At 47.5% G+C, this 71,915-nt stretch overlaps 2 protein-coding genes across 7 annotated transcripts; one reads left to right on the top strand and one right to left on the bottom strand.

Moving 5' to 3' along the window:
* The first annotated feature begins 45,393 nt into the window (after positions 1-45,393).
* Positions 45,394-49,599, top strand: ABT1 (activator of basal transcription 1). Of its 5 annotated transcripts, none has more exons than XM_073637811.1 (4): positions 45,394-45,477; positions 46,771-47,016; positions 48,873-49,048; positions 49,130-49,599. In XM_073637811.1, the coding sequence occupies exons 2-4, from the start codon at positions 46,779-46,781 to the stop codon at positions 49,493-49,495; spliced, it is 780 nt and encodes a 259-aa protein (XP_073493912.1). In that variant the 5' UTR covers positions 45,394-45,477; positions 46,771-46,778; the 3' UTR covers positions 49,496-49,599. The 5 variants fall into 5 exon arrangements, with proteins under 5 accessions (XP_073493912.1, XP_073493910.1, XP_073493909.1 ...); XM_073637809.1 differs by having other exon boundaries at positions 45,413-45,609; XM_073637808.1 differs by having other exon boundaries at positions 45,413-45,738.
* Positions 49,600-53,906: 4,307 nt separating this feature from the next.
* LOC141154463 (catechol O-methyltransferase B-like) lies at positions 53,907-65,852 on the bottom strand. 2 transcript variants are annotated; one of them, XM_073640421.1, is made up of 7 exons: positions 65,552-65,852; positions 64,451-64,591; positions 63,516-63,642; positions 63,321-63,445; positions 59,679-59,872; positions 55,412-55,543; positions 53,907-54,559 (listed from the first exon to the last, which is right to left on the bottom strand). In XM_073640421.1, exons 3-7 carry the CDS (start codon positions 63,554-63,556, stop codon positions 54,380-54,382), a joined length of 672 nt encoding a protein of 223 aa, XP_073496522.1. In that variant the 5' UTR covers positions 63,557-63,642; positions 64,451-64,591; positions 65,552-65,852; the 3' UTR covers positions 53,907-54,379. The 2 variants fall into 2 exon arrangements, with proteins under 2 accessions (XP_073496522.1, XP_073496521.1); XM_073640420.1 differs by having other exon boundaries at positions 63,321-63,642; positions 65,552-65,805.
* Positions 65,853-71,915: the final 6,063 nt, after the last annotated feature.

The following is a 71,915-nucleotide window of genomic DNA, read 5'->3' as shown; positions in this document are numbered from 1 at the left end:
TTGGTAGCGTGAGAATGTGTGACCCTTTCCCTATTGCCATGCCCCCAAAAAGTGAAATGATGATTTGGTGCCGGGCAGCTATTGGTCTGAGAGGTAGAGATTACCAGGCAATGGTAGAACCAGTTTACTCAGACAGTAGGCCCACCATCTTGACAGCACGGGGGGTGGTTAATGTACGCCATGGGAGGGTGCCCGTTCGCATAATCAATATCGGGAAGAGGGAAGTGTACCTGCCCCGGTATGCCACGCTAGCCAAATTATATACCATTAACCAAAATGCTATACAATCTGTGGAACCCTTGCCTCCATCTCACCCGGAGGAAGGTAACGGCTCTAAGAAAACAATGGAGGACTGGTGTCAGCAACTACATTTGGGTACTGACTCCACTCCCTCACATCAGAAACAGGGAGTCTATCGGGTGGTTCAAGAGTACGAGAGAGTGTTTAGTAAACACCCGTTAGACTTCGGGCGAGTCAAGGGGGTAGAACACCACATCCCCACGGGAGACCATCCTCCCATAAAAGAGAGGTATCGACCCGTACCCCCTGCACACTACCAACACGCCAAGGGGATGCTTAGAGACATGAAGGAGGCTGGGGTGATCAGGGATAGCTGTAGCCCCTGGGCAGCTCCACTAGTCTTAGTCAAAAAGAAAGACAACACCATGAGGATGTGTGTAGATTACCAGAAAATCAACCGTATCACACACAAGGATGCGTACCCCTTACCAAGGATAGAGGAGTCTTTGGCTGCTTTAAGATCTGCTAACTTCTTCTCTACCTTGGATCTCACTAGTGGGTACTGGCAGGTTCCTGTAGCAGAGGCGGACCGGGAGAAGACCGCATTCACCACCCCGATGGGACTTAGCGAGTTTACCTGCATGCCGTTCGGACTCTGCAACGCACCAGGAACCTTCCAACGATTAATGGAGTGCTGTCTGGGCCATAGAAACTTCGAGACGGTCCTGTTGTACCTGGACGATGTCATCGTATATTCTAAGACTTATGAGGACCACCTGAAACACCTGGCGGAAGTGTTCGAAGCTCTGGCAAGCTACGGCCTAAAGGTGAAACCCTCCAAGTGTCACCTCCTGAAACCAAAGGTGCAGTACCTGTGACACGTGGTGAGCGCTGACGGAGTGGCTCCCGACCCTGATAAGATCACCGCAATTAAGGAATGGCCAAGTCCCTCCAGTGTAAAGGAAGTGCGGCAGTTCCTCGGGTTGGTAGGCTACTACCGCAGGTTCATCCCTGGTTTCACCAAAAAGGCAGCTCCTATGCAGGACCTCCTGATAGGCCAGTCCCGGAAGGCCAAGAACCAGAAGCCGCCCTTCAGATGGGAGAAGTTGGAAGAGGAGTCCTTCCGCCAGCTGAAGATGGCCCTCACGGGGGATGAAATCCTGGCGTACCCGGATTACAGCCAGCCCTTTATCCTCTACACCGACGCAAGTAACATCGGGCTAGGAGCCGTGCTGTCCCAGATCCAGCAGGGGAAAGAACGAGTAATCGCTTACGCCAGCCGAAAACTGCGACCCACCGAGAGAAACCCTGAGAATTACAGCTCATTTAAGCTAGAGTTCCTGGCAGTGGTGTGGGCAGTCACCGAACGCTTTAAGCACTACCTCGCTTCTTCCCGGTTCGTCGTGTACACGGATAACAACCCGTTGACACACCTGGACACAGCAAGACTCGGTGCCCTAGAGCAGAGATGGATGGCCCGTCTGTCCAACTACGAGTTCACAATCAAATACCGGGCAGGACGCTCCAATACCAACGCGGACGCCCTGTCCAGGATGCCAAACCTACCGGACGTAGGAGAAGATCCAGAGGGACTGGAAGAAGTCGAACTCCCTGCATTCCACCGGCATGGGACTATCCAGTATTCCCACCGGGTAAGGAGTAAGCAAGCCGCTACGTTTAACCCCTTGCCTCACTACAACTGGGAGGAAACGCAAGACAGTGACCCTGCCGTCCGACTGGTGAAGGAGATGCTGACTCGGCCAGAGGCTCGCCTTGACCCAGACGCTCCGGAGGAAGCCAAGCAACTGTGGGCTGAGAAGAGTCGACTGTTCCTTTATAAGGGGAAGTTGTGCCGCAGAATGGTTAACTCCCGGACGCATGAACTAATCTGGCAAGTAGTGGTGCCACGAAGAGACGCAGCCATGGTGATGGAGGCATACCACGACGGGGCTGGACACTTCGGATGGAAGAAGCTGGAGTTCCTGCTGCGCGAGCGGTTCCACTGGGTAGGCATGAGGGGAACCATCGAGAGGTGGTGCAGAGACTGTGGCCCGTGCAACCTAAGAAGGAAGGACCGTGCCAGCCAGAAGACTCCCCTGCAGTCCATCGTCACCCGGCAGCCGTTGGAACTGGTAGCCTTGGATCATGTAAAACTGACCCCAAGCAGAAGTGGCTACGTCTACGCACTAACCATCGTGGATCACTACTCCCGGTTCTTGGTTGTCGTCCCCGTCAAGGACTTAACAGCTCGAACAGCGGCGAGAGCCTTCCAGCAGCATTTCTGCCGTCCACACGGGTACCCGGACCAAGTGTTGACAGACCAGGGACCTGCCTTTGAAGCGGAGGTCTTCCAAGAATTCTGCACTCTGTATGGCTGCCGGAAGATAAGGACGACACCCTATCATCCGCAAACTAATGGACTTTGTGAGAAAATGAACCAGGTGGAAATGGATCTTCTGAAAACGTTGCCCCTGGAAGAACGCAGTCTGTGGCCTGAGAAGCTGCCCGATCTGGTGGACCTATACAACCACATCCCGGTAGGTTCCACCAACTGTACCCCGGCTTACCTAATGAGGGCGAGACCTGGTAAGTTACCTGTTGACCTGGAAATGGGAGTCCTGACACCCGAGGACACTTCACCAGAAGCAGACTGGGACACAGAGAGGCAGCAGCAGTACCGGAGAGTACAGGAGAGCGTGGAGCGAAGTCTCTGTCAGGCTAGGGAAAGACAAGAGAAAACTTACAACCAGTATGCTCCCGCTGTTCCCCTGGTACCCGGAGAGCAGGTCTTGAAGAGAAAAAGACGGCTCCACAAGTTGGACGACCAGTGGGAGAAGGACCCGTACACCGTACTGCCCTCAAGCCACGACAACCCAAAGGTCTGTACCATCAGTAAAGACGGAGGGGAAACCACAACCATTGTATCCCGGGATCACCTGAAGAAGTGTCCCGAACAGCTACGGAACCCTGAAGAGGAACAAGAAGACCCTCGACCCGTAGAGGAAAGGGAAGACATGGTTAACACTGTGCTCGGAGACTTCCCTCGGTCTTGGACTCAAGTCAATGGTGCAGTTGTGGTACCTGTACTCACCTTCCTCCAACCAGCATCCCAAGCACCTACGGAGCAACAGGTAGAGCTGGAAGAACAGCCGGTCCAGGAGGCAGAAGACCCCACACCAGCAGACCAGGAGGATCAACCCTCTGCTTGCAGTGAGCCTGCCATATCCCTAGTGAGCCAAAGGGCCCGTAGACCGCTGCCCAGTTTACCCTTAACAGCTCCTACACCCTGTAGTTCAGGGCCAGACAGTCAGCTCCGTAGGTCCACTAGGGCCACTAGGGGCCAGTTACCCGCACGTTGGAGGATTTGAAGTGTATAAATTGTTTTATTTGTGGTTACCTGTTTATTGTTGCTTGTGTATAATTATGTGTTTCTAGTTATTTTTAGGAGTCCTTGGTGGATTTACCGGGAATCCTTTGTACATAGTTGGAGCGTAACCCAGGACGGACTAAAGACTGTTAAGGACTCGGGGCAGGACAGACCCCTACCTGGTTACGTCTCCCTGTTTTGGTGAAATGGACACCTTGCTTTCTTCAAAGACTGCACCCGGTTACGGACATGCCGTGACCACCTTTATGTGTTTCTTTATTGTTATTGTTATATCTTGTTATGTTTTTCTAAAATATGTTTAGTCCCGGAGTACTAAATTTCACTAGGGGGGAATGTGGCACCCCAGGGGTCTGGTTTTCCACAGTAACAGCAATGTTATGTCTGAGAGCAGGTGGGAGGTCTCTTGGCCAGGGATCCTATGCATGCCACACCTCCTGCCCAGTCCTGGGAGGGGAAGAACTTCCCCTATATAAACCTAGGGCTGAGGCAGGGTGAGGAGTAGAGAAGAAGCAGAGAAAAGAAGCAAATATAGGAAGAAACAACAGGAGCTCTGTGGGAGCAGTGTTACAAAGAGTCAGGGGCTGGCAGCTGCAGAGCTCGCCCTGACTGAGAAGTTATCACCGGACCAGGAGTCCGAGGCTGTGGGGACTAACTCCTATCCAGCAGCAGAAACCGACCGGCAGGGGATGGCAGGTCCTCTGGCCCAGAAACCCGAAGGCCCCGAGTCACCGGCCATACGGGTGAGCACCACACGGTACACTCAGGGACGTGGGCTACTTATACCCGCCTCTAGCAAGGTAGCCAGAAGAGTATCGTTAGTTTGGGAGGCCTACAACTCCGCCCGGCCAGGGGAGATCCCATCTGCTCAAGGACTGACCAGGCCCCAATCGCTAGCCAGTACTCCGGGAGGGTCTATCTTTGTCACCAGTAAAGACCCTGAACTACACAGTACCGTCTCCGAGTGGTTCCTGCTACCCCCATCATCCACGTCGGCTGCCCTGAGGCCATACCCCTCCCGTTGGGGGTTATACTATCACGCTGCACAATCCTACCACCGGCCTCAGCGGTCTGCCCTGCAGCAGCAGCCCCTTGGCTGCACTCAACGGGTGGCGTAGTCGTCCAACATCTACCGCTAAAACAGCGCCACTTAGTCTGACTCCCTGGGCACGGACCGGATCACCGCCACGAGACTACAACCCTCAACAGATCCGGCTCCGGGTAAGCTCCCGCGTGCGCAACGCAGCGCGACACAGGCCCAGGGGCGCGTCAGATACAGTGCTGAGTGTGGGAATATTAGTGGGTGCAGATACAGTGCTGAGTGTGGGAATATTAGTGGGTGCAGGTACACTGCTGTGTGTGAGAATGTTAGTGAGTCCTCGTAGTGACTTGCCACAATGGCTAATAGATTGGGGTTTCTTGTTAATTACCCAACCTATTACACCTGTAGACCATTAACCCTCCAAATGGCCAAAAACCGAGAACCACTAGTCCTGCCCTAGTCACATCCTGTTACGTTGGAGGTACTGTATATCGGGCTTTGTAGATGTTTAGAGCAGATGTAACAGCTAACCAGAGAAACTCCGGATCAGAAGACCACAGATGACAGGCAGCCTGTGTATGTGATAGCAGCAAGCAGACTGTGGAGGTGGTGCCAGCACAGAGTCATGTAATAATGTATAATGGATGGAGGCTTTGTATGAGCAGTACCGATCTGTGCCTATAATCCCTGGATGGGAGGCAGCTGTCCGCACCCGATTAACATCCCCCAAATCCCCTGCCCTCCCATCAGAGGATGTGCATTCATATTAATTATACCCTACTGGCGACATGATACCACACAGGCCCCCTCCACTTTATCTTACTTATAATTAATAGGAAGCTTTTTAATTTGGCAACAAGAGAGGGAACAGCTCATACAGTGTTAATACTGAAGATCACATCCAGCACAATACATATGTAGTGCATGCACCATACACCCCCGTACTATTACATACAAACCCCCTGCACCTCCACCATATTATCACTGCACTCATTGCACGTCATCATATCATTACTACATTGCCTTGAAAAAGTAGTCATACCCAGTGAACTTTTCCACACTCTTTTACATTACACCCACAAACTTAAATGTATTTTATTGGGATGTCATGTGACACCAATACAAGTAGCAAGTATTTGTGAAGTGTAAAGTCAATGATACAAGATTTTCTGATTATTTTAAAAATATAAATCTGAAAATTGTGAGGTACATTTGTATTCAACCCCTGAGTCAATACTTTGTAGGACCACCTTCAGCTGCAATTACTGCTGCGAGTCTTTTGGGGTCTGTCTCCCCTAGCTTTGCACATCTACAAGTGACATTTTTGCCCCTTCTTCTTTGCACACTCGCTCTCGCTCAGTGATATTGGATGGAGACGTCTATGATCAGCAATTTTCAAGTCTTGTCACAGATTCTCACTGGGATTTCAGTCTGGACTGGGCCATTCACAAACATGAACATGCTTTGATCTAAATTACTTGTCAGGCACTAGCCCACAGACCAAAACTGGCCCTCAGGGTGAGTACATTTAGCCCGCGACACCGGGCAGGTCGCCCGAGTATGTGTGGCCTGGCCTGTGATGCCGAGCAGGTCTCCTGCTCCAGTATCGCACTTTCACCTGGCATCACATTTTCAACTATATCAGCATCCTAGATGCCAATACAGTTGAAAGCAATGATGGAGGAAGGAGCATCAGCTGACGCTCTCTCTCCCATCATTCCCCCTCTTCCGTCTCAGCGCAGAGACAGGCAGAAGTTTTTTTTTCTTTAATGTGGGGCCTATTATACTGTATGGAGCAATATGTGGGTCCAATTATACTGTATGGAGCACTATGTGGGGCCATTATACTATATGGAGGACTATGTGGAGACCTTTATACTATATAAAGCACTATGTGGGGCCATTATACTGTATGAAGCACTATGTGGGGCCATTATACTGTATGGAGCACTATGTGGAGCCTTTTATACTATATAGAGCACTATACAGGGCTATTATACTGTATGGAGCACTATGTGCGGCCATTATACTGGATGGAGCACTATGTGGGGCCCTTTATACTGTATGGAGCACTATGTGAGGCCATTATACTTTATGGAGCACTATGTGGGGCCCATTATACTGTATGGAGCACTATGTGAGGCCCTCAATAATCATGTATCAATACAAAGTCAATTAGAACACAGACACTAAAGCATGTGTATCACACACACATTGCTAGTAATTAGTGATGAGCGAGCACTAAAATGCTCGGGTACTCATTGCTCTATTTGAGCAAATTGGAATGCTTGAGTGCTCGGTCCGAGTAACGAGCCCAATGTAAGTCTATGGGAAACTCGAGCATTTTTACTAGTGGCTCCCCCCAGTAGTCTTCAGAGGGCCTAAAAATTGCCCAAATCGATGGGAACAGTGATCAAATGACATGGGAATAGCATGAGGAAGACCCCTAGAAGCATTTCTAACTCCCAGGTCACTGCTGTCAACAATGGTGTCAGAGGTATTACACCGTTATTACTGACTCACAATAAAACATACAAAAACAAAACCAAAATGGATTTTCCTGGGAAATATGTTAAGGAACATCCTTTTCAGGGTAATGACTTGTATATAAGGCAAAATAAATATACAAAAACAAAAATGCTCCTCCACACCTTGGGCTATGTTCACATGTAGTGTTTTTGATGCGTTTTTGCACCTTTGCATTGCTTTTAACTAAGACAAATGCATTCACCAGGAAATGTCATTTTAACATTTTACAACCTTATCTAGCCATGTGGTGTGTGACACATCATCAGACACATCCTGTTTCATTTATGATGGAGGGACTCTGAAAGTCACAAAGCCTATTTTTATAGGGCCATCAGGCGGCCATTACTATTCTTAAAGGACCAGGAGTCGGGCCTCGCTATTGTTAGAGAGCCATCAGCCGGCTATGCTTTGTTGTTCCCATTATTAACGAGTGGGTCTCCTATACTGTTATTACGTATGCAGTGACTGCAAGGGCTGCCAAAAATTTTGGGCGCAACCCAATACCCCTTTGAAGAGACATAGATGAGGGTCTCAGTAAAAAAAATATTCCCATTATAAAGGAGCGGGTCTCCTATAGTGGTAATAACCCCACTAACAATTTAAAGACACATAGAGCCGGGCCAAAGTAACGACATGTTCCCATTAGAAAGGAGCGGTTCTGCTATCCAGTTATAGGGTATGCAGTGAGTCCAACGGCTGCCAAAATTTTGGAAAAACCTCACTAACAATTTAAAGAAACATAGAGCTGGGCCACAGTAACGAGTACGACATGTTCCCATTAGAAAGGAGAGGGTCTGCTATTCAGTTATAGGGTATTCAGTGAGTCCAACGGCTGCCAAAATTTAGGAAACACCCCACTAATAATTTAAAGACACATAGAGCTGGGCCACAGTAACGACATGTTCCCATTAGAAAGGAGAGGGTCTGCTATCCAGTTTTAGGGCATGCAGTGAGTCCAACGGCTGCCAAAATTTTGGAAAAACCCCACTAACAATTTAAAGACACACAGAGCTGGGCCAAAGTAAAGACATGTTCCTAATAGAAAGGAGCGGTTCTGCTATTCAGTTATAGGGTATGCAGTGAGTCCAACAGCTGCCAAAATTTTGGAAAAACCCCACTAACAATTTAAAGACACATAGAGCTGGGCCACAGTAAAGAATACGACATGTTCCCATTAGAAAGGAGAGAGTTTACTATTCAGTTATAGGGTATGCAGTGAGTCCAATGACTGTGTGCCAAAATTTAGGAAAAACCCCACTAACAATTTAAACACACATAGAGCTGGGCCACAGTAACGACATGTTTCCATTAGAAAGGAGCGAGTTTGCTATCCAGTTATAGGGTATGCAGTGAGTCCAACAGCTGCCAAAATTTAGGAAAAACCCCCAAAACAATTTAAAGACACATAGAGTTGGGTCTCAGTAACAACATATTCCCATTAGAAAGGAGCGGGTCTCCCATACTGTTTGCCTATGCAGTGACTGCAATGGCTGTCAAAAATTTGGAGTCACTCCAATGCCCCTTGCAAGAGACATAGAGGTCTGAGGGCTCCTGAAAACAATGTTCTCATTATTAGGAAGTGGGTCTCCCATACTGTTTGCCTACGCAGTGAAGCAATGGCTGCCAAAAATTTGGAGGAACTCCAATGCCCCTTGCAAGAGAGGTAGAGTTCGGTGGGCCTACTGAAAAAAAGGCTTCCATCATTAGGAAGTGGGTCTCCCATACTGTTTGCCTATGCAGTGAAGCAACGGCTGCCAAAAATTTGGAGGAACTCCAATGCCCCTTGCAAGAGATATAGAGGTCGGAGGGCCTCCTGAAAAAAATGCTCCCATTATTAGGAAGTGGGTCTTCCATACTGTTTGCCTATGCAGTGAATGCATTGGCTGCCAAAAATTTGGAGGAACTTCAATGCCCCTTGCAAGAGACGTAGAGGTCGGAGGGCCTCTTGAAAAAAATGCTCACGTTATTAGGAAGTGGGTCTCCCATACTGTTTGCCTATGCAGTGAATGCAACGGCTGCCAGAAATTTGGGGGAACTCCAATGTCCCTTGCAAGAGACGTAGATATGTTGATATGGTACATATGGTGGTGATATGGTGGTGGAGGATGAGGATGCGAAGAAGGAGGAGGACAAGAGCAAATAGACAAGATCAGGAAGCATATACCCATGTCTGGGTGTGAAGACAGAGGTGCAAGGAAATAGAGTTAGACCTCCCAAAAAAAAGACACTGTATTTGAGTTTATGTTATGCTGCTATCATTCGGTGGTGTTGAGAAGTCAGGCCCAATCCAGCCCTTATTCATTTTTATAAGAGTCAGCCTGTCAGCATTTTCAGTTGACAGGCGGATGCGCCTAACGGTCATAATTCCACCCGCTCTGACAAAACGCTAGCGGCAGGGCAGGCCAGGACCTCCAAGGCGTAGAGAGCCAGTTCATGCCACGTGTCGAGCTTGGATACTCAATAATTATAAGGCACAGAGGAATCACGGAGGACGTTGGTACGGTCGGCAAGGTACTCCCTAAGCATCTTCCGAAACTTTTCCCTTCTTGTGAGAGCACCCCGCGCATCAGGGCTTGTGCGATGGAAGGGTCTGAAAAAACTGTCCCAGAACTTTGACAGTGTTCCCCTGCCTTTGCTGGATTGCATTTATGTCTCTTTCGCCTGTACTACTTGGTTGTCCAACGAACTGTGACCTCTGCCGCCAGCTTTTTCAGATAGGAATTTTTTTAAAATAATTCTGCAACAAGGGCCTTCTCGTACTGCCCCATTTTATTAGGCCTGTCCTGCACAGGAATAAGAGGCAGAAAGTTCTCCTTGTAGCGTGGGTCTAGAAGTTTCACCAACCAATAATGACTGTCACCCAAAATTTGGACAACGCGAGGGTCACGGGAAAGGCAGCGTAACATAAACTCAGCCATGTGTGCCAGACTGCAAAGAGGAAAGACTTCCATGTCCTCACCAAGAGGACGACTGACCATGCTCTCCTCCTCATCCTCTTCCTCCTCCTCCCTGTCCTCACACTTTCCCGTCTTGTGTCTGTGGTCACCACACTGCTTCTTGCTGCCTGTTGTGGTGCTATGTCTCCCTCCCCCCTGTGTGCTGCTGTCCTCGCTCTGTATGTCCTCCTGCCAGGTTGGGTCAGTTACTATATCATCCACCACCTCGTCTTCTACTTCCGCACCCTGGTCCTCCTCCTGACTTTCTGGCAATTGTGTCTCATCATCATCATCATCCACCTCTTGCGACAGTAATTGCACTTTCCCACTGTTGCCTTTGTGTGACCGTGGCTGCTCCAATATTTGGGCATCGCTACACGTGTTCTCCTCTTGACTCGCTTGAAGCCGGCTGGGCGAGAGGCCCGAATCTACAAATGGAAAAGTAAACAGCTCTTCTGAGTGTCCAAGTGTGGGATCAGTTGTCTCCGGGCACTAGGCATCATGGGAGGAAGGAGGATCAAGGTGATGAATATTCTGTCCAGACTCACGGCTACTGAGACTTGACCGTGTGGAAGACAGGATGGTGGTGGTGGCAAAGTGACTGGAAGCATTATCTGCTATCCAACCAACAACCTTTTGACACTGCTCTGGGTTCAATAGTGGTGTACAGTGGTCCCCTTGTAATTGGGACAGGAAGGTCACGCAACAAGATGTGGGTGTTTGTTGTGGCACAATTTCAGCTTGTCCACGTCCTCGGCCTCTGCATGCACCATCACCATCACATCCACTTTCCCGTCCCTTGCCATGCACTTTGCCCATTTTAAATGGAGGACAATAATTTCGACGTTCACAAGAAATGGCAGATTTTGGAACGCAGTTATATGTGATACGTCTGACAGAGAACCACGATTTTAAATAGCAGGCCTGTAATGGCTCATTTTTGAACACTGTTATAGGTGATATGTCTGACAGAGAACCACGGTTTTAAATAGCAGGCCTGTAATTTACTAATATTATTCTACACAGAGACCTAGTGTGAATAGCTTGACCAACACACTGCAACAGAATGGAAATGAAAGAAATGGCTGATTTTGGAACACTCTTATAGGTGATATGTCTGACAGAGAACCACGGTTTTAAATAGCAGGCCTGTAATTTACTAATACTATTCTTCACAGACACCTAAGGTGAATAGCTTGACCGACACACTGCAACGAAATGAAAATGGAAGAAATGGCTGATTTTGGATCACTCTTATAGGAGTGGAATGGAAAATGGAGGCCAATATTTTCCACATTCAGTTAAAATTTCTGGATTTTTATTGCTGAAACATGGAACATATCTGGCTTTATTCTGCAGTGCTAACAAGCAAATGGAGCAGACAAATGATGTACTCTGGATTGCTTTTTAAGCAAATAACCAGGATTAAGATTAAAAAAAAAATTGCCCTGGCCCCTGATATCTGGGGCTATGTCTACAAATATCTCTAATTATTACAGCAGCAGCAGACAGGACATTCAATGGACCCTCTTGTGCTGTATCATACACTGCAGTCTGCCACATACACTGCCTGCCCGCCTAGCACTGATTATATGCAGCTGGATTAGTCCTCAGAAGAACTGTTAGTTCAGATGGATATTGTCAGGTTTTCCACAAAGACGACACCGGGGAGATCACACAATATCTCCCCGCCCCATCAGTCTGTCAAGATTTCATTAGGGATCCGGGAGCACACGGTCCCCACTACTCACTACGGAGATATCAGCAAGCGACCAGTGAGCATATGACATCACACCTCTGGATTCCAACGCATGGAATATGTGCCTACGCCCTCCGTATGGTCACTGTCAGCTTCATGATAGCCCGATTATTAATATTATTCGCTGCCACCACCAGCCGAGTTTGAAATATAATATAGGCCTGGCCGGATGCCTGCGTTCTGGTAGCGTATGGCTTCGGGGAAGGGAACGATTACAGGACAAAATAAACAAAACTATTACATTTTATATTTAATCCAAAAGGGAGGCAGTGTTATGAAAAATATACAAGATTTTACAAAGGAGACTATACAATACATGAGCAGTTACACAAAATAATAAGGATTAAAGAAGAGACTTACTATAAGATCGCTGAAGCGATTCAATATAGGTGGAGGAGGGGCTCCCCGATTTGATTTGAACTTTATCGAACGTGACCCGTTGCTTATAGTATCTATACCCCCCTGGCAATGAGTACTGCTCCAACCTCAGCAAACTATTTTATGCTGAAGGGAGAGACCTGCCCACACCCACTGTGCTGACATCACGGGGCTGGTCTCCAGCCTGCACATTTTTATTAAAAACGCTAACTTCAGCGATAACTTATCCCTGGTTGCTCGCAGAAGCTTGCAAGTGATGCCATTTTTTCCATTATGAATTTGTCTTTCCGTAGAGACCACGCATGACATAGCTGTGCTCTGCTATTTTGTTGCTTTTGCGCCACAGCCCCCTGGAGGGGATTCCGGCTATGGAAAACACGTATATTACTTACCGGTAATGTGTTTTTTTCGGAACCCATGACGGCACAACGAGAGAAGGGATCCGCCCTTCAAGGACAGGAAACCTTCAAGATAAAAAGGGCGGCGCCACTCTCCGCCTCAGTGGATTACAGAGCATGAGAGGACTCTCCGGTTAGAGCACATAATTTTATTAACCATAAACGAATTTCACCCATGTGAATACTCAACACCCACCAACCGGAAGGTGAACACCATAGTGATAGGGAGGGAATGTAAAGGTGCCGTCATGGGTTCCGAAAAAACACATTACCAGTAAGTAATATACGTGTTTTTCTGTCACCCATGACGGCACAACAAGAGAATTACAGAGAACTAGGTATGTAAGGGAGGGACCACAGCCTGCAGAACCCTTCTCCCAAATGTGAGATCAGAGGAGACAGAAAGGTCAAGTCTATAGTGATTATAGAAAGTGGACGGAGAGGACCATGTGGCCGCCTTATATATTTGCTCAATGGGCACGTCCGTTCTTTATGCCCAGGAAGCAGCCATGCCCCGTGTAGAGTGGGCCTTCCGATTGTTAGGAGGATCTCTACCTGATCCCGTATAGAACATCGTGATTGCTTCCCGGATCCACCTTGATAGAGTGCCTTTTGAGACCTTTGATCCCTTTTGGGAGCCCTGAAAGGAGACAAATACAGCCCTATCCTTCCTCCATGAGCTTGTGGATGCTAAATAAAGTATAAGGCATCTCCTGACATCCAAGGTATGAAATCTTTCCTCCTTGCTATTTTTTGGTTCAGGACAGGGCTATCTCCTGAGACATATGAAACTTAGAAACAATCTTAAGTAGGAAAGCAGGGTCTGGTCTCAAAACTACCCTATCGTCTAGCACTAAGGTAAAAGGTGGATCTGCAGATAAAGCCTGTAACTCACTAACCCTCCGTGCTGATGTTAAGTCCACAAAAAGTATCATTTTTAGGGTGAGTAATTTTATGGACCCTGAGCTAAGGGGCTCTAAGGGAGAACCTGTTAACGCGTTTAGCACTAAGTTTAAATCCCAAGAAGGGACCCTTATTATAGGGGCTGGATTGGCTGTACTGCATGCCCTCACGAACCTGGAAATCCATTTGTTACCGGCCAGATTATAATTATACAAGGCCCTTAAGGCAGAGATTTGGACCTTAAGGTGCTAACCGCTAGGCCTTTTTCCAGCCCTTTTTGAAGAAATTCCAAAATGGCCGTTATAGGAACCCCTCCCCCCCAGGGAGAATCCCTGAGATGACAAGAACTTCTTCCAGACTCTACTGTAAATTTTAGTAGTGATTGGTTTCCTACTACCTAGAAGAGTAGTAACTAGATTCGATGAGAAACCCCAACCCTCTAGCAACGACCTCTCAAGTTCCAGGCCGCTAAGTGCAATCCTTTCACCTGAGGATGGAATATAGGACCTTGAGCAAGAAGGTTGGGAATCTCTGGAAGAATCCAGGGGTTCGTGATTGACATGCTCCTTAGCCAAAAGAACCATGGTCTCTTGGGCCAGAAGGGGGCTATGAGGACCACTCGAGCCTGATCCTCCCGGATCTTCCTCAACACTGCTGGAATCAGGCACGTTGGGGGAAAGGCATAGGCCAGACTGAAATCCCATCTGGACTGGAAGGCATCTATTACTAAAGGGTTTTCCGTGGGATTCAGTGAGCAGAACTTTTTTAATTTGCTGTTCTGACGAGTCGCAAACAGGTCGACCTCTGGAGACCCCCACATGGCCACTAGCTGGCGGAAGACTGAGTGATTAAGAGTCCATTCTCCCTGCAATAATGGCCTGCGACTTAGAAAGTCTGCCTTCGTGTTGTTCTCTCCTTTGATATGAAGGGCCTCTAAAGAGAGAACTTTTCCTTCCACTAGAGAAAATATCCTCCCCGCAGCTTGCATTAGTGATTTTGAGCGAGTTCCCCCCTGGTGGTTCACATATGCCACCGTGACCTGGTTGTCGGACAGAATTTTTATGTAATGTCCTCGTAGAAGGGGTAAGAAGCTGATTAGTGCCTTCTGTTGGAAGACTCCAGACTCTCCTCCTCTGACCAAGTCCCCTGTATCGGGTGGTTGCCTAGGTACTGACGCGCCCCCAGGGCCGTGGGGTGCTCGGCAGCCGGGCTCCTGTGTATGCCGGTAGGGGAGTATCACGGTGGCTGGCCCGGTCCGTGACCCAGGGCGGTCAGTGCAAAAGGGGAATAGATATTTTTATATGGGTTTTTTGGGATTTTTCGTGATGCCACCTGTGGATTGCGGATAGAGGGAGCCGCCGCTGCGGAGCAGTCCTCTGGAGCTGGTGATACGGCAGCAGGGATGGTGTGGCTCTTCACAGATAGAGCTAGCTCCAGGGCAGTGTAGGTAAATGGTGGTTGCGCTGGGCGTTGTAGTGCAGGGAGGAAATGATGGCGCGGACGAAATAATGGACAGAGGCGGTGCGGTGCAGTCATCCGAGTCTTTACTCACAGTTCTTTAGTTCCTCAGGGTGCACTGTCAGCTTACAGCCTCCTGCGTCGCGCTGCGTTCACCAAGCAGGGGTTCAGTGCTTCCTCAGGTAGATCAGGGGTACCTGGCAGAACCCACTTTCACGTGTTCCTATTTAGACCGTCTTCACACTGGGTCTTTCTCCCTCCTGCCCTGCGCTGCCCACTCTCAATCCCGCTCGTGTGCTCTGAAGTCCCTCCTGTGCATCGGATCCCGGACCTGCTTGACCCTCCTGGGGATTAGAATGCGGCTTACGATCCCCCTGTCTTCTGACAGGTGCGGAGCGTACGAGTGCCTTCCTGCACTCGCCGTACCCCCTAGGATCCCTTCTTAAAACGGAGCCTCCTCCCTGCTCCCCTCCTGGGCCTCTGACACTAGGCCCTACTTGTGGAGCAGAGCTCCTACTGAGACTCTGCTCCCGGACTGTTCTTCTGAACTGTCCCGAGCTGTTCTTCTGAACTGCTCTCTTCTACTCGACCTCTCTCTACTCAGCTGAACTGCCACCCTAAGATGGCTTCCCTATATATATCTACTACTATGGTACTCCAGCCAGGGTCAGGGCTCAGCAGGAACACACATTGCGTCTTGCCCTTACAGCCGGCCTGGAGCAGTGTAGTGTTGGATGCAGGTGTTGGGGTTCCGGGCAGCACTCCCTCCTTACCTGAGAGAAGGAGACACCACACCTCTGGGTGAGGTGCAGTACCTCTGTGGCGACTGAACCCTCAGGGGCGCCACACTCCCCCTGGTAAAACACAGCACGTCCGCGGGCTGGAACAGAGTAAAACAGGGATATATTGACATGCAAAATTTTAAGAATGTATTCGCATATAAGATTATAGAACACAACATTTCTTCCCTTTATGGGAGGCACATCACTTTAACGTTGCAAGCTATATATTTATCAAAACTCAATAAACCACTTTTCATATGTTTCTTGTAACAGGTTACAGTTCATGCTGTAACCGGGTGTCCATTTTACTTTTGAACAGGTGCAACAAGTAGCAGCATGAGGGACCCGTCCGCAAACCCTCAACGTAGGCCCTGGGCGTGGCTGCAGGGCATGGTGATCCTGGAGTTGGACTACGGCTTCCGCCACGCCAAACGGGTTTTTGTTCTGTGGTCATGGTTACTAATATAAAACCAATAGGGTGCACTTTAAGAAGTGCAGAACTATTTACAAAGTCAATGTCCGGATGTTCACAGTCCCCAGCCTGTATACCCTGATGGGTAATGATAGAAACTCACACTCAAAAACATTATTTTCAACTTTAACTATTGCACCCACACGGGTGACTACTTGCAGTTAGTCCCACCTACTGGCCTAGTAGTGGGGGCTCCGCCTGGGGTAGGGCTGATTCTTACCGGACCCAGCCGGGTAATACGGTATGTCCTGCGGGGGTGTGTCTTCGATGACGTGGTACACTTGAAGGGCGTACCACCCGCGTTCCCCGTGGTGACGTGTGTAGGTGACTTTATCACCAGGGTACAGATTCCGGTCGGGATGGCCCTCTTCCAGCTCGGGCTCAACATCCCGCCGGTTAACGAAAATGTCCCGTGCAAAATTGGGATCTCTAATGAAGCCCCACCCAGCCTTTAGGTCAAACTTTACCACGACTCCCTCGTCGCGGAGGCTGGGGTGGGCTGACTCCGCCTGGCGGACTTGGGCCTTGGCGGCCTTGTCCCGGGCCTCCAGGCATTCACACGCGCCCGCCGAGCGCGCCGCTCCTTCTCCAGTTGCCGGAGCTCCCGCCTGCAGAACTCCTTCCTTTGCAGGGCTTCGGCCTGGGTCTCCCTCGGGAACCCCATCAGGTCCCCCCCCTGGTTGTCCCAGCAAAACTCCTCTCCGCCGGAATAGGCAACCAGGGGTGCTGGTATCGGGAGTAGCATGCTGGGCTGCTGGTCCTCGATGCGGGCGGAACAGTCGAAGACCGGCGCGCCGTACACCCACTCGGGTGCCGGAGGTGGAGGCGCCGGGAAGGAGCCCAATAGAAGGCTCCCTGCTTCCGTGCCCGGGAGTGAAGGTTCCGGGAGGGCACTAGGTGGAGGCTCCTCAGGGTCAGCGCCTGGGGGTGGAGGTTCCGGGCTGAGCAGCTGCTCCAGGGAGGGCATGGCGACATACGGGGAGTGCTGGGGAAAGAGGCCCAGGAGCAGGTCGGCACTTGCAGTGCCCAGGACAGGGGACTCTCTCTTACCTGCTCCTGTGCTGCATCCGGCCTCCTGGTACTCAGCGAGCTCCGCCGGGGCTGTGGTGCCGCTGCTGGCTTCCGGTGCCGCTTTCCGCCGTGCTGCCATCTTCTCTAGCAGCTCGCTCCTCCATCTGGCGACCGCTGCCTGCTGAGCCTGTTCCACTAGCCGACTCAGCTCCAGGACTTCACTTTGGAGAAACTCCGCGTCCTCCGGGGACAGCTTTCCGATTTCTCCCTCCTGGGTGAGGGGATTTGCTTGCCACTCGAGCAGCCTAGAGGCGGAGGCTTCGTCTTCGCGTCCATCCATGCTGGCTGCCGGGTGCGGTCTGTCTAGACTGGTTAAGACCACATCCCGTCTCCATTCCTTTTCTCCTCCTCCTCTCTTCTTTCGGGGGCGGTCCAATGGCAATCTGCTGTCGGTCACTCCCTGTAACGGCCTACCTGCCTTGACGGGCACATCTATGCGGACAGTCACTGTTGCAAGGGGCAGGGTATGCTTTTGGCGCCATTCTGGGACCCGGCCCACGATGGGAGGTACCATATTGTTGTCTTTGATCACGCACATAATGGCGCCCGTTCTTCTGGGGCGGGCGCCACATTCAGTAACATAACACAGTTCTCTAGGCACACTTCACATGCCGGTACGGGCTGGTTACGCATCCTGTTTATGACGCCAAGACGATGACACGCCCCTAGGGCCGTGGGGCCCCTGTGTATGCCGGTAGGGGAGTATCACGGTGGTTGGCCCGGTCCGTGACCCAGGGCGGTCAGTGCAAAAGGGGAATAGATATTTTTAGATGGGGTTTTAGGGATTTTTCGTGACGCCACCTGTGGATTGCGGCTAGAGGGAGCCGCCGCTGCGGAGCAGTCCTCTGGAGCTGGTGATATGGCAGCAGGGATGGTGTGGCTCTCCACAGGTAGAGCTAGCTCCAGGGTAGTGTAGGTAAATGGTGGTTGCGCTGGGCGTTGTAGTGCAGGGAGGGAATGATGGCGTGGACGAAATAATGGACAGAGGCGGTGCGGTGCAGTCATTCGAGTCTTTACTCACAGTTCTTTAGTTCCGCAGGGTGCACTGTCAGCTTACAGCCTCCCGCGTCGCGCTGCGTTCACCAGGCAGGGGTTCAGTGTTTCCTCAGGTAGATCAGGGGTACCTGGCAGAACCCCACTTTCATGTATTTATATTTAGACCATCTTCACACTGGGTCTTTCTCCCTCCTGCCCTGCATTGCCCACTCTCAATCCCGCTCAGGTGCTCTGAAGTCCCTCCTGTGCGTCAGATCCCGGACCTGCTTGACCCTCCTGGGGATTAGAATGCGGCTTACAATCCCCCTGTCTTCTGACAGGTGCGGGGCGTACGGGTGCCTTCCTGCACTCGCTGTACCCCCTAGGATCCTTTCTTAGAACGGAGCCTCCTCTCTGCTCCCCTTCTGGGCCTCTGACACTAGGCCCTACTTGTGGAGCAGAGCTCCTACTGAGACTCTGCTCCCGGACTGTTCTTCTGAACTGTCCCGAGCTGTTCTTCTGAACTGCTCTCCTTTACTCGACCTCTCTCTACTCAACTGAACTGCCATCCTAAGATGGCTTCCCTATATATATCTACTACTATGGTGCTCCCTTAAACTACTTCCTCCACCCACACCCACTACTGGTTCCCCCTACCTTTGGGTTCCCCCCACTCCAGCCAGGGTCAGGGCTCAGCAGGAACATACATTGCGTCTTGCCCTTCCTGCCGGCCTGGAGCAGTGTAGTGTTGGATGTGGGTGTTGGGGTTCCGGGCAGCACTCCCTCCTTACCTGAGAGAAGGAGACACCACACCTCTGGATGAGGTGCAGTACCTTTGTGTTGACTGAACCCTCAGGGGCGCCACAGTGCGCCCCCCACCCCCTGGGGCTGGCGTCCATAGTAATCACTCTGGTAATTTGGGGAACCCAGGGGACGCCTGTCTGGAACGTGTTTGTCTTTAACCAACAATACAAAAATTACTGAATTATATTGTGAGGGAGTGTTAATCTCCCCTCCAGATGCCCCCTGAGGACGATTTCGTTCTTTAGGACGTCCCATTGTAATGCTCTTGAATTAAATTGGGCCCAGCATACTGCTGGGATGCAGGAGGTGAGGGACCCCAGCAGAGACATGGCCCCCCTGAGAGTCATTACTGGGTCTGTTATGGCTGTCGAAACTAATTTTTTTTTTTTTTTTCTCTCTTTTCTGCTCGGGCAGGCGGCATTCCTGTCGAACCGAATCCAGAGTAAGGCCTAAAAAGATCTGAGTTGTATGCGGGATCAGTTTTGATTTTTCTAGGTTTAAACAACATCCTAAGCTTTTTAAGATGGTGCACACCTGATCCACTTGGGCCAGGCAGTGATCGTCCAGGTACGAAATGATCAATCTGTCTTTCTCCCTGAGATGAGCCGTAACCTCCGCTATAAGTTTTGTGAATATGCGGGGCGCCACTGCTAGGCCAAAGGGAAGAGCTCTGTACTGGAAGTGCTTGACGACTCCCTGCACGGTTACAGCTACTCTGAGGTACTTTTGAAAGTCGTGATGGATTGGCACATGGTAATACGCATCCTTTAGGTCCAACACTGCCATGTAGCAGCCGAGGAATAGAAGGGTTATCGTTGATTTTATTGTTTCCATCTTGAATGATGGAATGTTTAGGAATTTGTTTAGGCCTTTCAAGTTGAGGATGACTCTGTATGAATTGCTGGCTTCTTTATAAGGAATAAGGGGGAATAGAACCCTCTTCTTTCCTCTTGTGGTGATACCTCCAGCAAGACGTTCTTTTGCAGGAGACCTGAAATCTCTTCCTCCAGTGCCCGCTGTGCTGGTAGAGAGGATCTTAAGGCAGTCGGAATAAATTTCTCTGGTGGGTTCCTCAGAAATTCCAGTTTTCAACCTGACTTTACTAAATTGAGGATACACTTGCTGGAAGAGATCCTTTCCCAGGCTGGAAGGAAGAGAGAGAGACTCCCTCCCACCTGGGATAGAGTGTCATTTTGTCGGTTTGCGACTATCCTGGGAGGGCCCGCCAAACAAAAACCTTTCACTTTCCTGGAACGATCCTCCCATCTAGATTGTTCTGTGGATGTCCTTCTGCGGCCAAATTTCTTCCTCTGAAAGGACTGCTTAAAAGTTGAGAAGGAAGATTTAGGAAATCCTTTTTTGTTGTCACCTGCTTTCTCCAGAATTGTGTCAAGAGAGGCACCGAAAAGAAAATCTCCTTCACACGGAAGAGAACATAGCTTTCCCTTTGTTTGTTTGTCCCCCGGGCAACATTTCAGCCAGACTGCTCTACGGCCGGCATTAGACAGGGCCGCAGATCTTGCTGCTAATCTGGCGGAATCCGCAGAGGCGTCCGATAAGAAGACCGCCGCTCCTTTCAATACAGGTAGAGAGGCCAGAATGAAGTCCTGTGACTCGTTGTTCTTAACCTGGTCTTCTAACCTGTCTAACCAAACCATAAGGGATCTTGCGGTACAGGTTGCTGCTATGGCTGGTTTCAATGCCCCTGCTGATGACTCTCAAGTACCCTTAAGGAAGGTATCTACCTTCCGGTCCAGTGGGTCCTTCAGCATCCCTGTGTCTTCAAAAGGGAGTGAAGATCTTCTAGAAGCTTTGGATACCGCAACATCCAGCTTCGGGGCTTTATTCCAGGAAGCGGTATCTTCCTCATTAAAGGGATATTTCCTTTTGAAGGAGGATGGAAGGGGACCCTTTTTCTCCGGCCTATCCCACTCCTTCTTGATAAGTCCCTGCACCTTATCATTAATCGGGAAAACTCTATGTTTTTTCCGATCCAAGGTGCCGAACATAATATCCTGTACCGATTTTTTTGCCTTCTGGTCAACCAACCCCATTGTGGACCTGATGGCTTTTACTCAGCTGTCCACACTTTCCAGGGGAAAACAATGACCCGCGCCTGCCTCGTTATCCGAAGAGGAAGTCAGTGGAGTCATCCAGCATTCCCTCGTCGGATTCAGAGTCTGAAAGGGTGGGTGGGGTTTTTGCTCTATGGGTCTGAGATGCTTGTTTTGCTTGGGAAAACGATTTTAACAATTTTTCTACCTCAGACCTAATAAGGATTTTTAGATTTGAAGCAAAATCCGGGGTTCCCTCCGAAATTGTTTCCTCAGTACATGGCTGGCTTAATTTTTTGGCCCAGTCTTTAGTCAGACCCCGTTCACACAGGGCACATACTCTGTACTTGGATTTCTCTGTACATTTCTTAGGGACATCCTGGCCATATAAAGGAGGAAGGAGAGGGAGAGAGAGAGACAAAACAGGAAAAAGTCTACATTAATACGTCGACTTTCACGTAGCTCACTCACCACCCAGTAGATAAAAACAGGGTACCGGAACGGGAGGCAGGACGGTATCCGATACTTCTTCTCGGGAGACCACGGAATCATCGATCCTGCAGGAACTATGCCAGCTGGATCTTGAATCCTTGATGCTGCGTGTCCCAAAACGCCCACTGCTCCTGCTCGGCGGTGGACGCTGCTCCTGGGTGCGCCTCTGGCGCCGAGGCTGCTGCGGCTGCTCCATCTCCTCGGGCTGCTGCAGCGGGGAGGGCTGCTGTGATGCCATTACGGTGCACTGCGCCACTGCCTGGCCGGTGATCTACCCTTCTTAAGTACCCTCATTGTGCCAGGGAGATCACCAGCCGGTGTTCCTGCAGCTTCCGGTACCTCCCCCGAAAATTACAACCGGGGGTCAGAGGTCCCGTCGCGCGTCATCTGGGCATGACTTCCGTTTTCGTCACTTCCGGTCGCGCCCAGTGACATCACATCCGGGTGGTGGGGTTTGCCGGCTACCATGCTGTGTAGGTGCCGCAAACCCCCGCCCGCACGCGGGGAGACCACATGTCGGTGCCCTCCGCGGCGCTTCCAGGACCCACGGGACCGGCCGCAGCAGAGACTGTGCCCTGCCACAACCGACCGGCCCCGGTAAGATGAACTTGCCACTGTCGCCGCCAACGAGAAGGAAGGTCCCCCATCAAGGACAGGAAACCACGAGGCGGAGAGAGGCACCGCCCTTTTTATCTTGAAGGTTTCCTGTCCTTGAAGGGCGGATCCCCTCTCTCGTTGTGCCGTCATGGGTGACAGAAAAAATAAGCATATTGCTCCTTGGCTGACCCTGCCACTAAAGGTATAGGTCCCGTTATTATCAGAATTATGGAACTTCAGCTATTCCATATTTCATATCGGTTCCGGTCGGACTGGGGCTTTGGCTAAAACTCCCTTTGATGTCCTGGGAATCAATCTCCAACAGTTACGTGTAAATTGATCGCCAGCCTGTGTCTAATCACCCCTTTTCTGCCAGGGAGAAAGACCCTCGCATTTTAATTAGGTTGTAGCTTTACAAGTCACTTCTACTGTAGGTGATAATTTGCAGAGAGACAGATGCTGGACTGTCAGCTCTCCTAGGATAAATGGTGGATAAGGGAGGGGTGAAGAGGGACTTGGGAGAAAGACTTCTTAATATCTATGACAGGGGGGAGAAAAAATATCTTCAATATTTCTCAATATTTCCCTGACAGATATATATATATGTTGTGGAATACCTATACTAACAGGATTTTCAATGGACCTTCTTGTGCTGTATCATGCATTGCAGTCTGCCACATACCCTGCGTGCCTGCCTAACTCCTGCTATCGCCACTGAATATATGCAGCTGGATTAGTCCTCAGAAGGACTATTAGCTCAGATAGATATATATATATATGTTGTGGAATACCTATACTAACTAAAAACAAGCAAATCTCTCCCTGACTCAGCAGCACCTCTCTTTACTCTGCCTGTTTTCGGGGTAAACTGTGACGAGCATAGCAGTGCCAGGTCTTATATAGACCTGATGATGCTGTACGGCCAGCCAATCACTGTAATGCCCACAACCAACATGGCTACGGCATTACAGTGCATGGCAGGCAATCCCTGCATGTTCATTGGCTCTCTAAAGAGCGCCAAACATGCAGGGAGGGGACCCGAGTTCCCATCCGAGCAACCCGGAAATACTCACCGAGTTTGTTGAGCACAATGATACTCGGGCGAGTACTGAGCAGTGGCGAGCACGTTCGCTCATCACTACTACTAATGAAATTAACAGCAGCACTACTGGACCAAGGTGCTCCAGTAGGGTCCAACGCCGTAGTAGTATTGAGAAAATCTCGGCACTCTAAGTCATGTGATGTTATTAAAATTTAATGGCAGTCCACAGCAAATAAAATAAATGTTTCGGTCAACACGATCTTCATCAGTGTACCGATTGCTAGGAATAATGAGAGAGTGGAAGGAGGACGCAGTGTCTCAACCAAGATGGGTCTAGAATCCCAGGGGGAATGGGAATGGCAGGAAACGCGGTGTCCACCGCTTGTTTCAGGGAAAGTCGCGTTTCCTGCCACTCCTATTCACCCTGGGATTCTAGACCCATGTTGGTTGAGACACTGCGTCCTCCTTCCTCTCTCTCCTCATTCCCAGCAATCGGTACACGTTTATTTTATTTGCTGTGGATTGCCATTAAATTTTTATAATATCACATGGGCAGGGGGAGTATATAATTCAAACCATAATTATGTAAAGTGCAAATGCATATAAAATCCTCAAAATCAATTGTATGATAGGATGCAAAAGGATCATCTATTATTGTTACCAGTTATGCAAATAGCAAGATTATACTTTGATTATGTATTCCCTGTAATTACCGCACTAGTAGCACAAAGAAAAATCCCGCATCCATACACAATGACATAAAACACTCTTATCCAGTGTTACCCCATATTTGGTACCACACTGACAGCCCCAAAGCGCGTTTCGCGTTGGCTTCTTCGGGGGCTTGATATAGGGAATACATAATCAAAGTGTGAACTTACTATTTGCATAACTGGTAGCAACATAGATGGTCCTTTTGCATCCTATCATACAATTGATTTTGAGGATTATATATGCCTTTGGGTCATCTCTCCCCCTGTAACAGACAGCGACTTCTATTGTCTAAGATTATTGTACTTGTTTTTATGCATAACCCTTTTCACATGTAAAGCTCCATGGAATAAATGACACTATAATAATAAATACTAATAATAATTTGCACCTTACAGAATTATGGACTGAATTATATACTCCCCCTGCCCTAGCATTGTGTGTGTGATTCACATGCTTTAGTACCTGTGTCTCTGTTCTAATTGACTTTGTAATGTTACATGATCATTGAGTTATACACTGCTCAAAAAAATAAAGGGAACACTCAAATAACACATCCTAGATCTGAATGAATGAAATATTCTCATTGAATACTTTCTTCTGTACAAAGTTGAATGTGCTGACAACAAAAGCACACAAAAATCATCAATGGAAATCAAATTTATTAACCAATTGAGGCCTAGATTTGGAGTCACTGCCAAAATTAAAGTGGAAAAACACACTACAGGCTGATCCAACTTTGATGTAATGTCCTTAAAACAAGTCAAAATGAGGCTCAGTATTGTGTGTGGCCTCCATGTGCCTGTATGACCTCCCTACAACGCCTGGGCATGCTCATGAGGTTGCGGATGGTCTACTGTGGGATCTCCTCCCAGACCTGGACTAAAGCATCAGCCAACTCCTGGACAGTCTGTGGTGCAACGTGACGTTGGTGGATGGAGCGAGACATGATGTCCCAGATGTGCTCAATCGGATTCAGGTCTGGGGAAAGAGCGGGCCAGTCCATAGCTTCAATGCCTTCATCTTGCAGGAACTGCTGACACACTCCAGCCACATGAGGTCTGGCATTGTCCTGCATTAGGAGGAACCTAGGGTCAACCGCACCAGCATATGGTCTCACAAGGGGTCTGAGGATCTCATCTCGGTACCTAATGGCAGTCAGGCTACCTCTGGCGAGCACATGAAGGACTGTGCGGCCCTCCAAAGAAACGCCACCCCACACCATTACTGACCCACTGCCAAACCGGTCATGCTGAAGGATGTTGCAGGCAGCAGATCGCTCTCCACGGCGTCTCCAGACTCTGTCACGTCTGTCACGTGTTCAGTGTGAACCTGCTTTCATCTGTGAAGAGCACAGGGCGCCAGTGGCGACTTTGCCAATCCTGGTGTTCTGTGGCAAATACCAAGCGTCCTGCACAGTGTTGGTCTGTGAGCACAACCCCCATCTGTGGACGTCAGGCCCTCATACCACCCTCATGGAGTCGGTTTCTAATCGTTTGTGCAGACACATGCATATTTGTGGCCAGCTGGAGGTCATTTTGCAGGGCTCTGGCAGTGCTCCTCCTTGCACAAAGGTGGAGGTAGCGGTCCTGCTGCTAGGTTGTTGCCCTCCTATGGCCCCCTCCACGTCTCCTGGTGTACTGGCCTGTCTCCTGGTAGCACCTCCAGCCTCTGGACACTATGCTGACAGACACAGCAAACCTTCTTGCCACAGCTTGCATTGATGTGCCATCCTGGATGAGCCGCACTACCTGAGCAACTTCTGTGGGTTGTAGAGTCCGTCTCATGCTACCACAAGTGTGAAAGCACAACCAACATTCAAAAGTGACCAAAACATCAGCCAGAAAGCATTGGTACTGAGATGTGGTCTGTGGTACCCACCTGCAAAACCACTCCTTTATTGAGGGTGTCTTGATAATTGCCAATAATTTTTATCTATTGTCTATTCAATTTGCACAACAGATTGTGAAATTGATTGTCAATCAGTGTTGCTTTCTAAGTGGACAGTTTGATTTCACAGAAGTTTGATTTACTTGGAGTTATATTCTGTTGTTTAAGTGCTCCCTTTATTTTTTTGAGCAGTGTATATGCCTTTTTGTATTGTGGATTTTTGAATAAAGCTTTTTGAATTTTTAGTGGACTGGACTTCATGCATTTAGTATTCATTCCATGTAGGAGTGTCCATATGGATATTTTGAGTAGGCCCCTTAAACTAAGTCATAGGGTCCTAAATACATTTATATTTTCCAATATAGTTTCTGTTTTGATACTATTGTTTAAAGTGTGGAGTACTATCTGGGGGCACTATACAGTATGGAGCACAATGTGAGGCCATTATACTGTATGGAGCACTATGTGGGGCCCATTATACTTTATGGAAAATTATGTGGGGGTCATTATGCTGTATGAAGCACTTTTGGGGGCCATTATATTGTATAGAAGACAAAGAAGGGCCCCGTTATACTGTATGGAGGGCTGTGGTGGGGATTACAGTTGGAGAATCATACTGTGATGTGGTCACCATTCTTTGTTGGGGAAATTGAGGGAGGAGGGTACAGTAGGGTCATCATATCATATATATGAAGGAATTTACTGTGGGGGTATCATACTGTGTTTGGGGGCACTTTTGTTGCATCATACTTTATTATCTGTATTATTCAAGTTTTTTTTATCCTTTGTTATTTCATATTTAAATTAGGCCACTGGGCCATGTTTTTACTGCTCTTACATAGAATAAAATATTGAAATAATATAATGTTAAAATCTATTAATTAAAATGTACTTTGCTCGTGGAACAACCCCTTTAAGTTTGTTCCATATGAAAAACTTCATCGTTATATTTGATAAGGAAAAACTTCCTCAAGTGTAGACATTTTTTTAATAAATATCAAGGTTGGCCCCCAACTTTGCCCAAACTTTTAATTTTGTCCCTGTGTATTTTAGCTTGACGTCTCTCATCTAAACCATCCATTGTAGCTCTGGCAGTAGGTTTAGAGTCTTTGTCCTGCTGGAAGGTGAACCTACGTCCCAGTCTCAAGTCTTTTGCAGCCTCTAACAGTTTTTCCTCCAGGATTGCCCTGTATTTAGATTCATCCATCTTCCCATCAAAGCTGACCAGCTTCCCTGTCCCTGCTGAAGAAAAGCCTCCCCACAGCATGATGCTGCCTCCACCATGCGTAATGGTCGGGATGGTGTTTTCAGGGTGATGTGCAGTGTCAGTTTTCCATTGCACATAGCGTTCTGCATTTAGCCCAAGAAGTTCTCCTTTAGTCTCATCTGACCAGAGCACCTTCTTTCACATGCTCGACGTGTCCGCTACATGGCTTTTTGCAAACTGCAAACGGGGCTTCTTATGGCTTGGTTTTAAAAATGTATTTTTTCTTGCCACTCATCCATAAAGGCCAGATTTGTGGAGTATACGACTAACAGTTATCTGGACAGATTCTCCCACCTAAGCAGTGGCTCTCTACAGCTCCTCCAGAGTGACCATGGGCCTCTTGGCTGCTTCTCTAATTAGTGCTCTCCTTGCTTGGGATGTCAGCTGGACAGCCGTGTGTTGGTAGGTTTGCAGTTGTGCTGTACTCCTTCCATTTTTGGATGATAGTTTGAACAGTGCTCCGTGAGATGTTCAGAGCTTGGGCTATTTTTTTTTTTATAACCTACTGTAGCTCTGCTTTGCTCTTCTCCACAACTTTATCCCTGACATGTCTGGTGTGGTCCTTAGTTTTCATGATGCTGTTTGATCCCTAATATTCTCAAACCTCTGAGGCCTTCGCAGTACAGCTGTAGTTTTACTGAGAATATATTACATACAGGTGGACTCAATTTACTAATTATGTGACTTCTAGAGCCAATTGGTCAGTCAGATTGTATTTAGTGGTGTAGCGCCGGCGTCCCTGCCCTCTGCTAGGCAGGGACGCTGTTCCCCTCACCTCCCTGCTCCGTGCCCGGCGTCCTCCTCCCGCTCTGCTGGCAGCGCGCGCTCCTTCCCGGCCACTGTGCTTAGGGCGCGCGCGCGCGCTCTCCCTTCCTCTTAAAGGGGCCGCGCGCGCCGTCCTAAGGAGTCCCCGGCCAATGGCCGGAGGACTTCACCATATATAAGGCACCTCCTCCAAAATGGAGGTGCCCGAGCAATGTTGTTGCACTGTTCTACTCTGCTTCAGCCCTCAGGTCCCGTTGCCAGTTACCTGCCAGTTACCTGCCTGATTCCTGCCAGAGTCCTGCCAGTTTGCTGTCTGTTTCCTGCCTGTTATTCCTGCTACCTGCTTGCTAGCCTGAGGTCCGACGGTCTGCCTTACAACTCCTGTCAGTCTGTCTAAGGACCAGCTTGCCCGCTCACCTGGGAGCGCTTCTCCGCTACCTGCCTACTTGCCTGCCCGGAGGCTCCGCCGTCACGTGCTGTGACCACCAGCTATTCCAGAGACTCTTGCCCGCTCACCTGGGAGCGCTTCTCCGCTACCTGCCTGCTTGCCTGCCCGGAGGCTCCGCCGTCACGTGCTGTGACCACCAGCTATTCCAGAGACTCTTGCCCGCTCACCTGGGAGCGCTTCTCCGCTACCTGCCTGCTTGCCTGCCCGGAGGCTCCGCCGTCACGTGCTGTGACCACTAGCTATTCCAGAGACTCTTGCCCGCTCACCTGGGAGCGCTTCTCCGCTACCTGCCTGCTTGCCTACCTGGAGGCTTCGCCGTCACGTGCTGTGACCACCTGCTATTCCAGAGACTCTCGCTTGCTCACCTGGGAGCACACATCCTCCATCTGCCTTGCTAGCCTACCTGGAGGTTCAGCCATCACAGGTCGTACCTACCCTTTACCTAGAGACTGCCCCGGTCACTTGCCGTGACCTCCAGCCCGTTCACCCAGAGACTGCCCCGGTCACTTGCCGTGACCTCCAGCCCGTTCACCCAGAGACTGCCCCGGTCACTTGCCGTGACCTCCAGCCCGTTCATCCAGAGACTGTCCCGGTCACTTGCCGTGACCTCCTGCCCGTACACCCAGAGACTGTCCCGGTCACCTGCTGTGACTGCCTGCCTGGTCGCCACCCGCTCCCTTACAAGGACCGCCCCCTTGTATAGTAGCTCAGAGGTTCCGCCTCCCAGACCCGTTACAGTTTGCTCGGGCCATGGAACCCGGTGGCACCCAAGCTCCCTCGCTCTCGGACCTCTGTCATGAACTGTCCCGTCAGAGGTCCCAACAGGAGTCCATCCTGGGTCACCTGCGGAATGTCAATTCTCGCCTGGATACTCTGACTGCTCCACCAGCAACCACCGCCAGTGCCATGACTCGCAACCCGGCAGCTCCGCTGCCCACCAATACCATGGTATCCTACCCCGGACCCCGGCTTTCTGCACCTCCTCGCTTCGGAGGCGACTCCGCCCAGGCTCGGGGCTTCATAAATCAGTGCACCCTGCACTTTGAACTATTGTCCCACCAGTTTAACTCCGACCGGGCCAAAATTGCCTTCATCATGTCCCATCTCACCGGGGAGGCCCTGGCCTGGCTAAATCCTCTATGGGAGAGAGGAGACCCCCTGGTGTCCGACTTGCCTTCCTTCCTCACGGCTTTCCGGAAAGTCTTCGACGAACCCGGACGGAAGACCTCATCCGCATCATCTCTGCTACGCCTCCGTCAGGGAAGTCTCACCGTGGGCCAATATGCCATACGGTTCCGTACCCTTGCCTCGGAGCTGGCCTGGGATAACGACGCTCTGGTATCCGTCTTCTGGGAGGGTCTGTCCGGCCGTATTAAAGATGAACTTGCCGGTCGGGACATTCCTACCACTCTCGATGACCTAATAACTCTTGCCACCCGGATTGACCTACGGTTCCAGGAGCGTGCCAAAGAGGTCACCCGTGAGAGGAGGTTTCCACGTCTAGCTCCTACCTTTCAGAAACCCGTCACTCCCTCCGTCTCTCCCCAGGTACACTCTCCTGAGTCTATGCAGGTCGACCAGACCAAGATGGTCAAAACCCGTCAGGACTTACGCCGTGCCGAGGGGAGCTGCTTCTACTGTGGCAGTAAGGAGCACCGGATCCGTGCCTGCCCAGAGAGGTCGGGAAACGCCTGTGTCTAGGTTCGCTCAGAGAGGTCGACCTAGACAAGAATAAATCCTCTCCATCTCTGCTGCTGTCAGTTTCAATCGTCTGCGGGGAGAACCGTTATTTCGAACTAGCCCAACTGGACTCTGGAGCAGCCGGGAATCTTATTTCACAGTCCCTGGTAGAGAAATACCGCATCCCCACCAAACCTCTGGCTGTACCCTTGTCTGTTGCTGCCGTGGATGGGGGTCTCTTACCACGCCCCATCCAACTCATCACCGAATCCATTACTCTACAGGTGGGAATGCTGCATTCTGAGAGTATCTCCTTTCATGTTCTGCCTGGACTCTCTCACGCCCTCTTGCTAGGTCTACCTTGGCTCCAGAGACATGCACCCGTGCTTGACTGGCAGACCGGAGAAGTCCTTCGCTGGGGACAGGACTGCCATAAGACCTGTCTGGTTCCCGTCCATCCCGTCCGTCCTTCTCCTACCCCAGCTAATCTACCTGGACTTCCGATTCCTTATTGGTCTTATGCTGATGTCTTTAATAAAAAGGAAGCAGAGACACTACCCCCTCATAGACCATACGACTGCCCTATCGACCTGTTACCCGGTACTACTCCTCCCCGTGGGCGTATTTATCCATTATCCGCTGCTGAGACCCGGTCGATGTCCGAATATATTGAGGAGAATCTGGCCAGGGGATTCATCCGGAAATCTACCTCCCAGGCGGGAGCAGGCTTCTTCTTCGTAAAAAAGAAGGACGGCTCTCTCCGTCCCTGTATAGACTATAGAGGCCTTAACCAAATCACGGTGAAGAATAAGTACCCCCTTCCGCTCATTCCGGAGTTATTTGATCGTCTGAGAGGGGCTAGAATCTTCACCAAACTGGACCTCCGTGGGGCGTACAACCTGGTTCGTATCCGTCAGGGGGATGAATGGAAGACGGCATTCAACACCCGGGACGGCCACTATGAATATCTGGTAATGCCCTTTGGTCTCTGTAACGCTCCTGCCGTCTTTCAAGAGTTGGTCAATGACATCTTCCGGGACCTTCTCTACTCCTGCGTAGTGGTGTACCTGGACGACATCTTGGTCTTCTCTCCAGATCTCCAGACTCACCGGAGGGACGTTCGTCAGGTCCTGCTCAAGCTCAGGCAGAATCACCTCTTCGCTAAATACGAGAAGTGCCTCTTTGAGCAGACCTCGCTTCCGTTTTTGGGCTACATTATTTCTCAGACCGGCCTACGAATGGATCCAGAGAAACTGTCTGCCATCGAGAAATGGCCTCGACCGGAGGGGTTGAAGGCCATTCAGCGGTTCCTGGGCTTCGCCAACTACTACCGCCTCTTCATACCACACTTCTCTTCCCGGACTGCCCCAATTTCCGCGCTCACCCGTAAGGGTACTAATCCCAAAGAGTGGCCGCCCGAAGCAGAGGAGGCCTTTCTTTCCTTAAAACAGGCCTTCTCTTCCGCCCCGGTGCTGCATCGCCCGGACGGCAACAAGCAGTTCTTCCTGGAAGTTGACGCCTCCTCCTCTGGAGCCGGAGCGGTACTTACTCAAAAATCATCTTCCGGGAGGATGGTAACTTGCGGCTTCTTCTCTAAACTCTTCTCCTCCTCAGAGCGCAATTATTCCATAGGAGACCGAGAGTTATTGGCCATCAAACTGGCATTGGAGGAGTGGCGTTACCTGCTCGAGGGGGCTCTTCACCCGGTAATAATTTACACTGACCACAAGAACTTGGCTTATCTCCAGCATGCCCAGAGACTTAACCCGCGCCAAGCCCGGTGGTCCTTGTTTTTTGCTCGCTTTGATTTTGTTCTTCATTTTCGCCCGGCTGACAAAAATGTCAAGGCGGACGCCTTGTCTCGATCCTTTCTGGTGTCTGATCTCGAGGAAGATCCGAAACACATCATCGATCCCGCCAGAGTAATGCAGGTGGCTCCCGTGAGTCTAAATCGTCTCCCTCCCGGAAAGACGTTCGTATCAGTACCTGATCGGGAGAAGATCCTTCACTGGGGTCACTCGTCTAAACTGGCTGGCCATGCCGGTCAGAAAAAGACCCTCCAGCTTATTACCCGGCACTACTGGTGGCCTACCCTGCACAAGGACGTAATAGACTTTGTTTCTGCCTGTGTGTCCTGCGCCCGCAACAAGGTTCCGAGACATCTGCCAGCCGGTCGCCTCCTTCCGCTCCCAGTACCTGCTGCCCCCTGGCAGCATATAGCAATGGACTTTATAACAGACCTCCCAGTCTCTGCCGGTTGTATGGTCATTTGGGTGGTCGCTGACCGCTTCTCCAAGATGGCTCATTTCGTTCCCCTGCCAGGCCTCCCGTCTGCACCCGAGCTAGCTAAAGACTTTATTCGTCACATCTTCCGTCTTCATGGCCTGCCCCTCCACATCGTGTCAGATCGTGGGGTACAGTTCACCTCACGCTTCTGGAGAGCCACTTGTAAACTGCTAGACGTCACCCTGGACTTCTCTTCCGCTTACCACCCACAGTCCAATGGTCAAGTGGAGCGGATCAATCAGAACCTGACCAGTTACCTCCGGCACTTCGTTAATGCCCATCATTCAGACTGGGTGGATCTCCTACCATGGGCCGAGTTCTCTTATAACAATCACGAGAGCGAATCCTCCTCCAAATCCCCGTTTTTTGTAGTCTTCGGTCAGCATCCTCGGATTCCTTTTCCTGTCTCCACCTCTGTGGACAACCCGGCTGCGGAATCTCTCGTTGGCAAATTTTCCTCCATTTGGGAGAGTACCCGATCCGCACTCCTTCAGTCGTCCGAACGGATGAAAAGACACGCTGACAAAAAACGCCTGGATCCTCCACAATTTCGTCCCGGAGATAAAGTCTGGCTCTCATCTAAATATGTCCGACTCAAGATACCTTCTTACAAGTTAGGGCCTCGGTTCATCGGCCCCCTGGAGGTCATCAGTCAGATCAACCCGGTGGCCTATAAATTGAAACTCCCGGCCAACTTACGGATCCCTAACTCCTTCCATGTATCTCTCCTCAAACCTGTGGTACTTAACTCTTTTTCCAAGTCTACAGGTACGCCTCCTGCTCCGGTTTCTGCTGAGGACGAGTTTGAGGTAGAGAACATTCTTGCCACCAAAAGGGTAAGAGGAAAGACCTTTTTTCTAGTAGATTGGAAGGGGTTTGGTCCTGAGGAGAGAACGTGGGAGCCCCGGGAGAACATCCATGCCCCTCTTATCCTTGCTAAATTTCTGTCTGGCCTAAAAAAGGGGGGGCCTAAAGGGGGGGGTACTGTAGCGCCGGCGTCCCTGCCCTCTGCTAGGCAGGGACGCTGTTCCCCTCACCTCCCTGCTCCGTGCCCGGCGTCCTCCTCCCGCTCTGCTGGCAGCGCGCGCTCCTTCCCGGCCACTGTGCTTAGGGCGCGCGCGCGCGCTCTCCCTTCCTCTTAAAGGGGCCGCGCGCGCCGTCCTAAGGAGTCCCCGGCCAATGGCCGGAGGACTTCACCATATATAAGGCACCTCCTCCAAAATGGAGGTGCCCGAGCAATGTTGTTGCACTGTTCTACTCTGCTTCAGCCCTCAGGTCCCGTTGCCAGTTACCTGCCAGTTACCTGCCTGATTCCTGCCAGAGTCCTGCCAGTTTGCTGTCTGTTTCCTGCCTGTTATTCCTGCTACCTGCTTGCTAGCCTGAGGTCCGACGGTCTGCCTTACAACTCCTGTCAGTCTGTCTAAGGACCAGCTTGCCCGCTCACCTGGGAGCGCTTCTCCGCTACCTGCCTGCTTGCCTGCCCGGAGGCTCCGCCGTCACGTGCTGTGACCACCAGCTATTCCAGAGACTCTTGCCCGCTCACCTGGGAGCGCTTCTCCGCTACCTGCCTGCTTGCCTGCCCGGAGGCTCCGCCGTCACGTGCTGTGACCACCAGCTATTCCAGAGACTCTTGCCCGCTCACCTGGGAGCGCTTCTCCGCTACCTGCCTGCTTGCCTGCCCGGAGGCTCCGCCGTCACGTGCTGTGACCACCAGCTATTCCAGAGACTCTTGCCCGCTCACCTGGGAGCGCTTCTCCGCTACCTGCCTGCTTGCCTACCTGGAGGCTTCGCCGTCACGTGCTGTGACCACCTGCTATTCCAGAGACTCTCGCTTGCTCACCTGGGAGCACACATCCTCCATCTGCCTTGCTAGCCTACCTGGAGGTTCAGCCATCACAGGTCGTACCTACCCTTTACCTAGAGACTGCCCCGGTCACTTGCCGTGACCTCCAGCCCGTTCACCCAGAGACTGCCCCGGTCACTTGCCGTGACCTCCAGCCCGTTCACCCAGAGACTGCCCCGGTCACTTGCCGTGACCTCCAGCCCGTTCATCCAGAGACTGTCCCGGTCACTTGCCGTGACCTCCTGCCCGTACACCCAGAGACTGTCCCGGTCACCTGCTGTGACTGCCTGCCTGGTCGCCACCCGCTCCCTTACAAGGACCGCCCCCTTGTATAGTAGCTCAGAGGTTCCGCCTCCCAGACCTGTTACAAGTGGTATCAGACTACAGGGGGCTGAATACAAATGCATGTCAATTTTCAGATTTATATTTTTCAAATAATTAGAAAACCTTGTATCATTTCCTTTACAGTTCACAAATAAGGTATATCACATATAATCACAAAAAAATACATTTAAGTTTGCGGCTGTAATGTGAAAAGATGTGGGAAAAGTTCATGGAGTATGAATACTTTTTCAAGGCACTATATATATCAGTGTTATTACATATATACCCCGCACCTCCACCATATTATCAGTGTACTCACTGCACGTCATATCATTACTACATACTATCAGTGTTATCACATATATGCTGCTATATACAGTTGAAACCAGAAGTTTACATACACTATATAAAAGACACATCTGCATGTTTTTTTCAATATCTGACATGAAATCAGAATAAACCTTTCCCGTTTTAGGTCAATTAGGATTACCATAATTTTTAATATTTGCCAAATGCCAGAATAATGAGAGAGAGAGAATGTTTTAAGGTATTTTTTTATAACTTACTGCAAAATCAAAAGTTTACATACATTTCATTAGTATTTGGTACCATTGCCCTTAAACTGAATGACTTGGGTCAAACGTTTGGGATATCCTTCAACAAGCTTCTCACAATAGTTGGTCGGAATTTGGGCCCATTCCTCCTGACAAAACTGGTGTAACTGATCCAGGTTTGTAGGTCGCCTTGCTCGCACCTGTCTATTCAGCTTTGCCCATAAATTTTCAAAAGGATTGAGATCTGGGCTCTGTGATGGCCACTACAAAACATTGACTTTGTTATCCTTAAGCCACTTTGTTACCATTTTGGCAGTATGCTGCGGGTGATTGTCCATTTGAAAGACACATTTCCGCCCAATCTTCAACTTCCTGGCTGATGTCTTGAGATGTTGCTTCAGTATTGCCACATAATTTTCTTTTCTCATGATGCCATCTATTTTGTGAAGTGCACCAGTTCCTACTGCTGCAAAACAACCCCACAACACGATGCTGCCACCCCCGTGTTTCACAGTTGGGATGGTGTTCTTAGGCTTCCAAGCTTCTCCTGTTAGAACCTTGCTGTTAGGTTTTTTTTCCTTTGCTGGTCACATGACCTTGTTGGCCTATTTAATCCTGCTCCGCCCTTCTGGCTTTGCTGGACTGCATTGTTTATCTACTTTCTAGCTAGCCTGTGCTCTGTATCTAACTCTGTTAGTTTGCTTGGTCTACGGACCTCTAGGTTCTATCTATTTTGTTTGTTCGTCTGTCTGCTACTATTTCTGTTAGGAGGTGTCCCATATTCCTCCCAGTCCTTAGTACTTGTAGGGATTCCCTCCCCAAATCTATAGGTCTCCGTACAGACTAGATTAGGACTTTAGCAGGTCTGATCGCAGGATCAGGTTCCCTGTTACATCGTAGGGATTCAGCTGAGTCTTATAGTAGGGACAGATCTCCTCTCTTTCCTTAGCTTTGGTAGCAGAACATAACAGTAAGTCCAGCCTGTAAATTCTCTAAGGAAAGATTTTTTTTTTTGTTCCATCATGGTGTCGGTTCAGGATTTGGCTAAACACCTGCAGGGACTCTCTCTGGAAGTGGCCGAGCTCCGTCAGCACGTGAGTAACTGTCCTGGAGCATATTTCTTGGAGCCTAAGGTATGTTTGCCGGATTTATTTTTTGGTGAACATCGAGAATTTTTTTCATTTAAAAATGCTTGCTTATTGTATTTTCGTTTGAGACCCAAGTCCTCTGGGGATGAATCCCAGCGCGTAGGGTTCATAATGTCACTTTTGCGCAAAGAGCCTCAGGAGTGGGCCTTTTCTTTGCAACCTAGTGATACATGCTTCAGATCAGTGGATAGTTTTTTTTCTGCTTTAGGACTATTATATGATGATCCTGACCGTGTGGCATCAGCTGAGACTGAGTTGAGACGTTTAAAACAAGGATCAGGTAATATGGAAAAATATTGTACACATTTTCGTCGTTGGTCCACTCAAACAGGGTGGAACGATTCTGCTCTGAAAAGTCTATTTCTTGCTGGGCTCAGTGAAAAGGTTAAAGACCTGCTAATTGCTTATCCTACACCTGAGGATTTGCAACAGGCTATGCAATTAGCTATACGGGTGGATAGGAGACTGCGTGCAAGGGTTAATGAGAGCAAATCCTCTGCTATGTCAGTTTCTGGTTATGATAATGTGTGTACTAACAGTGGTGAACCGATGGAGATTGGATCGGTGGCACCTCGCTCTCAAGAAAAACACCGTCGTTTTTCAGAAGGCTTGTGTTTCTATTGCGGGAAATCTGGTCATTTGATTAAAGGCTGTGAGCTTCGTATGAAGAAAGAAAAAAAAATGGTCAGTCATGCCCGTATTGCCTGTTTAAATTCCAAGGGTATATTTTTAGCTGCTTCCACGATTGCTCAGGAAAAATTAATGGAATTTCGGGTGTTTGTTGATTGCGGGTCTACACTGAATGTTATTGATGGGGGATTCGTGGAAAAACTTAATTTAAAACCTGAACCTTTATCATCCCCCATTGCTGTGGTTTCGGTGGATGGTTCCCCTTTGAAGAATATTACTCTCAAGGTCAGTGAATTTCCTCTCACTATTAATGGTGTTCACCATGAGAAATTGGATTTGGTAGTGTTGAATAACTTGCCTTCTCCAGTAATATTGGGTTTGCCCTGGTTAAAATTTCACAATCCTGTACTGGATTGGTCTACCAGTGAAATTAAATCCTGGAGCCATAAATGTTATGACAAGTGTTGTAACGGGCGTATTGCAGCTTTGGATAGGGGAGAATTGCCTGTTCCTATTCAGGATTTTTGGAGAGTTTTTTCTGAGAAAGAATCGCAGGTTTTGCCTCCCCATAGAGACTATGATTGTTCTATTGAATTTGTCCCTGGAGCGACTCTTCCTAAAAGTCGTTTATTTAACCTTACTATTCCTGAGAGGAAGGCTTTGGAGGAATACATACAGACAAGTTTGGCCGCCGGTCACATTAGGCCCTCTAAGTCTCCTGTGGCGGTTGGATTTTTTTTTGTAAAAAAAAAGGACGGCGGTTTACGTCCTTGTCTGGATTTTCGTGAGATTAACAAAATTACGGTACGCAATCCTTACCCACTGCCATTGATTCCTGATCTTTTTAACCAGTTATTGGGGGCCAAGTGGTTCTCTAAAATTGACCTTAAGGGGGCATACAATCTGTTGCGCATGAAGGAGGGTGATGAATGGAAGACTGCTTTTAACACTCCTGTGGGTCATTTTGAGAATCTGGTTATGCCTTTTGGTCTTACTAATGCTCCTGCATTTTTTCAGAATCTGATTAATGACATCCTTAGACCTTTGATCGGTAAAAATGTGGTTGTGTATTTGGATGACATTTTGATTTATTCGCCAGATCTGGAGTCTCATTGGCGGAGCGTGCGTGAGGTATTACAGTTATTAATGGACAATTCGCTTTTTGCTAAGCTGGAGAAATGTGAGTTCGCTGTACAGAGAATTAGTTTTTTGGGCTACATTATCTCCAGCAAAGGTTTTGAGATGGATCCGGTTAAGGTTCAGGCAGTGCAGGAATGGCCTAGGCCTATTGGTTTGAAATCAATACAGAGGTTTTTGGGTTTCGCCAATTACTATAGAAAATTCATAAAAAATTTTTCTAGTATTGTCAAACCTCTGACTGATCTCACCAGGAAAGGTGCTGATGCGGTTCAGTGGTCTTCTGAGGCCATTGAAGCTTTTGTGTATCTCAAGGAGAGGTTCACCTCTGCTCCCATCCTTATGCAGCCTGATGTTACTAGGCCGTTTTTGGTTGAGGTTGATGCTTCCTCTGTGGGGGTTGGCGCAGTATTGTCTCAGGATAACGGGGATGGATTACATCCCTGTGCATTTTTTTTCAAAAAAATTTTCGGAGACTGAATTGAATTACGATATTGGTAATCGGGAATTATTGGCTATTAAACTCGCATTTGAACACTGGCGCCACTTCTTGGAAGGTGCGGAATTTCCCGTTCAGGTTCTTACGGATCATAAAAATCTGATATATCTTGACGCTGCCAAGCGCCTGAATGCCCGTCAGGCTAGGTGGGCACTGTTTTTCTCGCGGTTTAATTTCTCCGTTACTTACATCCCTGGTACTAAGAATGTTAAGGCGGATGCCTTGTCTCGCAGTTTTTCTCCCATAGTCGGTGCTGAGAAAGAGGAAAACATTTTACAAGAAGGTGTTGTGATAGCTGCTTTAGACTCCGTTTTGGAAGATGAGATTCTTAAAGCTCAGGAGAATGCCCCATCTAACACTCCTCATGGGAGGTTGTTTGTGCCTGGGACCTTTAGGAGAGATTTGTTTGTTGAGTGTCACGAATCTCGGTTGGCAGGTCATCCCGGAATCTCTGAGACCAAGAGACTGGTGGGTCGCAGTTTTTGGTGGCCTGGATGGCAGAAGGAAGTCATTAAGTGGGTGCGCCAATGTACTATATGTGCTAGATCTAAGTCCTCACATACTCCTGCTGCGGGGTTGCTTTGTCCTTTGGAGGTCCCCAGTGCTCCTTGGACACATTTGGCTATGGACTTTATAACTGACCTTCCCCCCTCTGAGGGTTTTACTGTCATCTGGGTGGTCGTGGACCGTTTTAGCAAGATGTGTCACTTGGTTCCCTTCGTCAAACTGCCCTGCGCTAAAACTCTCGCTAAGGCCTTTGTCAAGGAAATTGTCAGACTTCATGGCGTTCCTACTGACATTGTTTCTGATAGGGGTCCTCAGTTCGTGGCTCGTTTTTGGCGTGCCTTTTGTGACAGGTTGGGAATTCATTTGTCGTTTTCGTCCGGATATCATCCTGAATCTAATGGCCAGACAGAAAGGAAAAACCAGGATGTTGAGCAGTTCTTGCGTTGTTTTGTGGCAGACAATCAAGAGGGGTGGTCTGAGTTTCTGCCACTTGCCGAATTTGCTCTGAACAATCATACATCTTCTTCTGCTGGTTGTTCGCCTTTTTTTTTGTTGTTCTGGGAGACATCCGTCGTTTGGGTCGTTCTCCAAGTTGGGATCTGCCGTGCCTGAGGAGGAGAATTTTTCCGGTGATTTGGAAAGAGTTTGGACGGATGTGCGTGGTAATCTTCAGGAGGCCAACAGAAAATCTAAAGACTACTTTGATAGGAAACGAAAGGAGGTTTTGTTCGCTGTTGGTGACATGGTTTGGTTGTCCTCTAGGAATCTGCGGTTGAGGATTCCTTCTAAGAAATTGGGTCCCAAGTTTGTAGGGCCCTTTAAGGTGCTTCAGGTTGTCAACCAATCTGCTGTTAGGTTGGAGGTTCCTACCTCCTGGAGAATTAATCCGGTCTTTCATGTCTCTCTGTTAAAAAAAGCTGTTGTGTCGGATGGTGACGCCTCTGCCTCTGTTCCTCCGGTGGTGGAGGACGGGGAATATGAAATTTCTCGCATCCTTGACTCTAGACGGTATAGAGGTAGTTTGCAGTATCTTGTGGCCTGGAAAGGTTTCGGACCCGAGGATAACTCTTGGGTGAGGTCAGATGATGTTTCCGCGTCCAGACTTATCAGAGCGTTTCACAGGAGATTTCCTGATAAGCCTGGTCCTAGGGGATCCGGAGGATCCTCTTAGAAGGGGGGGTACTGTTAGAACCTTGCTGTTAGGTTTTTTTTCCTTTGCTGGTCACATGACCTTGTTGGCCTATTTAATCCTGCTCCGCCCTTCTGGCTTTGCTGGACTGCATTGTTTATCTACTTTCTAGCTAGCCTGTGCTCTGTATCTAACTCTGTTAGTTTGCTTGGTCTACGGACCTCTAGGTTCTATCTATTTTGTTTGTTCGTCTGTCTGCTACTATTTCTGTTAGGAGGTGTCCCATATTCCTCCCAGTCCTTAGTACTTGTAGGGATTCCCTCCCCAAATCTATAGGTCTCCGTACAGACTAGATTAGGACTTTAGCAGGTCTGATCGCAGGATCAGGTTCCCTGTTACATCGTAGGGATTCAGCTGAGTCTTATAGTAGGGACAGATCTCCTCTCTTTCCTTAGCTTTGGTAGCAGAACATAACATCTCCCTTTTTCCTCCAAACGTAACGATGGTCATTATGCCCAAAAAGTTCCATTTTAGTTTCATCAGACCACAGGACACGTGTTCAAAAATTAAGGTCTTTGTTCCTGTGTGCATCTGCAAAAATTAAACTGGCTTTTGTTATGTTTATTTTGGAGTAATGGCTTCTTCCTGGCAGAGTGGCCTTTCAGCCCATGTTGATACAGTACTCGTTTCACTGTGATTATTGACACAATCTTACCAGCTTCCACCATCATATTCACAAGGTCTTTTGCTTTAGTCCTTGGGTTTGATATGCATATGTCGGACCAAAGCACATTCATCTCTGGGATTCAGAACCCGTCTCCTTCCTGAGCGGTATGATGGCTGGACATTCCCATCTTGTTTGCACTTGCGCATAATTTTTGTACAGATGAACGAGGCACCTTCGGGTGTCTTGAAATTGTATCCAAGGAAGAGCCAGACTTCTGCAAGTCCACAATTATCTTCCTGATATCTTGGCTGATTTCTTTAGACTTTCCCATGATGCTACACAAAGAAGCAATGTGTTTCAGGTGTGCATTAAAAGACCTATCAGAAGCATCCAAACACATGACATCATCATATGGGCAGTCCTGAATTGTTTAAAGGCATAGTAATCTTAGTGTATGTAAACTTTTGACAGTAAGTAATAAAAATGCCTTAAAACATTCTGTCGCTCTCATTATTCTGGCATTTGGAAAATATTGAAAATTATGGTAATCCTAATTGACCTAAAACGGGAAAGGTTTATTCTGATTTCATGTCAGATATTGATAAAAACATGCATGTGGGTCTTTTTATATAGTGTATGTAAACTTCTGGTTTCAACTGTACAGCTGAAATTTTTTTTTGCAGTAGAGGTGTATCCGTCCAAAAATGTACTGTATAAATGTGAGCACGGCCTGAGGCTGAACTCCCACGTCTGTGTCCAGAAAAAAAGTAACAAAGAAAATAATGTAATACTGCTGCTGATCAAGTGTAGCTAAGCCTCTAATGTATGATAGTGGGCTGAATATGTATCGAAGCATAGTATAAGTGATACTGTCTGCTGAGCAGTGTATCTAATCCTAACACACAGGATAGAATTAGATACCTTATCAATGCAATATCACACAGTGGATTAGTGTAAGGCAAACTATAACATCAGTAAAACAACTAGTTAAGTCTGAATAAATATGGCTGTCTCTACACGAGGGATGTCAAACTCAAATACAAAATGAAAAACTTGGACAAAGTCGCGGGCCAACCAGTATACAGTATAATGGGCCCCACACAGTCCTCCATTCAGAATAATGGGCCACACACAGTCCTCCATACAGTATAATATGCCCCACCCCGTCCTCCATACAGAAAAATGGGCCCCACAGAGTCCACCATACAGAATAATGGGCCCCACGCAGTCCTCCATACTGTATAATAGGCCCCACATAGTCCTCCATACAGAATAATGGGCCCCGCATAGTCCTCCATACAGAAAAATGGGCCCCACGTAGTCCTCCATACAGAATAATGGGCCCCACGTAGTCCTCCATACAGAATAATGGGCCCCACGTAGTCCTCCATACAGAATAATGGGCCCCACAAAGTCTTCCATACAGAATAATGGGCCCCACACAGTCCTCCATACAGAATAATGGGCCCCACACAGTCCTCCATACAGAATAATGGGCCCCACACAGTCCTCCATACAGAATAATGGGCCCCACACAGTCCTCCATACAGAATAATGGGCCCCACACAGTCCTCCATACAGAATAATGGGCCCCACACAGTCCTCCATACAGAATAATTGGCCCCACACAGTCCTCCATACAGAATAATGGGCCCCACATAGTCCTCCATACAGAATAATGGGCCCCACACAGTCCCCCATACAGAATAATGGGCCCCACACAGTCCTCCATACAGAATAATGGGCCCCACACAGTCCTCCATACAGAATAATGGGCCCCACACAGTCCTCCATACAGAATAATTGGCCCCACACAGTCCTCCATACAGAATAATGGGCCCCACACAGTCCTACATACAGAATAATGGGCCCCACACAGTCCTCCATACAGAATAATGGGCCCTACATAGTCCTCCATACAGAATAATGGCCCCACATAGTGCTCCACCCAGTATAATGGCCGCACGTAGTGCTCCATACAGTATAATGGCTCCACATAGTCCTCCATACAGAATAATGGGCCCCACATAGTCCTTCATAAAAAATAATGGCCCTCACATAGGAGTGGTGGTTCTGGTGTTGTGGGCCAAAAAAAAAACACCCTGTGGGCGGATGGTGAATATGGGCGGATGGTGATTGTAGCCAGGCTGGATATTCCCTAGTTACTATGTTTTTAGGGGGGTGGTTGGAGACACAAACTATTTAAAATGCAAGGTGCTTGCCAACAAATTAGCCCAGGGTCCAGTCGCAGGCCAGCAATTGTAATATTATAATCCAGGTTGTCCTGGAAATATGAGCCCAGCACCAGGCATATAAAAGACGGGTGACACAATAGGAAGGTGTACACATGTGGGGGTCTGCCTATGGTGATTGTGAGCCAGGATTCATGTTCTCCACCACCAAAGGAAACAGAAGAACAACTAGGTATTTTCTGTTATTTCTCCCTTTTTATTTTTTCATTGTTTTGCATAGTTGTGTGTTGTTTTATTTTTACTTTATTATATCTTTTCTTGTAAATGCTGTATTTAAAACATTTAATGAGTTTGAGCCTTGTATGGTCCAAAGAATCCATAGCCTTTCAGAGAGTGTGTGACTTTTTTTGATTGTCAGACAACAGCATATTTCAGGAACTCATCACCCCATGTCTTTGATGAGTGGTGGCAGTGTTTTGTGTACAAGGGTGTGTGGACTGTGTCAAAGGCTGTGTGCCCACTATGCATTTTTTAAGCGTTTCTGCAGCGGCAATTCCCCCGCGGAAACGCTTAAAAAACGCATGGTAGAAGGTCTGCAATGTTCCCCAATGATAATCCGCATGTGCTGTGCACATGCTGCAGAAATTTCCGCTGCGGATTATCATTGCGGAAAAATCCGCAGCATGTCCATTCATTTTGCGTAAATGTGGCTTGCATAATATCCGCATCACTACACGTACACATGCGGATATTAAGCGATTCAATGTGCGGATGGTACCCGGGTCTGGAGAAGAGGAGACTCTCTTCCAGACCCGGGTACCATAGAACCTGTAAAAAAAAAATAAAATAAAAAAAAAAAAACATTATACTTACCTTCTGATGGTCCCCAATCTCCTTCTCCGGTGCGACCTGTCACATGACTAAATATACGGATACTGAATACTGACCAAATACTTATAGTGGGGCCGTGGCCTAATCCTGTGGTACTGCGCTGACAATGTATCTAATCCCGTGATACCGCACTGACAATGTATCTAATCCCGTGATACCGCGCTGACAATGTATCTAATCCCGTGATACCGAGCTAACAATTTATCTAATCCCGTGACACTGTACTAACAATGTATCTAATCCTGTGATACCACGCTGACAATGTATCTAATCCCGTGATACCGCGCTGACAATGTATCTAATCCCGTGATATCGCACTGACAATGTATCTAATCCTGTGACACTGTACTGACAATGTATCTAATCCCGTGACACTGTACTAACAATGTATCTAATCCCGTGATACCGCATGGCCAATGTATCTAATCCCGTGATACCGCACGGCCAATGTATCTAATCCCGTGATACCGCACGGCCAATGTATCTAATCCCGTGATACCGCACGGCCAATGTATCTAAACCCGTGATACCACACGGCCAATGTATCTACTCCTGTGATACCGCACGGCCAATGTATCTACTCCTGTGATACTGCACGGCCAATGTATCTAATCCTGTGATACCGCACTGACAATGTATCTAATCTTGTGATATCGCACTGACAATGTATCTAATCCTGTGATACCGCACTGACAATGTATCTAATCCTGTGATACCGCACGGCCAATGTATCTACTCCTGTGATACCGCACGGCCAATGTATCTAATCCCGTGATACCGCACTGACAATGTATCTAATCCTGTGATACTGCATTGACCATGTATCTAATCCTGTGATACCGCACGGCCAATGTATCTACTCCTGTGATACCGCACGGCCAATGTATCTAATCCCGTGATACCGCACTGACAATGTATCTAATCTTGTGATATCGCACTGACAATGTATCTAATCCTGTGATACCGCACTGACAATGTATCTAATCCTGTGATACCGCACGGCCAATGTATCTACTCCTGTGATACCGCACGGCCAATGTATCTAATCCCGTGATACCGCACTGACAATGTATCTAATCTTGTGATATCGCACGGCCAATGTATCTAATCCCGTGATACCGCACTGACAATGTATCTAATCTTGTGATATCGCACTGACAATGTATCTAATCCTGTGATACTGCATTGACCATGTATCTAATCCTGTGATACCGCACTGACAATGTATCTAATCCTGTGACACCGCACTGACCATGTACACTTCTCGGTGTTATCCACAGTATGTGATGAGACCAGCTACACCGGGGTGTTGTGTGACTGCCGCTGTAATTCCGCCCTCACTGAACTCCCCGTTTCCTATGGTCACACAGCAGAATCACCAGCGCCGACCTGTGAGGGAGGAGGGAGGGGGCGGGGGGGAGCGGCGGCCCCGCCCTGCAATGTCTGCGGTGCCAGTTACCAGCTCATTCACGTTCGCTTTTCCCGCCCTCTTACTTTGCCCCCTCCCGCTACGTTTATGGTATCGCCCGAATCTCCTCCCCTCCTTCCTCTATGCGTGACGTCATCGCTGAGCGACAAGCAGCGCACGTTGTGTATGGAGAGTCGGCGCTGGCTGTGTGCCGGCGGTGTGAGGGGCGGGAGACACGGGTGGGCTCGGCTGTGTCCCGGCGGTGTGAGGGGCGGGCTCGGCTGTGTCCCGGCGGTGTGAGGGGTGGGAGACACAGGTGGGCTCGGCTGTCTGGACGACACATTGTAATGACGGTGTCTGACTACCTCGTGCTTCAGGTCTACGTAGCCCGTGACTGCTGAAGCTTTGCCCCCCGTGTGCCGCCATTTGAGGCAATAGTGGCCCGGTGGGTGTCAGTCTTGGGTGAGGAAACATTGTGTGTTTGGTCCACTTCTGTGTCATTCTCTGCCACTTTTGTTCCTTGTCTGCTTCCATGGAGCGTTTGAGGCTTATTTCATGTGCGCTGTGACACAAGTAGAGGGGATTGCTGTATTTAGAGGGTACTTCCATCGCGTGGAGCAGAGCTGGGGTGTGTGGCCCTCTCTGATCAGTGGGGTCCAGCCTCTCGGTTGTGTATGACCCTTTGTGCTGGGAATGGCAGCTGCCCATTTACTTGTAGGAAGAGAAGCAAGAGGGGTATGCAGGGCGTCGGTATGCCCTCTAGCCTCAAGATGAGTGGGGGTCCCGGAGGTCAGACCTCCCCCACAACTATACAATGGTGGCTTATCACCATGGGAATATTGAGTACATGTACAACTATTGGGAACTTTAGAGCACATAACTAGCCCATTCCCAACCTTTAGATCCACAACACATCTTAGGCTATGTTCACACATTGCGTTTTTTCAGCGTGTTTTATTATGCATGTTTAGCTGCGTTTTACAGCACCAGCAAAGTCTGAGATTCCAGAAATCCCATCCACACACCTTGTTTTTTTTTTTGTCATCAGTATTTTGTGCCTTGCATGTTTTTTTGCACAATAGAGCATGTCACTACTTTCAGCGTTTCTCACCCATTGGAAGTAATGGGTGGTGACAAAACGCAGGTGTCAGTTTTTTCATCTTTTTTTTGTGCTAAAACTTAAAATAGAATGAGATTTTTTTTTTTCCCACTGAACTTTATGTACATGCATAAAGAGACAAAAGGGCAGTGAAAAAACAGCAAAATACAAGGAAAAATACCAAACAAAATTCTGAACAAACCTTCCTGGCAAGAGATCAGGTTTTGCTGCTGAAAAAAATGCAATGTGTGAACAAAGCCTATAGTCAACGTGGGCTCTATTTTAGGAAAACCAAGCTGTAATGTGATATTAGTTGGGGTTCCACCACACGTTTTAGAAAAAAAAATCTCTTTATGACATCTGTTCTTGTCTATATAGAGAGCAATATGGAAGACAAACAAGAGCAGAGGAATGAAAGCCGAGGAGAAGTGGAACAGGAGGATGGAGAGGAGGACACAGAGATGATGGAGGATGAGATGGTCTCAGAGGACAACACAAAGAAGAAGATGGTTGTCCCCGGAATTATATACTTGGGTCACATCCCACCTCGGCTCCGGCCAAGTCATATCCGCAAGATGATGAGCGCCCATGGGGAAGTAGGAAGGATTTTTCTACAAGCTGAGGGTGAGAACAAAGGGGTTTCTTAATGCAGTATTTACGGGGGACCCACTAATCCTGGGAGCTGATGGCGTTAGATGGGTTATGTCTTTTCCATCATGTTTTAGAGCAGCTGGTGCATATTGTAAATTCTATAGCTTAAGAGTAGAAGTTACCCGAGAGTCTTGGTAAAATCGTAGCAATTTTTTATGGGAACAGTGCCCCTAAATATATTTTGAACTCGTTCTTACAAAATCCATTAACCCTTTTACCCCTGGGCCATTTTCCGTTTTCATTTGTTGCTCCTCTTCTTCCCAGAGCCATGACTTTATTTTTCAGTCAATATGGCCATGTGAGTGCTTATTTTTTGCAGGACAAGTTGTACTTTTGAACGACCCCATTGGGTTTACCATATTGTGTACTAGAAAACGGGGAAAAAATCCCAAGTGCGGTGAAATTGCAAAAAAAAGTGCAATTCCACAATGGTTTTTTTACCATGTTCACTAAATGCTAAAACTGACCTGCCATTATGATTCCCCAGGTCATTACGAGTTTATAGATACCAAACGTGTGGGTTCATTTTTATTTAAGTAATGGAAAAAATCCAAAGTTTGTTAAAAAAACAAAAAAAAAACACAATTTTCCGAGACCCATAGCATCTCCATTTTTTGGGATCTGGGGCGGGTGAGGGCTTATTTTTTTGCGTGCTGAGCTGATATTTTTATTGACACCATTTTGGGGTACATATGATGTTTTGATCGCCTGTTATTGCATTTCATTGCAATGTTCTGGCGACCAACAAAACATAATTCTGGCTTTTTGATTACGCAATTATATATTTTTAAAAATCTTTTTTTACTTTACACATGCTTCAATAGTCTCCATGGGAGACTAGAAGCTGCGATTGTCTGATCGCCTGTGTAGCAGAATTGCTTACTTGTTAGGAGCGCTGACCGCTGGGTGACACTCATAGCCTCCCGGCAATGACAACCGCAGGGGTCTCCTGCAGATCTTGGGTTGTCTTGCCAACCCATTGGTGACTCACGGTCAAGTGACACTGGCGCCGCTGGGCGGGACTAGTATTGTCCTTCTGCCACGGTCATGTTAAATGCCGCTGTCAGAGATTGACAGCGGCATTTAACATGTTAACAGTTGCAGGTGGATTGCGATTCCACCTGCTCATGTTAGGGGCACTTTACAGCTGATCAGATCAGCTGTCATGCCCCCGGAAAGTTGCGGGCTCATCGCCAGAGCCCACATCAAAGGGAGAGACCCGACACTTGCCGTACACGTATGGCACATGTCTAAACTGGTTAATAGGGCCACACATAATAAGTTGTTTAATCCTTAAGGCAGTGGAGGTGCAATATTAGGTCAGTTGGTTTCCCAAGGAAGGTGGAAATTCTGCTGTAATATATTGTTGGTGGAGATGGTGAGTAAAATATAGGAGACTAGTATGATAATAGATGTCATTTTCACACTACTGCAGGGTCCGGCAGACAGTACAGCTAAGCTGGAGTCATGGATCATGGCTATAGTGTAATAGAGCAACGCTGAAAAGTGGCCACCACTTGCATATCGGGAAATTGTCATCCATGATTGTTCACCAGTTTTAAAGGGGTTGGCCACTACTTTTTATTATTTGTCTATCCTTAGGTTAGGTTATCAATGTCTGATTATTGGGGGCGCAACACCCAGCACGCCTGACAGCCAGAAGTTCTCAGATGCTGTGGGAACTCAGCAGCTCCGTCATTACTAATAGGGGCCACAGTACTGCAGTTTCACCCCCTATTCAGTACATCTTTTTTTTGGGAGAGATGTTGGATCTACCCGCTGTTTACTTTAAAGCAAATTCTCATTAAAACTGAAATGTCTTTTGTCAGATCGCTCTATCCGAAAAAAGAAGAAGAAAGCTGGCAGCAACGCCCGTGATTTCACAGAAGGATGGGTGGAATTCCGAGACAAAAATGTGGCCAAGCGAGTGGCGTTCAGTCTGAACAATACCCCAATGGGTACCAGAAAGAAGAATCGTTTCCATGACGACTTATGGAGCATGAAAGTAAGATGGGAGTAATTTTTCTGTATAATAATCTTAAATTTGTGCCTGCATTCTAGTGACCCCACCCTGTTTCTTTGACAGTATCTCCACCGCTTTAAATGGTCCCACCTAAGTGAGAGGCTGGCTATCGAGAGGCAGGTGCGAAAGCAAAGGATGCGTGCCGAAGTGTCGCAGGTTAAGAGAGAGACAAACTTCTACCTTCAGAATGTGGAGCGCAGCAAAAAGATAGCAAAATCAGATCGCAAAAAGGCGGCAGAGCCGGGCGGGAACAGTGTGCCCGACAAGCAATGGAACTTCACACAGCGGAAGACGGAAGAGGAAATACAGGCGCTTAAGTCAGGCGGTGACAAGAGGCGCATACAGAAGCGGCAGGAACAGGCGCAGCGGGCGGAGGAACAGTCAAAGACCAATCGCTCACTTCTTCACAAAATCTTCAATGTTTCCTGAGGATAAAAAAAGAGAAACTTTCAAGTTTTGTATACTGCTTTCCTCTCTCTCCAACATGGTTGCTCTTATGGACGGTTGTACAGTAAATCTACTTCTGTGCTGGATTATAAGACTTCTGTCAATATTTCCTGTTAGGGTTTATGGATATCGTAGTGGCGGAGTAACCTCGCTCTGCCCCATAGCGAAGAGCTGCATGATGGATGGATGGTCAGCCGAATGGCCAAAAATGAGCATCTTTCCCATGCAAAATAAGTGGTGGTCCAAGCTGGTTCTCCACTTTCTAGTTAGCTTTGAGCTTAAAGATCTGAGTCTTGCTAGGAATCCAAAGTTTAATATTCAGTTTACTTGAGGTTGTCAGTTGCGTGTCTTTTAGCTTAGGACATAAATTATCTTCTGTCTGTACGATGGGTAATAACTTTCAGTTTGGTTGGTGTCCAACTGCTGGACCCCCATCGATCACCAGAATGGTGCACTTTTGTCCACATTAGACTGGATTGGCAGAGTACTGTACTCAGTTTTCTCCAGCAGTCCCATAGAAAATGCATGGAGCAGCGGAAAAGTATGCAGCGTATAGATAACTTCCTTCTACCGGAATACCCCTTTAATGGTTACACCACTGCTTTCTTATCAGGATGAAGCCCCTCATTTTATGATTATTTTTGAAAAGTTTGAAGTAATTTGCAGCAGCTTTCTGCCCTCGGGTGTGGAAGGCCATAGTAAGCAGGGGATTGTCTTCTGTGATCAGGTGCCCTGATAGAGGCTTATAGACGGGTTGTCAAGTTTCGGCTATTCTTTTAAAGGGGTTGTCCAGCTATCTTCTATGTCGATGACATTATGACCCCACACACTTGTCACACATGCACACGTCTCTGCAGGTGTGTAGGGTCATAACTAGTATTGAGCGAGTATGTTCTATTAACCCTTTCGCGGAGTATGCTTGTGCCGAGCTCAGAGTATTTATAGCTGCTCGGTGATATGGTTGAATCGCTCCCGTGTGCATGATTTGCAACTGTTTGACAGCTTTATTACATGTGAGGAATGTCTATTTCTTACACATTCCTCACATGTAATAAAGCTGCCAAACAGTTGCAAATCATGCACACTGGAGCTATTCAACCATATCACCGAGCAGCTGTAAATACTCGGAGCTTGGCCCGAACATACTCGCTCAACGCTAGTCGTAACACTATCCGCATCGGATAACACATTTAATGTACATATATAATGATGAACAGTCTTGCTGCTTATATCACCTACAGACTGAAGCCTAAGGGCGCAGTCAGACGGCCATTTAAATCGTAGCGAGATTGGACGAAGTGCACGGACTGTCTTCAACCCGAGCGTGACAACCTCATGTATTTCTATGCAGCTGTCATGCTCAGGTCAGGAACATGTCCCTTTGTTTTTTTTCCCTTTCTTTCAACTAAGCTGGTCCAAGAAAAAAAAATCACAATATACCTGAATTGAATCAGGTTATTGTATCGCACTTTAGCCATGCAAGTCAGTGTAAAACACATGACTGCCCTCGAATGATACCTTGTGTAGTCTGATTTTCATGGATTGACAGAATGGAGACATTTTTTCCCCATCTTCTCCTCATCCTAGAAAATCGGCTCAAATTCTGAAAATACTGTCGTGTGACCCTGGCCTAGGGGAAGAGTTAAGACGGCTCTATGCTCAGGATCGCGATGCAATGCTGGAGCGGGCAGTCTGAGCACTTGACCGGAGCATGACAGCATGTTTCTATTAAGCAGTCACACTCTGGTCGGGTGAGCCGCCTGTCAGTCCGTGCATTGCATTGCGATCCTCATCCAAGTTATATGGCCATGTGACAGTGAGTCTTATCTGGCTCATGGATGCAGAGGTGAATGCTCTCAGCAGGGGGCGATCATATCAAGCCTTCAGGGCACTGTCGGTGGACCTATATTTTTTCCATCTGTAGTAATGTATACTCCCCTTCCTGGTCAGTTGACCTTTTCCTTGCTATTGTTCTATTTTAGTTAATTTTTTTTTTTTTATTAAATATTTCGTTCTAAAAAACAAAATAGCTGAAAATGGGGGGAAAAAAGTATTCAGAGCCCTGGGACATCAAGAACCCAACCATTATGGTGGCAGCAAATTGTAGTGTACAGGATGTTTACTGCACCGTCCGATAGTCCCTGTGTTTTTCACCTAGTCACAAATGTCTCACGTCTTGTGGCTGTTATTCACATTAATAACCAGGGGTTAAGTCCAAAACATTATCACCACCGATGAGGTGTCTCTATGGGCAGACTACAGCCACGGGGCTGAATACAGCAGATCAAAGAGTCCCGGACCAGCTTGTGATATGAGAAACTAGAGGTTTGAGCCCCTTTAGGGAACTTGTCACGATGCTCTTTGCCCACCATTTTACTGCATGGAGTAAAGCATTTCTGGCATTAGGACACGAGATTCCAGTGCAGGCGCAGGGTCCTCTGAAGCGAGCGGTCACTGATGAGGGGCCATCGGTCGGTCACACGTGATGACGGCTCTGAGTCGGTGTGCAGCAGCGGGATGATTTCCAGCTCCGATTTATATTACAGATGGCATCATTTGACATTTGCAGAGATTATAGATAATCCAAATTTGCTGCTCATCTTTCCTGTGACACAATTATAAGATGACATCACTCCAGAGCCGTCCACAGTGTAGATGCAAAAATGTATGAAACGGGCACAAGTTGTGACCCAGATGATATGTATGTGTCCCAATAATGGGTGTCCCTGACATACAGCCATTTGTTATATACTCCAGGGTGTATCATGCAATAGGATTAGATACAGTCTGCTGCACTGTGTATCACATGCAAGGATTAGATACACGGCTAAGCAGAAACTATTCCACATGCTAGGATTAGATACACTGGCTTAGCAGACACTCGCACAATATGCTTAGATACAGCAGGTGAGCAGACAGCATCAAACATAAAGGCTTAGATACATGGTTCAGTATCGCACTATCCCAGGAGATTAGAAAGCTATGCAGATATTACCTTCAGTATAATAATATCAGACTGTAGCATGTGTGAATTGTGCTAAAACTTAGAAAGAAAAACCCAGTGACACCAATTGTAAAGCACATTAGATCTGCAGCGGATGATTATTGGGATATATTTTCCTGCACAAATAATCGGCGAGACTCGCAGCAATAAGAGTGGCGGTAGCTGACCTGATGCTTCATTTATAAACCCACGTTGAACATCGAGCGTCAGGAGACGGCTGCAAGAATCATGAATATTAGTATCTGAACCGGAGGAGGGAAGAGTTAATTATTCTGTGTCCTTCCTAATTACGCCAGCAGTAAGTAGCGCCCTAATCCTCAGGGCTCTCATGAGCCGCCCCCTCCTGCCCGGTGACCTAAATTCTTGAGCCCCCTGTCATTACTCTAATTACAGGCCATTAGCCAAGGTGCTGCAGCATGGTCTCTGATCAGTCATTTGTGTCCTCCGCTGGAATGTGGGGGCCGCCCTGCCGCCCCCCTGTGCTGCACCAGCACCAACAATGCAGACAATCGGTGGATTCACTAATGGATGACTGCACAACTTACTTCAGTCCTTAAACGTAGCTGGGTAGAAATGCATGATCACAACGATACAGCAGAGGTCCTGCCCCCCTACCCATTTATTAGGGCTTGCATGGCCATCCGAATTATCAAATCATCTTTCATTTGTACATAATGACACCTTGGGGATTTGATAGACTAGGGATTGACAAAAAGCACACATAGGGCAGTGACCAAATAACATGCGGTTTTATTGTGTTTTTTTGCACTCACCTGTAAATATGTGAAACCAGAGCAAATGAATACCCTTAGATGGCAGCAGCCCAACTGCTGCTCTGCTGGGTGGACCAACATTGCCCTGAACTGTTACATCGGTTTAGTTTTTCTTCCTGCTAATTGGACAAACTGTAAACACCACCCTCACTTCATGTACAGAATCAAAACCCTGCCCCTGCTTGTACATAAAGCCCCACCCCTGATTGTACAGAACCAAGGCCCCGTCCCTGCTTGTACATAAAGCCCCGCCCCTGCTTGAACAAAACCAAGGCCCCGTCCCTGCTTGTACAGAACCAAAGCTCAGCCCCTGCTTGTACAGAACCAAAGCTCAGCCCCCGCTTGTACAGAACCAAAGCCCCACTGTTACTTCCTGTACAGGCAAAGCCCCACCCTCACGTCCTGCACGCAAAGCCCTGCCCCAACTTCCTGTACAGAACCAAAGCCATGCTCCTGCTTCCTGGAGATAAAGCCCCTCCCTCACTTTGATACAGACTCAAAGCCCCTCCCTCACTTTGATACAGACTCAAAGCCCCGACCTCACTTGCGGTAATCCGCCTCAGCCTCTTGACAAGGGGCAGTCGACAGCAAGTCAGACAGAAGGAGAGACACCTAGTGGCGGGGTTCGGGAAAGATTTTATAGGGGTAATACAACATTTAAGTAATCAGCATATATTGTCTATTTATCACACTATAAAGTCTGACCATAGAGGAACCATATAACAGAAGACGCTAAATGATTTTATTTTTTGTAATTTAGATGTAAATGTTCTTACATCATCCAAGTAGTTATTTCCAGGGACCGGAGCAGCTGATAGACGTTGGATATATCTATCTGCGGCCAATATATATTTGATGGTAAATAAGTAGATGGCGGAGAACAGATTTCCTTGCCTCAACCATCAGACAGCGATACCACGATGACGTCACGTTGCACTGGCACCAGGTGACAATCTACTCTATACATTGAGGAGGGCATGAAAATGGGAACTTTATGCCAACCAACCTCCCCCCTGTGCTCCTTGTGATAGGTCTCCAGTCTGGGCTGGATGAGCCAAGCTCTTTGTAGTTTAACGCACGGACTTGGCATCACCCCAAGACAACGGATTTCTCCACGCCATCCTCCACCTGCAGGTACTCCAGCTGTGATGGGAAATACTGGCTCCGGTAGCGAGGGCTGTTCCTTACATACTCCAGATAATCTGGGGCTCCAGGACAAGTGACGTTATCGGCCAGGAGAACAGAGCCAGCTTTTAACAATCCACATTCCTGAGGAAGAGAATGGAAGGTTACAACATTGCTGAAGAGGCCATGCCAGGGGCAAGAGGAGCGTGCCAGTGGAGAAGCAAGAAGGCACAACATGCAAAAGAAACCAAGACACAGATGGAGGAGTAGTCAACCAAAAGTAAAGGCTGCAGAAAACTTCCAAGAATGCAGGGACATATGGGGGAGACCAGAGCGCATGCAGGGAAATATGGGGGAGACCAGAGCGCATGCTGGGACATATATGGGAGCTCAGAGAGCAAGCTGGGACATATAGGGGAGACCAGAGAGCATGCTGGGACATATGGGGGAGACCAGAGAGCATGCAGGGACATATGGGGGAGACCAGAGAGCATGCTGGGACATATGGGGGAGACCAGAGAGCATGCTGGAACATATGGAGGGAGACCAGAGAGCATGCTGGAACATATGGAGGGAGACCAGAGAGCATGCTGGAACATATGGAGGGAGACCAGAGAGCATGCTGGAACATATGGAGGGAGACCAGAGAGCATGCTGGAACATATGGAGGGAGACCAGAGAGCATGCTGGAACATATGGAGGGAGACCAGAGAGCATGCTGGAACATATGGAGGGAGACCAGAGAGCATGCTGGAACCAAATCAGAGGTAGATGGTTTTGTTTCACTGCAAAGTAGACTTCCCCCCCCCCCCCCCCCCTAGTGCATGACACGAGGATACAGAGAAAATGGTCTGTCATCCTGGCGTCTCACACCGCCCCATCATGTGACACAACAACAATTTGGAAAAATGTGTTGTCATTTTTTCTAAATGAACTGGGAAGTTAGTCCCCAGGCATGTGTGAATGCAGCCTGAGGTTTCCCAGGGGTGCACTCACCTCCAGTAGTTTGGTATCGGGGAGGTAGCTGACTTTCCAGTGGTCGATAAACACAAGGTCAAACTTTTCTAGATCCAGTTTCTTTTTCAATTGCGGAATCAGGACAGAGCTGGATCCCACCAGCAGCTCTACCTAGGAGAGAAAGATTGTATCACAACTCTAGTCCCAGGTTTATCTGGTCTTAGAAAAGTTGGGTAGATAACAATACGGCTGGAGAAACAATTCCCAGACTCCTACAGCAGACTTACCATTCAGGAGTCTGGGAAAGCTGTATAATTATTATAGCCGCCATTGGAGCTTAGTAATTGGATTGTAATCTGCAAAATCAAGACCTCCGCCATCTACGTTTGAAAGCCCACCACCACCCCGAGGGCAGAGGTGGCCTTGCACCCCCATCTTACACTTCTGCATCTGATGAATGAGACCTGCAATGACCCTCTCCGGATAGTGGCCCCCACCGCGCAACAAAGATTTTGCTACGGAGAGAAAAAACACAACCTTTATACTAAATTGAACGCGCGGATTCCAAATATGAACTCCGAATTTGCCTGACACGTCTAGACTTTAAGATATACATGCAGAGCCTATTCACTTAGAATATCGATACATTATATACAAGAAATATTATAATGGACATGCCCGGACCCGTCCAGACAGGTCTATCGGCTGATGTCACCAGTAAGTATAGACGGCAAGCTGGACAGAGTTGATAAAGTGACCTGTTCTATCAGTTCTGAAACTTAAGATGGAAAGACGCAAATGTGTTAACAATCCGGACAATTTCTGCTACAGATGTGGCAAATACACCAGCATGATCAGCGCAAGAATCTGACAAAGCGAGGGCGGAGAGTTTACAAGTATTACTTTGAGTGTCAAATTGGAGATTAACAGAAAATCTGGCCTCCCCCATGCCTGTTGCATGGTGTGTTACTCTGGGCTAACGCAGTGCTTGAATGGTAAAAGGGAAGGAATGGCTTTGTCAGTGCAGATGGCTGGGAATGCGCTGAAAAATCACCTTTCAGACTGTTATTTTTGCATGACTGAAAATGCCAGATAGTGTTAAGATTTTTATTGCATATTTTTCCATTTTTATGCAGGGTGCAGCCAGGCCCTTTAGTGTCGGTTGGGTAAATTGGGGTGTCTGTCCTTGTGGGGTGCACGTATATAGTGCTGGGCAGCCCGCCTGATCTAATAGTATGGGTGTCATTAATAGGCTGTAAGCCAGACACTGTGCGTCACACGCATCTGTGTGACTGGCGCCCTATGCAAGCCTAATCTGTGTGCATATTTAATACTACACAGCCACCCTCTCCATGAATTGGTAGGTAGGGAGTGGCTATTTGCACCAGTGCTGCCCCAGCCTTTATCACGGGGTCTACTGAATCCTGGTAGTGCGTTGGAAAGGCTGTATCTTTTTCTGTGATGTTTTTTTTAAAGAAATCACCAGATATTCAATGAGAAACAAGTCACAAATTCTGTGTCCTGACTGTGAGTCTGCTCTTACACCAGTACCACGGGATGGAGAGAATCCAGTGCCTACCCTTCCCCCCGGAAATTGAAACTGATGGTTCTGATCCTGATGAAGGAGAAGGTGTTGATTGGCATAAAGTTTTTCCTGATCCAGCACAACCGGTAGATCAGCCGCACTTGCTGAGCCAATCAGATTTAGATGATCTGGTAAGAGATCTGTCATTATCGAAAGAAAAGTCAGAACTGCCGCTTCTAGACTTCAGGAATGGAATTTGGTACAACGAGGCACCACAACTTCACACACCAAGTTAGCTGCATACTATGCAATGAAAAAAGATGTCTGTTCCTGTACCGATGTAAATGGTCTTATGATGGAGTTAGATGGTACACATGTTCCCAATGAATGGAGGCCATTCATAGACTCAAGCAAAACATTGAAAGCAGTCTTGTTGCACAAAGATACCGAAAAACCATCGGTTCCATTGACTCAGGCGGTTGGAATAAGAGAGACCGGTGCTTCTATGGAGTAAATTCTGAAAATGTTCAAATGCTCAGAACATAAATGGGAAAGGTGTGTTGACCGGGAAGTGGTAGTGATGCTGCTTGACCTACAGTTAGGGTGCACGAAGCATATGTGTTTCTTGTTACCTCTGGGAGTCGAGCACACAGTTGGTCAGAACAATGCACAACACAAATCACTGGTCGATCCACTTCAAGTTTATCTTCCACGTTTAGCAAACTGAAAACGGAGGGTAAAATAAAGGCCAGGATTTTTATTGACCCCAAAATCAACAAACTAATACATGATGACACATTCAGAACAAAACTCAACTCTCTGGGACTTGCAGCTTGGGATGCAACTTGTGCGGATAGTGCAGAACTTTCTAGGGAACAGACGAGCTATCACTATTCCCATCGTGACTTTTTTCCACCCAATTTGGGATGAACATGGAGAGAGGTTCCATAAGAGATATCTACAATGGAGAACAGATATCAAGGCCGCTGGAATCCCAACATGATGGGAGACTAATGCTGGTTTTTGCAACGGGGACATATGATCCTCACAAGCACAAAAGCAGATGGACCTTGCTCAAGTAAGACTTTTAAACTGGAATATGAGACTTTTTAAAATGTTGTTATTCCATTACATTTTCACATACTGTTTGCTATGAAAACTTTGATGTACATCTGGTAATTGTTGGAGTAAAACTTGTTCTGTACAAAACTATTTAATGCTTTCCAAGTGTTTAATTCATTTGGGAAAACTTATGCATAACAATTTCCTGACGTGTTACAACAATTCTGACTTCGGATTTGGAATATGCACACTTGATTTAGTATAGGGCACTTGTTTTTATCCCAGTAGCCGAACAAAAATGATACTGTTCCAAGGTCTTCGGTGTCACATAGATGAGATCCTTGTTCCCTTCAGGTTTGATTCCATCGGAGATCCGCCATGATAAATGCTCATTTACCTGACCGCTTGCCTGTAATACAGTTCTGATCCCGCTGCAATGAAACTCGGCAGTATCCCCAAGAGTAAAATTACTCTTCCTACAGAGAGCCGGTCTTCTCTGGACTCGGCTTAATGAAGACGGGCACTGATAATGGAGAGGGGGTTAGCCGGATTCTCTCATGGGAACCAAGCATTGACTTGTAAATTGTTATCAGCTGCTCCGCTCCACAGTGAACATTAACAGCTGCTTACATACGACAGTCCTGTTATCCGGCCCCATAGGGGGAAAAGTGTTCTCTTTAAGGCCTCTGCAATAGTCTGATAAGCTATACCAGTGTGCCTGAGTGGTAACATTTTATGAAATTTGGCGCTTTATTTCCACTCTTGTGGGGGTATTATTTTGGGTGTCTATGGTCAGTAACTGGTGACACTTATGGAGGCATTCATGGCTGGCACTTTTATATGAGGTGTTGTTTTGGGTGTGACTGTTCTATATTTTTTGGATTCTTGGGAATATTTTGCAATGTGGGCATTCATGGTTGGCATTGTTTTGGGTGAAACTCCTATACAATACTGTTATGAAGGCATACATGTCAGGCACTCTATGGGGGTATGTTTTGGGTGCCTATGGTCAGTACCTAGTGACACTTAAGGAGGCATTCATGGCTGGCATTCTTCATATGGTTCCTATGTACATGGGGCATTTTTTAGGAAGCCGCTCCTATGATGATAATGTTATGGAGACATTTAGGTCTGGCACATTAATGAGGGCATTTGTACTTCGTCCTGAAATATGAACTACAAAGAAAGATGGGACCCATACAAAAATGTTCTGACTTAATCCAAAATCCACCTCCTGTAGCACCATTAAATCAATCCGGGCTGATCTCATTTGCTCCAACACACTCCCAAGCAATAACACCAGCTTGTAAATCCTACAGGGCTCGGGATCTCACCTTGCACGTCTGACCTGCCGGCCGCTTCTCTACAGATTTATCCTGTGCAGAAAGCGTGGAAGGACTCAGTGGGTATTGAGGGGAACGAGAAAACAGCTGAAGTGGCAGCTGCAGACACTGTAGTGTGGTATAGAGAAGGGCCTCTTGGAGACGCCACTTACGCTGCCGGCAAGTGGACTGCGTGGCATTCTGCTCTGCCTGAGAGCAAGAGGAGGGAGGAGAGGAAGGCAATGGAAAATCAGATATAGGAGGCAGCTATAGGTGGCAAGGATAATGGAAAAATCAGGTGCAGTGTATGACAGAAAAAAACAGAAAGATGAATAAGACAAGATGATATGGAAAAGCTGCTGCCCAATGTCCTGGGTACAATGCCACCGCTGCCCACCTGTGCATCCAGACCTGCATGCTGAAACAGCTTCTTAGCCACATGGGCATAGTGAGAGTTCATTTCTATAGTAATAAGTCGTGCCCCAGGGGGCAGGAGACGGGCAATCCTCATGGTTGAATATCCACAGTATGTGCCAAGCTCCAATACGTAACGAGGACGAGTCTCCAATACCACCGCATCGAGGATCTCACCTGGCAAAAGAATATGGCGGTGACACTGAATGGTTTACATTTACTTTACTCTGACATTGCAGTTATCAATCCTCAGATAAATAGTACATTCTTATAGGTTTAATTTTTTTAAAATGTAAATATCATTAATATATCTCAGGATATAGAACAAATTTTTCGTCATAGTGTCACCCTCACTGAGATACTGTCACCTATGTCGAAGAATATAACTACTATAATACTGCTCCCTATGTACAAGAATATAACTACTATAATACTGCCCCCTAGGTACAAGAATATAACTACTATAATACTGCCCCCTAGGTCGAAGAATATAACTACTAGAATACTGCTCCCTATGTACAAGAATATAACTACTATAAGGCTGTGTGCCCACGATGCGTTTTTCAAGCGTTCATGCTGCGGAATTTCCGCAGCGTAAACGCTTCAAAAACGCTTGGTAATCCGCCCCCCATGGTCCCCAATGACAAACTGCACTGTCAATGCCCATGCTGCGGATTTTTCCGCAGCGTTTATGCTGCTCTCAAAAATCCTCAGCATGTCCATTAATTTTGCGGAAGCGCGGTGTAATCGCCGCCATTGACTTGCATTGAGACGCACATAATCCGTGTCAGTACATTTGTACTCACGGATTATATGCGTTTCAATGTGCGGATGGTACCCAAGTCTGGAGGAGAGGAGACCCTCATCCAGACCTGGGTACCATTGTACCTGTAAAAAAAATAAATAAAATAAAATAAAGATTATATTCACCCTCCGACGGCCCCCGGTCTCCTTCCCTGTGCTTGCGGGCAGGACTGAAGGACCTGCGGTGATGTCACAGTCATGTGACCGCAGGCCCTTCAGTGCGGTGTCCCGCGATCAGCTGGCAGCCAGGAACGAGCGCAGCAACACACGCCGGGCCATCGGAAGGTAAGTATACAGTGGTGGCCAAAAGTATTGGCACCCCTGCAATTCTGTCAGATAATACTCAGTTTCTTCCTGAAAATGATTGCAATCACAAATTCTTTCGTATTATTCTCTTCATTTAATTTGTCTTCAATGAAAAAACACAAAAAGAATTGTCCTAAAGCCAAATTGGATACAATTCCACACCAAACCTAAAAAAGGGGGTGGACAAAAGTATTGGCACCCTTTGAAAAATCATGTGATGCTTCTCTAATCCGTGTAATTAACAGCACCTGTAACTTACCTGTGGCACCTAACAGGTGTTGGCAATAACTAAATCACACTTGCAGCCAGTTAACATGGATTAAAGTTGACTCAACCTCTGTCCTGTGTCCTTGTGTGTACCACATTGAGCATGGAGAAAAGAAAGAAGACCAAAGAACTGTCTGAGGACTTGAGAAACCAAATTGTGAGGAAGCATGAGCAATCTCAAGGCTACAAGTCCATCTCCAAAGACCTGAATGTTCCTGTGTCTTCTGTGCGCAGTGTCATCAAGAAGTTTAAAGCCCATGGTACTGTGGCTAACCTCCCTAGATGTGGACGGAAAAGAAAAATTGACGAGAGATTTCAACGCAAGATTGTGCAGATGATGGATAAAGAACCTCGACTGACATCCAAACAAGTTCAAGCTGCCCTGCAGTCCGAGGGTACAACAGTGTCAACCCGTACTATCCGTCGGCGTCTGAATGAAAAGGGACTGTATGGTAGGATACCCAGGAAGACCCCACTTCTTACCCCGAGACATAAAAAAAGACAGGCTGGAGTTTGCCAAAACTTACCTGAGAAAGCCTAAAATGTTTTGGAAGAATGTTCTCTGGTCAGATGAGACAAAAGTTGAGCTTTTTGGGAAAAAGCATCAACATAGAGTGTACAGGAAAAAAAAAAGAGGCATTCAAAGAAAAGTACACTGTCCCTACAGTCAAACATGGCGGAGGTTCCCTGATGTTTTAGGGTTGCTTTGCTGCCTCTGGCACTGGACCGCTTGACCGTGTGCATGGCATTATGAAGTCTGAAGACTACCAACAAATTGTGCAGCATAATGTAGGGCCCAGTGTGAGAAAGCTGGGTCTCCCTCAGAGGTCATGGGTCTTCCAGCAGGACAATGACCCAAAACACACTTCCAAAAGCACTATAAAATGGTTTGAGAGAAAGCACTGGAGACTTCTAAGGTGGCCAGCAATGAGTCCAGACCTGAATCCCATAGAACACCTGTGGAGAGATCTCAAAATGGCAGTTAGGAAAAGTCACCCTTCAAATATCAGGGACCTGGAGCAGTTTGCCAAAGAAGAATGGTCTACAATTCCAGCAGAGCATTGTAAGAAACTCATTGATGGTTACCGGAAGCGGTTGTTCGCAGTTATTTTGGCTAAAGGTTGTGCAACCAAGTATTAGGCTGAGGGTGCCAATACTTTTGTCTGGCCCATTTTTGGAGTTTTGTGTGAAATGATCAAAGATTTGATTTTTGCTTCATTCTCTTTTGTGTTTTTTCCTTGCAAGCAAATTAAATGAAAATAATAATACCAAAGAATTTGTGATTGCAATCATTTTCAGGAAGAAACTGAGTATTATCTGACAGAATTGCAGGGGTGCCAATCCTTTTGGCCACCACTGTAGGTTTATTTTTTTTATTTTTAAACATTCTTTTACGGTCACACTATATAAATCCATGCCAGTTGCATGGATTCATATAGTGTGACCTAGTTGTCAAGCACTTTCCAAGTGATGCTAAAATCACCTGGAAAGCGCTTGTCAACCCGCATGCGGAAACGCATGTGAATAACGCTTCAAATCCGCATGTATTTGGCAGGAAAAACGCATGCACAATCTGCATGCGTTTTTTCTGCCAGGGAGATGCAGAAATGCTGCAGAAATTTTCTGCTTCATTTCTGCATCGTGGGCACATAGCCTAATACTGACCTTATGTACAAGACTATAACTACTATAATACTGCCCCCTATGTACAAGAATATAACTACTATAATACTGCTCCTATATACAAGAATATAGCTACTATAATACTGCCCCCTATGTACAAGAATATAACTACTAAAATACTGCTCCTATGTACAAGAATATAACTACTATAATACTGCTCCTGCGTACAAGAATATAACTACTATAATACTGCTCCTGCGTACAAGAATATAACTACTATAATACTGCCCCTATATACAAGAATATAACTACTACAATACTGCCCCCTATGTACAATAATATAACTACTGTAATACTGCCTACTATGTATAAGAATATAACTACTATAATACTGCTCCTTTGTACAAGAATATAACTACTATAATACTGCCTACTATGTATAAGAATATAACTACTATAATACTGCCCCCTATGTACAATAATATAACTGCTATAATACTGCCTCCTATGTACAAGAATATAACTACTATAATACTGCTCCTTTGTACAAGAATATAACTACTATAATACTGCCCTCAGAGTTTAGGACAGATAATTAAAATGATAAAGTTTAGTTCGTACTTACCTTTCTTATCTCCAACATTCATGGCCCATTCCACCTTGGAGCAAAAGGAATCTATGGCAGAAATGACACTGAGGACATCTCCATACTTGGCACTGCGCTGTACATACTGCAGGATTCGTATCGGCCTAGTGGTTCCAGAAAGAAAGTCTCGTATTCGTTCCAGGTAGTTATCGTGCCACCAGAGCGCCCACTCACCATTGGTACGCACTCGCCAGGCAACCAGGAGGACAATGCATGCCAGCAGGGCCACGAGAGTCAGGACCGTAGTCAGCATCACGCGGCAGGTACCAAGTACAGGACAAGACCTGGACCTGGATCAGACCTGAGATGTCACACGTGTCAGTATATCTATATGACAACTATGTAAACAATTTGCTCCAATGTATTTAGTCTGTTATCTAGCAGCACAAATCTCTCTCCTATACTGATATGATGCTACAATGTATCAGCACAATTAAACCATATTAAAAGGATTCCCTAGACCAGATGTAATTGTAGCAAACCTCCAGATGGGAGAAATATTAGGTAAAACCAGCAGATATCACAACAATAGAGAGGAATTGAATCGGCAAGTATATTATATATATTTATTATTTTAGAGAGGTACAGAACTTTTTCTTATTGCATTGTATCTAATGTGGTGGGCTGTACGCTGTCTTTTGGGATAAAATCACAAGTATCCGCCACCACCGTGCAACCACAATCATTTCCTATGGGAGGAGGGGTGACATAACGGCAGAGGTTACAACATAGTTGGAAACATCGTAATTTTTGCAAAAACTTCTCATCCATAAAGGAATCATTGTGATCATGGAACGTTGTGAGCTCCCAATCCCAGTATATGTTTATTCCTCCATAGTCAGGTTTAGCTGCCATCCACAACAACCTTGGATCATTTACAGCAGGATTATAAATCGGATATAAAGGAACATCATAAAAAGAGAAGGCTCAGTATGGAGGAACGATGCAGACACAGCAGGGACATCCAGGCACAGGGGTCTGCAAACCTCAACTCCCAGCATAGGGACTTTAGAGAACATACAAGTTACTAAGGAGTAGTACCTCTGCTTGCTGTCATCCAGCTATGACACAATACAATACAGAACAGAGCTCTACATACAGACACTTACTGAGAAATGTGGGTTTTCTGTCTCTGGGAGTCTTCAGCTGTGTGCGATGTATGTGATCTTACAGGAAGGAGGAGGAGGAGGAGGAGGAGGAGAAGTCCAGATCTTCACTGCCCGCCTTTTTTCCACTACACAGTAACCACTCTATAGGAAGGGAAATGTCAGAATTCATCAGTACACAATAAGTTTGTGGCAGGGAACTACAAGGCCCAGAATTCACGCTTTGTATTGTAGTTATGAGATCGACTGCAAAATAAGTCATAATTATCTCATAACTAGCATACAAAGAGTTAATGCAAAAGCTCCGCTCATAGTCTGGTATTATATAGACCCCAAATGCTGATCTTAGGGGTCACGCTATTTTCTTTTACAACGTGCCATGTAGGATTGGTTGGAGAGCCCCTTTTCTATACAGAATGCACCAATCCTTGCATGTAGTGACTTCGCACATGGGTCAGCAACCTGCGGCACTCCAACTATTGCCAAACTACAACTCCCAGCATGCCCTGATTTACAGCGGCTGGGGTGGTGCAGGTTGCAGACGCCTGACTGTGCATGTCAATACCCCACCTTCATCCAACTGCAACCTCCCAATGTTATAAAACTACAACTCCTAGCATCCACCCACAGATTCCTGCTCACTTCTTATGTATCTGTAGTCCACTTGGACAGCAATTTATGACTTTTTTCATTGCAAAACTACAACTCTCAACAAACCCTGACTTGCTGGGAGTGGTAGTTTTGCTAAATACTATGAAAAATAGATTCTCTGAACCAGACTTACAGCTGATTTTTAGATTGGTGTCAATCTACAAAGCTATTGCCATAGTGAGCTGAACCCTTGACGTGTGTGACACGTGTCACGTGACCCCATCATCTGCAGCAAATCATGGGAATTTCACAGCTGTAACGCTGCAGGTTTAACCCCTTGTACTGCAAAGAGTGAAACCCACAGACGGACATGAAGTGGATTTTAAATCTGCAGCGCTGGTATATTTCCACTGCTGACTTTTTTTTTGTAAAACTGCTTGCATTTCCAGTCTAACCAGCAGGATCCTGGTATGTCAGAGCTTTTCCCAATACCAGGGACCAAATCCCACAAACCTTATAATCCTCCAATGGTTCCTCCACAGCCCTGGTCTTCACTGATCCGTTCATCACCATGAAAGCTGAATAGAGAAGCGCAGTACGTTGTTCCCAGCAACAGCCTTGACTAACAAGAGAACAATACCTCGTGTTCTGCAATAGTCAGAAGGTTCAGGGGCGGATGGGATTAGACAGAAAGAAAGGGCAGGAGGAAGGCGACTCTGCAAATGCGAGAATTATATACTGTACCGTCAAGGTGAATGCAAACACAGAGATTTCTAATTAATGCAGACACTTAGAATAGACGATGAAAGGAGTATTTACAGTAAAAGCGGCAGCCGTATTACGATCTATTAATAGGGAATCGGCAGATGCCCCCTCACCTTTATTATTCATAACATACAGAGATGGGGACTTATCCCGAGCATCGGACCTGATTTAGGCTGGATTTTATGCATGGAAAATAGACAGCATTTTACAGAACCAGCAAAATGGATGAGTTCTCATTCGCATGCTACATTTTGTTTTTTTTTTTTTTGGATGTGGACATTAGCCTTTGCTAACGGACGGTTTTTAGACAAAGTGGGGCCCTGGGCAAAAGTTTAAAGTGGGGCCCCAAATGCTGACATATTGCCCCATCACACAGAAACATTTCAGTTGTATTTATATGCGCCGAGTTCAGGCCGTTAAACGAGCGTGATTGACAATATTGGAGTCCTTCGGTGCTGGTTTCCCGGCCTCTTTACACCGGCTGAGGAAGAATAATGGGGACAGCACAATCACTAATAGATCAATCTGTCCTCAGACAGTATCCTGTTATCAACAGTACATCTGAAGTTTACTCCGGGCGATGTGCTGCTGAGAACAATGATTTTTGTTCCGGCATAAACAATCAAATCACCCGATGAATGACCAGCATTTTGCTTGTTTAGTATAATGCACCCCATAGTCCTCCACATAGTATAATGCACCCTGTAATCCTCCATGTAGTATAATGCACTTCCCATTGTCCTCCATATAGTATAGTGCACACCCCATAGTCCTCCATATAGCATAATGCACACCCCATAGTCCTCCATATAGTATACTGCACTCCCCATAGTCCTCCATATAGTATACTGCACTCCCCATAGTCCTCCATATAGTATACTGCACTCCCCATAGTCCTCCATATAGTATAATGTGCCCCATAGTCCTCAATATACAGGGTGGGCCATTTATATGTATACACCGAAATTAAATGGGAACGGTTGGTGATATCAACTTCCTGTTTGTGGCACATTAATATATGGGAGGGGGAAAACTTTTCCAGATGGGTGGTGACCATGGTGGCCATTTTGAAGTCGGCCATTTTGGATCCAACTTAATTTTTTTCAATGGGAAGAGGGTCATGTGACACATCAAACTTATTGAGAATTTCATAAGAAAAACAATGGTGTGCTTGGTTTTAACGTAACTTTATTCTTTGAGTTTTTTTACAAGTTTATGACCACGTATAAAATGTGTTCAAAGTGCTGCCCATTGTGTTGGATTGTCAATGCAACCCTCTTCTCCCACTCTTGACACACTGATAGTAACACAGCAGAAGAAATGCTAGCACAGGCTTCCAGTATCCGTTGTTTCAGATGCTGCACATCTCGCATCTTGATGGTATGGTGTGGTATATGGGGTACAAAGATAGTGGGGCCTCACATGCGCCTCCGTCAAGATTTTATACTCGTCCACCTGCGTACAATCTGCCAGCTCTGAAAACAGGTCCAGGTTCCGCTGAAGCAGCTCTCGGCACTGTTTCTTCTGGGCCGGTGACAGTCTCTCTGCCACTGTGACATCTTCGACTCTGGCTTCACGAAGGGCCCCAAGGCATGTAGCTTCCACCAACTCCCTGTCCCGTCAAGGTTTGAGCAGGTTAACGTGGTACACCTGATACGGCTTTCTTCTTCCTGGTTGGTGGACCTTGTAGTTGACATCACTCAACTTTTTGACCACCTCATATGGTCCTTGCCACTTGGCCAGGAATTTTCTCTTCACCGTGGGGATCAGCACCAACACCCGGTCTCCAAGGCTAAACTGCCTCAGTCTTGCTGACCAACTGTAGACCCTTGCCTGGGCCTCTTGTGCTTGAAGGAGGCTCTCTATTACAATCGGCATCACCCACGCGATTTGGTCTTGCATCTGGGCCACATGCTCGATGACACTCCGGTGGGGTGTTACCTTGGCTTCCCAGGTCTCCTTCGCAATGTTCAACAGTCCCTGAGGGTGCCATCTGTAAAGCAACTCAAAGGGTGAGAACCCCGTAGAGGCCTGGGGAACTTCCCTAATGGAGAATAGCAGGTAGGGAAGTAGGCAATCCCAGTCTCGTCCATCCTTCTCCACGACCTTTTTAAGCATATATTTTAGGGTCTTGTTGAACCTCTCCACCAGTCCGTCTGTCTGCGGATGGTACACCAACGTTCGGAGTTGGGTAATTTGCAGAGCTTTACACATCTCCCTCATCACTTTTGACATGAACAGAGTTCCTTGGTCCATCAGGATCTTCTTGGGCAGGCCCGTTTGGGAGAAAATATGGAGTAGTTCACGCGCTATACTCCGGGCAGAGAAGTTTCTCAATGGTACCGCCTCCGGGTGCGGTGTTGCGTAGTCCAGCACCACCAGAATGTATTGGTGACCCCTAGCGAACTTAGCTAAGGGCCCTACCAGGTCCATAGCAATTCAGCCAAACGGAACCTCTATAATGGGTAACGGGACCAGGGGACGACAGAAGTGGGACACGGGAACAGTTAACTATTGTCGGTCCTGTCCTACGTGTAGTTAACAACCTTCCGGTGACACCCAGGCCAGGAAAAACCTTTGAAAGACCTGCTCTTGGGTTTTGTCTATGCTCAGATGCTCCCCCAAGACATGAGAATGGGCTAGGTCTAGTACCCTACGCCTATAGGGTCCTGGTACCAACAGCTGCTTTAACACTTCCCCTCTCTGCTTAGTGACCCAATATAGCAGATCCTCATTAACTGCAAAATAAGGAAATCTGGTGTCAGCCCCCGGCCTCTTGGGCGACCCCATTTATCACAGTCACATTGTCCCATGCCCCTTTCAATGTAAGATCCTGCGTTTGTGCCATACCAAAATTCTGCCCAGAAACCCCCAGTTCAGGAACCTCATCCTCAGGGGTCCCTGTCTCGTCCTTGTCGCCAGCAAGGACACACAGGGGGAACTCATCCGCCTCTGGCTGTAATGGGGATTCTTCGTGGACGAACCGGCTCCGGTCTCAGCTAGGGGGCACCCAAGCCTTTCCCCACAAGTCCCAGAACTGCTGGAAGTCCCGCCCGATTATAACTGGGTGTAAACAAGTCTCTGACTACCCCAGAGGGACTCAGTACCACAGTTCGTTTTTATAGTCACTTGGGCGACGGGGTAGTCCCTGGCATCTCCATGGATACAGCGGATGTCCACGTGTTTCCCAGGGATCAACTGGTGGGGAAGTGTGGCCCCTTACTAAACTCCCCGAGTCCAAAAGTCCTGACACCAGTACCCCATTTATGGTCATGGGACAGGACTGTGGCCCCTCACGTGCTGATTGCCTATTCCGCCTACAGTGTGGACTTAGTATGAACAGCGTCTTCCTATGCAGTAGTCCATCTGCTCGGAGGACACAGGACACTGGGCTGCTATATGTCCAGGACCGTGACACCTCCAGCAGATCAAGTCTTTCCCAGCGGCTTTTGGCAGACCCTCAAACTCCCCCAGTGGTGGCTCTAATACCCCTCTTTTGGGACTCGGGCTCCCCAGTATGGGGATGTAGCACCACTCGGCTTCCTTAGGGACCTCTCGACCACCTGGTATCTTTCTACGAGGCCAAAAAGGTCATCCGCATTCCAGGTGTCTTCCTGCGTAACCCAGATCTGTACGGGCCTAGGGAGGGAGCGAATAAATCTGTCCATCATGTTCTGCACAAGATGGAGGATATCGAACATTTGGGAGCGAGGGGGTTTTTCACCTCCATATGCCAAGTGGTGAACCCTATGGGCTCTGACTGACAGTCACTCCAGCACGTTCCAGTATTTCAGTTTTAAGTTTAACATACTCCTGGGTATCTTGCAAGGTCAGGTCGTAATAAGCCTTCTGGGGCGCACCAGTCAGATAGGGGGCCAGCACCTCTGACCACTGCTCCGGCGGTAGCGTCTCCTGCTCTGGCACCTGCTGAAACACAGTCAAAAATGCTTCCACATCATCCCCCGGGGTTTTTTGCTTGGCTTGTCTTACCGCTTTTCGGACGTACGAGTCATCACCTGGAGTTGGGGGGAGCTGCTGTCCTTGCACGATTCGCCTCTGCGACCAATTCCATCTGCTGCTGTTGGTGGATCTATTGTAATAACAGCTTGGTTGTCTCCTGCTGAGCTTTCACCAGGGGCTTGATCAGGTCCTCCATGTTGTCTGTTGTCGTTTCCTGGGGATTTTGCCCGCATTCTCCACCACCTGTGGTAGATCACTCACTCAACTGCACAGGAAAGTAGACACAGGTACGCTGTCTTTTTAAATCTTTTGTTGGTTTATTATAATGTGGCATAAACCAACATTTAGTCCATGAAAATAAACACAACCCACTGGGCAAAACAAAGCAAAACGGTATCACAAAAACAGTCTTTGTAGTAGCAAAGGCACGGAGTTTTCCATAGTGTATTTGTATAATAAAAATCAGTTGTATATTACAGTGCCAACCATATTGCATGATAGTTTTAGAATTCTCATGTGCATGCTGCAAAATATATCCACAGCGTAAACAGCTTGTTCTAGATTTGCAGCATGTCAATTCATGGAGGTAGGTATGAATTCTCCCCTGTAAATTCATTGCAATCATATCTGCATCTGTAAATGCAATATGGGAAATTACCTGTAAAGTGCAGAATTCATCCTTCCAGAGCAATTTAAGACATACTGTAAATGTTAAGTGGCGATTGGTTAGGCTGCATTCACATGTTTGTTTCTGGACCAGCCGTTGGTCTCCTGGGCCAAATGCAATAGCTTTATAGATATACAGCGGGTGAAATAAGTATTGAACATGTCACCAATTTTCTAAGTAAATCTATTTCTAGAGGTGCTATTGGCATGAAATTCTCACCAGATATCAGTAACAACCCATCCTATCCACACAAGAAATCAAACCATAGATGCCCATAACTTAATTTATGTGTAATAATGAGAAATGACACAGTGATATAGTATTGAACACACTTACTGAAGTATAATTAATACTTCGTACAAAATCCTTTGTTGGTAATGACAGCTTCAAGACGCCTCCTGTGTGGAGAAACTAGTAGCAGACATTGTTCAGCTGTGATTTTAGCCCATTCTGCCACACAAACATTATTCAAATCCTGAAGCTTCTGTGGACTCCTATGAGCTCTGAGTTTTAGTTCCTGCCATATATTTTCTATTGGATTCAGGTCAGGTGACTGGCTCGGCTATTCTAGCAGCTTTATTTTCTTTATCTGAAACCAATTGAGTTTCCTTGGCTGCGTGTTTGGGATCATTGTCTTGCTGAAATGTCCACACTCGAATCATCTTCACCATCCTGGTAGATGGCAGCAGATTTTTATCAAGAATGTCTCGGTACATTTGTCCATTCATCCTTTGTTCAAACACATGAAGTTTGCCAGTGTCGTATGCTGAAAAACAGCCCCACACCATGACATTCCCACCTCCAAACTTCACTGTTGGTATGGTGTTTTTGGGATGATATGCAGTGACTTTTAGCCTCTAAACATGGTGTGTATTATGCCACCCAAAGAGTTCAATTTTGGTCTCATCTGACCAGACTATATTCTCCCAGTATTTCACAGGCTTGTCTAAATGTTGTTGCGTAAACCTTAAAGTCATTTGAACATGCTTTTTGTTCAGCAATGGAGTCTTGCGTGGTGAGCGTGCGTACAAGCCATGGAGGTTGAGTGCATTATTTATAGTTTTCTTTGAATCAATTGTACCTGCAGATTTCAGGTCTTTCTGTAGCTCTCCACAGGTGGTCTTTGGCTCTTGGACAACTTTTCTGATAATTTTTTTCACTCCTCTGTCTGAAACCTTGCCGGGAGCATTTGGTCAGGGCCAGTTTATGGTGAAATGATGTTCTTTAGACTTCTGGATTACGGCCCCAACAGTGCTCACCGGAACCTTCAGTAGTTTAGAAATTCTTCTGTAACCAATGCCGTCAGTATGTTATGCAACAATAAGGTTGCGAAGGTCTTTAGACCACTCACTGGTTTTACCCATCATGATATGTTTCTAGTGTGGCACCTTGGTAATGGGACACCTTTTTGTAGGCATCAGTTGAGCCAGCTGATGATATTTTTCACTAGATTGTCTAATTTCTGATAGATTTCAGCTGCTGTCA

Source organism: Phyllobates terribilis, unplaced genomic scaffold, assembly GCF_046119375.1.
Source record: "Phyllobates terribilis strain yellow unplaced genomic scaffold, ASM4611937v1 Scaffold_7__3_contigs__length_470593459, whole genome shotgun sequence".
Taxonomy (NCBI): domain Eukaryota; kingdom Metazoa; phylum Chordata; class Amphibia; order Anura; family Dendrobatidae; genus Phyllobates; species Phyllobates terribilis.
Note: the sequence above shows the minus strand (reverse complement) of the source record. Positions and strands in the feature narration are given on the sequence as shown.

Coding starts and splice junctions, on each gene's coding strand:
- ABT1 (XM_073637811.1), top strand. CDS start 46,779: ATGGAAGACAAACAAGAGCAGAGGAATGAAAGCCGAGGAGAAGTGGAA. Junction 47,017..48,872: donor GATTTTTCTACAAGCTGAGG/GTGAGAACAAAG, acceptor GTCTTTTGTCAG/ATCGCTCTATCCGAAAAAAG. Junction 49,049..49,129: donor ACGACTTATGGAGCATGAAA/GTAAGATGGGAG, acceptor TTTCTTTGACAG/TATCTCCACCGCTTTAAATG.
- LOC141154463 (XM_073640420.1), bottom strand. CDS start 63,594: ATGCTGACTACGGTCCTGACTCTCGTGGCCCTGCTGGCATGCATTGTC. Junction 59,873..63,320: donor GAATGTTGGAGATAAGAAAG/GTAAGTACGAAC, acceptor TTCTTTTGCCAG/GTGAGATCCTCGATGCGGTG. Junction 54,560..55,411: donor CCGATACCAAACTACTGGAG/GTGAGTGCACCC, acceptor TCTCTTCCTCAG/GAATGTGGATTGTTAAAAGC.